The sequence below is a fragment of the Phyllobates terribilis genome, unplaced genomic scaffold (assembly GCF_046119375.1).
Source record: "Phyllobates terribilis strain yellow unplaced genomic scaffold, ASM4611937v1 Scaffold_10__3_contigs__length_209671492, whole genome shotgun sequence".
In the NCBI taxonomy this organism is placed as follows: domain Eukaryota; kingdom Metazoa; phylum Chordata; class Amphibia; order Anura; family Dendrobatidae; genus Phyllobates; species Phyllobates terribilis.
In genome coordinates this window covers 184461233-184521639 of record NW_027362770.1, presented here as the reverse complement: position 1 = coordinate 184521639, position 60407 = coordinate 184461233, and the positions used below count along the sequence as shown (strand labels likewise).

Sequence of the window (60407 nt, the reverse complement as noted above, 5' to 3'; positions counted from 1 at the left end):
GAAAAGCAGGACTCTGCCCCCCAGGGCCCCGTACACCGGGACTCTGCCCCCCAGGGCCCCGTACACCGGGACTCTGCCCCCCAGGGCCCCGTACACCGGGACTCTGCCCCCCAGGGCCCCGTACACCGGGACTCTGCCCCCCAGGGCCCCGTACACCGGGACTCTGCCCCCCAGGGCCCCGTACACCGGGACTCTGCCCCGCAGGGCCCCGTACACCGGGACTCTGCCCCCCAGGGCCCCGTACACCGGGACTCTGCCCCCCCAGGGCCCCGTACACCGGGACTCTGCCCCCCAGGGCCCCGTACACCGGGACACTGCCCCCCAGGGCCCCGTACACCGGAACTCTGCCCCCCAGGGCCCCGTACACCGGAACTCTGCCCCCCAGGGCCCCGTACACCGGGACTCTGCCCCCCAGGGCCCCGTACACCGGGACTCTGCCCCCCAGGGCCCCGTACACCGGAACTCTGCCCCCCAGGGCCCCGTACACCGGGACACTGCCCCGCAGGGCCCCGTACACCAGGACTCTGCCCCCCAGGGCCCCGTACACCGGGACACTGCCCCGCAGGGCCCCGTACACCAGGACTCTGCCCCCCAGGGCCCCGTACACCGGGACACTGCCCCGCACACTGGGACTCTGCCCCCCAGGGCCCCGTACACCGGGACTCTGCCCCCCAGGGCCCCGTACACCGGGACTCTGCCCCCCAGGGCCCCGTACACCGGGACACTGCCCCGCAGGGCCCCGAACACCAGGACTCTGCCCCCCAGGGCCCCGTACACCGGGACACTGCCCCCCAGGGCCCCGTACAACTGGACACTGCCCCGCAGGGCCCCGTACACCGGGACTCTGCCCCCCAGGGGCCCGTACACCGGGACCACTACCAGCAGTGACTGTCTCCCCTCTCCCCAGCACTGTCACCAGAGTGGTCACCCAGCTTTCCCAGAAGACGCCCCCTGTGGTCAGTGCAGGAGAAGGACAGATAGTGATGCTGGGGGCGTCTGGTGACCCGGCTGCCCGGTGCCCTCTCGCCCTCCTGCTCTCGGCTGGACCCTGGAATGTGGGGCGGGGAGGCGACAATCACTTCCTTCATCCTTTAAATATCCCGAGCAACTGTGGAGCCTGGAGGAGAGGACAGAGGAGAGGACAGAGGAGCCTCTGCCACCACTGACCCAGCTCTGCCCTCCATGGACTCTGCACTGACCCTCTGTCTCTGCACTAACCCTCTGTCTCTGCACTGACCCGCTGTCTCTGCACTGACCCCCAGTCTCTGCACTGACCCTCTGTCTCTGCTCTCCCTGCACTGACCCTCTGTCTCTGCTCTCCCTACACTGACCCTCTGTCTCTGCTCTCCCTGCACTGACACCCTGTCTCTGCACTGACCACCAGTCTCTGCACTGACCCTCTGTCTCTGCACTGACCCTCTGTCTCTGCACTGACCACCAGTCTCTGCACTGACCCTCTGTCTCTGCACTGACCCTCTGTCTCTGCACTGACCCTCAGTCTCTGCTCTCCCTGCACTGACCCTCTGTCTCTGCACTGACCCTCTGTCTCTGCACTGACCACCAGTCTCTGCACTGACCCTCTGTCTCTGCACTGACCACCAGTCTCTGCACTGACCCTCTGTCTCTGCTCTCCCTGCACTGACCCTCTGTCTCTGCTCTCCCTGCACTGACCCTCTGTCTCTGCTCTCCCTGCACTGACACCCTGTCTCTACACTCCCTGCACTGACACCCTGTCTCTGCACTCCCTGCACTGACCTTCAGTCTCTACACTCTCTGCACTGATCCCCAGTCTCTGCTCTCCCTGCTCTGACCCTCAGTCTCTGCTTTCTGCACTGACACCCTGTCTCTGCTCTGACCCTCTGTCTCTACACTCTCAGCACTGACCCTCAGTCTCTGCTCTCCCTGAACTGACCCTCAGTCTCTGCTCTCCCTGCACTGACCCTCTGTTTCTGCACTGACCCCCATTCTCTGCACTGACCCTCTGTCTCTGCACTGACCACCAGTCTCTGCACTGACCCTCTGTCTCTGCTCTCTCTGCACTGACCCTCAGTCTCTGCACTGACCCTCTGTCTCTGCTCTCCCTGCACTGACCCGGCCTCTGCTCTCCCTGCACTGACCCTCTGTCTCTGCACAGACCACCAGTCTCTGCACTGACCCTCTGTCTCTGCTCTCTCTGCACTGACCCTCAGTCTCTGCACTGACCCTCTGTCTCTGCTCTCCCTGCACTGACACTCTGTCTCTGCTCTCCCTGCACTGACCACCAGTCTCTGCACTGACCCTCTGTCTCTGCTCTCTCTGCACTGACCCTCAGTCTCTGCACTGACCCTCTGTCTCTGCTCTCCCTGCACTGACCCGGCCTCTGCTCTCCCTGCACTGACCCTCTGTCTCTGCACAGACCACCAGTCTCTGCACTGACCCTCTGTCTCTGCTCTCTCTGCACTGACCCTCAGTCTCTGCACTGACCCTCTGTCTCTGCTCTCCCTGCACTGACACTCTGTCTCTGCTCTCCCTGCACTGACCCTCTGTCTCTGCACTGACCACCAGTCTCTGCACTGACCCTCTGTCTCTGCTCTCTCTGCACTGACCCTCAGTCTCTGCACTGACCCTCTGTCTCTGCACTGACCCTCTGTCTCTGCTCTCCCTGCACTGACACTCTGTCTCTGCTCTCCCTGCACTGACCCTCTGTCTCTGCACTGACCACCAGTATCTGCACTGACCCTCTGTCTCTGCTCTCTCTGCACTGACCCTCAGTCTCTGCACTGACCCTCTGTCTCTGCTCTCCCTGCACTGACCCGGCCTCTGCTCTCCCTGCACTGACCCTCTGTCTCTGCACAGACCACCAGTCTCTGCACTGACCCTCTGTCTCTGCTCTCTCTGCACTGACCCTCAGTCTCTGCACTGACCCTCTGTCTCTGCTCTCCCTGCACTGACCCGGCCTCTGCTCTCCCTGCACTGACCCTCTGTCTCTGCACAGACCACCAGTCTCTGCACTGACCCTCTGTCTCTGCTCTCTCTGCACTGACCCTCAGTCTCTGCACTGACACTCTGTCTCTGCTCTCCCTGCACTGACACTCTGTCTCTGCTGTCCCTGCACTGACACTCTGTCTCTGCTCTCCCTGCACTGACCCTCTGTCTCTGCACTGACCCCCAGCCTCTTGTTTCCAGGCCCCTTGTCATCCAGCGGTGGCCCGATGGTCTGCTATCTCTGCTCTCACCTCCAGGATTCTCTCTTCACGCACTGACCTCTGTTCTCCGCTGATCGGATGCTCTGGACTCCATCCTCTGACTGCCAGGCTCCATTGTCTCTGCTCTGACCATCGGACTTACTTCTTGCTATCAGGATGGATTCCCCCTGACCCCAGAATCAGTGCTGGATTCTTATTGGATTTCTCTACAATCCTGGACATCGCTGATCCCAGAAAGGTAAGGAGAAACAGAGGAGTAATATCATCCGGGCAGCCGGATAGTGACACTGACACTCGGGGAGCAGGATAGTGACACTGACACTCGGGGAGCAGGATAGTGACACTGACACTCGGGGAGCCGGATAGTGACACTGACACTCGGGGAGCAGGATAGTGACGCTGACACTCGGGGAGCAGGATAGTGACGCTGACACTCGGGGAGCAGGATAGTGACGCTGACACTCGGGGAGCAGGATAGTGACGCTGACACTCGGGGAGCAGGATAGTGACGCTGACACTCGGGGTACAGGATAGTGACGCTGACACTCGGGGAGCAGGATAGTGACGCTGACACTCGGGGAGCAGGATAGTGACGCTGACACTCGGGGAGCAGGATAGTGACACTGGCACTCGGGGAGCAGGATAGTGACACTGACACTCGGGGTACAGGATAGTGACACTGACACTCGGGGAGCAGGATAGTGACACTGACACTCGGGGTGCAGGATAGTGACACTGACACTCGGGGATCAGGATAGTGACACTGACACTCGGAGTACAGGATGATGACACTGACACTCGGGGTACAGAATAATGACACTGACACTCGGTACAGGATGATGACACTGACACTCGGGGTAAAGGATGATGACACTGACACTCGGGGTACAGGATGATGACACTGACACTCGGGGTACAGGATGATGACACTGACACTCGGGGTAAAGAATGATGACACTGACACTCGGGGTACAGGATAGTGACGCTGACACTCGGGGTACAGGATAATGACGCTGACACTCGGTACAGGATGATGACACTGACACTCGGGGTAAAGGATGATAACACTGACACTCGGGGTACAGGATGATGACACTGACACTCGGGGTACAGGATGATGACACTGACACTCGGGGTAAAGAATGATGACACTGACACTCGGGGTACAGGATAGTGACGCTGACACTCGGGGTACAGGATAATGACACTGACACTCGGGGTACAGGATAATGACACTGACACTTGGTACAGGATAATGCCACTGACTCTCGGGGTACAGGATAATGGCACTCGGGGTACAGGATAATGACACTGACACTCTTGGTACAGGATAATGACACTGACACTCGGGGTGCAGGATGATGACACTGACAGTCAGGGTAAAGGATAATGACACTGACACTCAGGGTACAAGATGATGACACTGACACTCGGGGTAAAGGATAATGACACTGACACTCGGGGTACAAGATGATGACACTGACACTCGGGGTAAAGGATAATGACACTGACACTCGGGGTACAAGATGATGACACTGACACTCGGGGTAAAGGATAATGACACTGACTCTCGGGGTACAGGATAATGACGCTGACACTCGGGGTACAGGATAATAACACTGACACTCGGAGTACAGGATGATGACACTGACACTCGGAGTACAGGATGATGACACTGACACTCGGGGTACAGGATAATGACACTGGCACTCGGGGTACAGGATAATGACACTCGGGGTACAGGATAATGACACTGACACTCGGGGTACAAGATGATGACACTGACAGTCAGGGTAAAGGATAATGACACTGACACTCGGGGTACAAGATGATGACACTGACACTCGGGGTAAAGGATAATGACACTGACACTCGGGGTACAAGATGATGACACTGACAGTCAGGGTAAAGGATAATGCCACTGACACTCGGTACAGGATAATGCCACTGACTCTCGGGGTACAGGATAATGGCACTCGGGGTACAGGATAATGACACTGACACTCGGGGTACAGGATAATGACACTGACACTCGGGGTACAGGATGATGACACTGACACTCGGGGTACAGGATAATGACAGTCGGGGTACAGGATAATGACACTGACACTCAAGGTAAAGGATAATGCCACTGACACTCGGTACAGGATAATGCCACTGACTCTCGGGTTACAGGATAATGGCACTCGGGGTACAGGATAATGACACTGACACTCGGGGTGCAGGATGATGACACTGACAGTCAAGGTAAAGGATAATGACACTGACACTCGGGGTACAAGATGATGACAATGACTCTCGGGGTACAGGATAATGACGCTGACACTCAGGGTAAAGAATAATGACACTGACACTCGGGGTAAAGAATAATGACACTGACACTCGGGGTACAGGATGATGACACTGACACTCGGGGAGCAGGATAGTGACGCTGACACTCGGGGAGCAGGATAGTGACGCTGACACTCGGGGAGCCGGATAGTGACACTGACACTCGGGGAGCAGGATAGTGACACTGACACTCGGGGAGCCGGATAGTGACGCTGACACTCGGGGAGCAGGATAGTGACGCTGACACTCGGGGAGCAGGATAGTGACGCTGACACTCGGGGAGCAGGATAGTGACGCTGACACTCGGGGAGCAGGATAGTGACGCTGACACTCGGGGTACAGGATAGTGACGCTGACACTCGGGGAGCAGGATAGTGACGCTGACACTCGGGGAGCAGGATAGTGACGCTGACACTCGGGGAGCAGGATAGTGACACTGACACTCGGGGAGCAGGATAGTGACACTGACACTCGGGGTACAGGATAGTGACACTGACACTCGGGGAGCAGGATAGTGACACTGACACTCGGGGTGCAGGATAGTGACACTGACACTCGGGGATCAGGATAGTGACACTGACACTCGGAGTACAGGATGATGACACTGACACTCGGGGTACAGAATAATGACACTGACACTCGGTACAGGATGATGACACTGACACTCGGGGTAAAGGATGATGACACTGACACTCGGGGTACAGGATGATGACACTGACACTCGGGGTACAGGATGATGACACTGACACTCGGGGTAAAGAATGATGACACTGACACTCGGGGTACAGGATAGTGACGCTGACACTCGGGGTACAGGATAATGACGCTGACACTCGGGGTACAGGATAATGACGCTGACACTCGGTACAGGATGATGACACTGACACTCGGGGTAAAGGATGATAACACTGACACTCGGGGTACAGGATGATGACACTGACACTCGGGGTACAGGATGATGACACTGACACTCGGGGTAAAGAATGATGACACTGACACTCGGGGTACAGGATAGTGACGCTGACACTCGGGGTACAGGATAATGACACTGACACTCGGGGTACAGGATAATGACACTGACACTCGGGGTACAGGATAATGGCACTCGGGGTACAGGATAATGACACTGACACTCTTGGTACAGGATAATGACACTGACACTCGGGGTACAGGATAATGACACTGACACTCTTGGTACAGGATAATGACACTGACACTCGGGGTGCAGGATGATGACACTGACAGTCAGGGTAAAGGATAATGACACTGACACTCGGGGTACAAGATGATGACACTGACAGTCAGGGTAAAGGATAATGACACTGACACTCGGGGTACAAGATGATGACACTGACACTCGGGGTAAAGGATAATGACACTGACACTCGGGGTACAAGATGATGACACTGACAGTCAGGGTAAAGGATAATGACACTGACTCTCGGGGTACAGGATAATGACGCTGACACTCGGGGTACAGGATAATAACACTGACACTCGGAGTACAGGATGATGACACTGACACTCGGAGTACAGGATGATGACACTGACACTCGGGGTACAGGATAATGACACTGGCACTCGGGGTACAGGATAATGACACTCGGGGTACAGGATAATGACACTGACACTCGGGGTACAAGATGATGACACTGACAGTCAGGGTAAAGGATAATGACACTGACACTCGGGGTACAAGATGATGACACTGACACTCGGGGTAAAGGATAATGACACTGACACTCGGGGTACAAGATGATGACACTGACAGTCAGGGTAAAGGATAATGCCACTGACACTCGGTACAGGATAATGCCACTGACTCTCGGGGTACAGGATAATGGCACTCGGGGTACAGGATAATGACACTGACACTCGGGGTACAGGATAATGACACTGACACTCGGGGTACAGGATGATGACACTGACACTCGGGGTACAGGATAATGACAGTCGGGGTACAGGATAATGACACTGACACTCAAGGTAAAGGATAATGCCACTGACACTCGGTACAGGATAATGCCACTGACTCTCGGGTTACAGGATAATGGCACTCGGGGTACAGGATAATGACACTGACACTCGGGGTGCAGGATGATGACACTGACAGTCAAGGTAAAGGATAATGACACTGACACTCGGGGTACAAGATGATGACAATGACTCTCGGGGTACAGGATAATGACGCTGACACTCAGGGTAAAGAATAATGACACTGACACTCGGGGTAAAGAATAATGACACTGACACTCGGGGTACAGGATGATGACACTGACACTCGGGGTACAGGATGATGACACTGACACTCAGGGTAAAGGATAATGACACTGACACTCGGGGTAAAGGATAATGACACTCAGGGTACAGGATAATGACACTGACACTCGGGGTACAGGATAATGACACTGACACTCGGGGTACAGGATAATGACACTGACACTCGGAGTACAGGATGATGACACTGACACTCGGGGTACAGGATAATGACACTGGCACTCGGGGTACAGGATAATGACACTGACACTCGGGGTACAGGATAATGACACTGACACTCAGGGTACAGGATAATGACACTGACACTCGGAGTACAGGATGATGACACTGACACTCGGGGTACAGGATAATGACACTGGCACTCGGGGTACAGGATAATGACACTCGGGGTACAGGATAATGACACTGACACTCAAGGTAAAGGATAATGCCACTGACACTCGGTACAGGATAATGCCACTGACTCTCGGGGTACAGGATAATGGCACTCGGGGTACAGGATAATGACACTGACACTCGGGGTACAGGATAATGACACTGACACTCGGGGTACAGGATGATGACACTGACACTCGGGGTACAGGATAATGACACTGACACTCGGGGTACAGGATAATGACACTCGGGGTACAGGATAATGACACTCGGGGTACAGGATAATGACACTGACACTCAAGGTAAAGGATAATGACACTGACACTCGGGGTAAAGGATAATGACACTCGGGGTACAGGATGATGACACTGACACTCGGGGTACAGGATAATGACACTGGCACTCGGGGTACAGGATAATGACACTCGGGGTACAGGATAATGACACTGACACTCAAGGTAAAGGATAATGCCACTGACACTCGGTACAGGATAATGCCACTGACTCTCGGGGTACAGGATAATGGCACTCGGGGTACAGGATAATGACACTGACACTCGGGGTACAGAATAATGACACTGACACTCGGGGTACAGGATGATGACACTGACACTCAGGGTAAAGGATAATGACACTGACACTCGGGGTAAAGGATAATGACACTGACACTTGGGGTAAAGGATAATGACACTGACACTCGGGGTAAAGGATAGTGACACTGACACTCGGGGTACAGGATGATGACACTGACACTCGGGGTGAAGGATAATGACACTGACACTCGGGGTACAGGATAATGACACTGACACTCGCGGTACAGGATAATGACACTGACACTCGGGGTACAGGATGATGACACTGACACTCGGTACAGGATAATGACACTGACACTCGGGGTACAGGATGATGACACTGACACTCGGGGTAAAGGATAATGACACTGACACTCGGGGTGCAGGATAATGACACTGACACTCGGGGTACAGGATAATGACACTCGGGGTACAGGATAATGACACTCGGGGTACAGGATAATGACACTGACACTCAAGGTAAAGGATAATGCCACTGACACTCGGTACAGGATAATGCCACTGACTCTCGGGGTACAGGATAATGGCACTCGGGGTACAGGATAATGACACTGACACTCGGGGTACAGAATAATGACACTGACACTCGGGGTACAGGATGATGACACTGACACTCAGGGTAAAGGATAATGACACTGACACTCGGGGTAAAGGATAATGACACTGACACTTGGGGTAAAGGATAATGACACTGACACTCGGGGTAAAGGATAGTGACACTGACACTCGGGGTACAGGATGATGACACTGACACTCGGGGTGAAGGATAATGACACTGACACTCGGGGTACAGGATAATGACACTGACACTCGCGGTACAGGATAATGACACTGACACTCGGGGTACAGGATGATGACACTGACACTCGGTACAGGATAATGACACTGACACTCGGGGTACAGGATGATGACACTGACACTCGGGGTAAAGGATAATGACACTGACACTCGGGGTGCAGGATAATGACACTGACACTCGGGGTAAAGGATAATGACACTGACACTCGGAGTACAGGATAATGACACTGACACTCGGGGTACAGGATAATGACACTGACACTCGGGGTACAGGATGATGACACTGACACTCGGGGTAAAGGATAATGACACTGACACTCGGGGTACAGGATGATGACACTGACACTCGGGGTAAAGGATAATGACACTGACACTCGGGGTACAGGATGATGACACTGACACTCGGGGTACAGGATGATGAATCTGACACTCGGGGTACAGGATGATGACACTGGCACTCGGGGTAAAGGATAATGACACTGACACTCGGGGTACAGGATAATGACACTGACACTCGGGGTACAGGATGATGACACTGACACTCGGGGTACAGGATGATGACACTGACACTCGGGGTAAAGGATAATGACACTGACACTCGGGGTACAGGATGATGACACTGACACTCGGGGTACAGGATGATGACACTGACACTCGGGGTACAATATGATGACAATGACTCTCGGGGTACAGGATAATGACACTGACACTCGGGGTAAAGGATAATGATACTGACACTCGGGGTACAGGATAATGACACTGACACTCGGGGTACAGGATAATGACGCTGACACTCGGGGTAAAGGATAATGACACTGACACTCAGGGTACAGGATAATGACGCTGACACTCAGTACAGGATGATGACACTGACACTCAGGGTACAGGATAATGACACTGACACTCGGAGTAAAGGATAATGACACTGACACTCGGGGCACAGGATAATGACACTCAGGGTACAGGATAATGACACTGACACTCGGGGTAAAGGATAATGACACTGACACTCGGGGCACAGGATAATGACACTCAGGGTACAGGATAATGACACTGACACTCGGGGTACAGGATAATGACACTGACACTCGGGGTACAGGATAATGACACTGACACTCGGGGTAAAGGATAATGACACTGACACTCGGGGTACAGGATAATGACACTGACACTCGGGGTACAGGATGATGACACTGACACTCTGTGTAAAGGATAATGACACTGACACTCGGGGTAAAGGATAATGACACTCAGGGTACAGGATAATGACACTGACACTCGGGGTACAGGATAATGACACTGACACTCGGGGTACAGGATAATGACACTGACACTCGGGGTAAAGGATAATGACACTGACACTCAGGGTAAAGGATAATGACACTGACACTCGGGGTACAGGATGATGACACTGACACTCGGGGTAAAGGATAATGACACTGACACTCGGGGTACAGGATGATGACACTGACACTCGGGGTACACGATGATGACACTGACACTCGGGGTAAAGGATAATGACACTGACACTCGGGGTACAGGATAATGACACTGACACTCGGGGTACAGGATGATGACACTGACACTCGGTACAGGATGATGACACTGACACTCGGGGTACAGGATGATGACACTGACACTCGGGGTAAAGGATAATGACACTGACACTCGGGGTACAGGATGATGACACTGACACTCGGGGTACAGGATGATGACACTGACACTCGGGGTAAAGGATAATGGCACTGACACTTGGTACAGGATAATGCCACTGACTCTCGGGGTACAAGATGATGACAATGACTCTCGGGGTACAGGATAATGACACTCAGGGTACAGGATAATGACACTGACACTCAGGGTACAGGATAATGACACTGACACTCGGGGTACAGGATAATAACGCTGACACTCAGGGTACAGGATAATGACACTGACACTCGGGGTACAGGATAATGACACTGACACTCAGGGTACAGGATAATGACACTGACACTCGGGGTACAGGATAATGACACTGACACTCGGGGTAAAGGATATTGACACTGGGAGTATATGATACTGACACTCAGTGTACAGGATAATGACACTGACACTCGGGGTACAGGATAATGACACTCAGGGTACAGGATAATGACACTGACACTCGGGGAACATGATAATGACACTGACACTCGGGGTACAGGATATTGACACTCGGGGAACAGGATAATGCCACTGACTCTCGGGGTACAAGATGATGACAATGACTCTCGGGGTACAAGATGATGACAATGACTCTCGGGGTACAGGATAATGACGCTGACACTCGGGGTACAGGATAATGACACTGACACTCGGGTTACAGGATAATGCCACTGACTCTCGGGGTACAAGATGATGACAATGACTCTCGGGGTACAGGATAATGACGCTGACACTCGGGGTACAGGATAATGCCACTGACTCTCGGGGTACAGGATAATGCCACTGACTCTCGGGGTACAGGATAATGACGCTGACACTCGGGGTACAGGATAATGACACTGACACTCGGGTTACAGGACACTGACACTCAGGGTACAGGATAATGACACTGACACTCGGGGTACAGGATGATGACACTGACACTCGGGGTACAGGATAATGACACTGACACTCGGGGTACAGGATAATGACACACAGGGTACAGGATAATGACACTGACACTTGGGGTACAGGATGATGACACCGACACTCTGGGTACAAGATGATGGCAATGACTCTCGGGGTACAAGATGATGACAATGACTCTCGGGGTACAGGATAATGACGCTGACACTCGGGGTACAGGATAATGACACTGACACTCGGGTTACAGGACACTGACACTCGGGGTACAGGATAATGACACTGACACTCGGGGTACAGGATAATGCCACTGACTCTCGGGGTACAAGATGATGACAATGACTCTCGGGGTACAGGATAATGACGCTGACACTCGGGGTACAGGATAATGACACTGACACTCGGGTTACAGGACACTGACACTCGGGGTACAGGATAATGACACTGACACTCGGGGTACAGGATGATGACACTGACACTCGGGGTACAGGATGATGACACTGACACTCGGGGTACAATATGATGACAATGACTCTCGGGGTACAGGATAATGACACTGACACTCGGGGTAAAGGATAATGATACTGACACTCGGGGTACAGGATAATGACACTGACACTCGGGGTACAGGATAATGACGCTGACACTCGGGGTAAAGGATAATGACACTGACACTCGGGGTACAGGATAATAACACTGACACTCAGTACAGGATGATGACACTGACACTCAGGGTATAGGATAATGACGCTGACACTCAGTACAGGATGATGACACTGACACTCAGGGTATAGGATAATGACACTGACACTCAGGGTACAGGATAATGACGCTGACACTCAGGGTATAGGATAATGACACTGACACTCGGGGTATAGGATAATCACACTGACACTCGGGGTAAAGGATAATGACACTGACACTCGGGGCACAGGATAATGACACTCAGGGTACAGGATAATGACACTGACACTCGGGGTACAGGATAATGACACTGACACTCGGGGTACAGGATAATGACACTGACACTCGGGGTAAAGGATAATGACACTGACACTCGGGGTACAGGATAATGACACTGACACTCGGGGTACAGGATGATGACACTGACACTCGGGGTAAAGGATAATGACACTGACACTCGGGGTACAGGATGATGACACTGACACTCGGGGTACAGGATAATGACACTGACACTCGGGGTAAAGGATAATGACACTGACACTCGGGGTACAGGATAATGACACTGACACTCGGGGTACAGGATGATGACACTGACACTCGGGGTAAAGGATAATGACACTGACACTCGGGGTACAGGATGATGACACTGACACTCGGGGTAAAGGATAATGACACTGACACTCGGGGTAAAGGATAATGACACTGACACTCGGGGTACAGGATGATGACACTGGCACTCAGGGTAAAGGATAATGACACTGACACTCGGGGTACAGGATGATGACACTGACACTCGGGGTACACGATGATGACACTGACACTCGGGGTAAAGGATAATGACACTGACACTCGGGGTACAGGATAATGACACTGACACTCGGGGTACAGGATGATGACACTGACACTCGGGGTACAGGATGATGACACTGACACTCGGTACAGGATGATGACACTGACACTCGGGGTACAGGATGATGACACTGACACTTGGGGTAAAGGATAATGACACTGACACACGGGGTACAGGATGATGACACTGACACTCGGGGTACAGGATGATGACACTGACACTCGGGGTAAAGGATAATGGCACTGACACTCGGTACAGGATAATGCCACTGACTCTCGGGGTACAAGATGATGACAATGACTCTCGGGGTACAGGATAATGACACTCAGGGTACAGGATAATGACACTGACACTCAGGGTACAGGATAATGACACTGACACTCGGGGTACAGGATAATGACACTGACACTCGGGGTACAGGATAATGACACTGACACTCAGGGTACAGGATAATGACACTGACACTCGGGGTACAGGATAATGACACTGACACTCGGGGTACAGGATAATGACACTGACACTCGGGGAACATGATAATGACACTGACTCTCGGGGTACAAGATGATGACAATGACTCTCGGGGTACAAGATGATGACAATGACTCTCGGGGTACAGGATAATGACGCTGACACTCGGGGTACAGGATAATGACACTGACTCTCGGGGTACAAGATGATGACAATGACTCTCGGGGTACAAGATAATGACGCTGACACTCGGGGTACAGGATAATGACACTGACACTCGGGTTACAGGATAATGCCACTGACTCTCGGGGTACAAGATGATGACAATGACTCTCGGGGTACAGGATAATGACGCTGACACTCGGGGTACAGGATAATGCCACTGACTTTCGGGATACAGGATAATGCCACTGACTCTCGGGGTACAAGATGATGACAATGACTCTCGGGGTACAGGATAATGACGCTGACACTCGGGGTACAGGATAATGACACTGACACTCGGGTTACAGGACACTGACACTCAGGGTACAGGATAATGACACTGACACTCGGGGTACAGGATAATGACGCTGACACTCGGGGTACAGGATAATGACGCTGACTCTCGGGGTACAGGATAATGACGCTGACACTCGGGGTACAGGATAATGACACTGACACTCGGGGTACAGGATGATGACACTGACACTCGGAGTACAGGATAATGACACTGACACTCGGGGTACAGGATAATGACACACAGGGTACAGGATAATGACACTGACACTTGGGGTACAGGATGATGACACTGACACTCTGGGTACAGGATAATGCCACTGACTCTCGGGGTACAAGATGATGGCAATGACTCTCGGGGTACAGGATAATGACACTGACACTCGGGGTACAGGATATTGACACTCGGGGAACAGGATAATGACTCTGACACTCGGTACAGGATAATGCCACTGACTCTCGGGGTACAAGATGATGACACTGACACTCGGGGTACAGGATAATGCCACTGACTCTCGGGGTACAAGATGATGACAATGACTCTCGGGGTACAGGATAATGACGCTGACACTCGGGGTACAGGATAATGACACTGACACTCGGGTTACAGGACACTGACACTCGGGGTACAGGATAATGACACTGACACTCGGGGTACAAGATAATGCCACTGACTCTCGGGGTACAAGATGATGACAATGACTCTCGGGGAGCAGGATAATGACTCTGACACTCGGGGTACAGGATAATGACACTGACACTCGGGTTACAGGACACTGACACTGACACTCGGGGTACAGGATGATGACACTGACACTTGGGGTACAGGATAATGATACTGACACTCGGGGTACAGGATAATGACACACAGGGTACAGGATAATGACACTGACACTTGGGGTACAGGATGATGACACCGACACTTGGTACAGGATAATGATGCTCACACTCGGGGTACAGGATAATGACACTGACACTCGGGGTACAGGATAATGACACTCGGGGTACAGGATAATGACACTGACACTCTGGGTACAGGATAATGACACTGACACTCGGGGTACAGGATAATGACACTCGGGGTAAAGGATAATGACACTGACACTCGGGGTACAGGATGATGACACTGACACTCGGAGGACTGGATGGTGACACTGACACTCGGGGTACAGGATGATGACACTGACACTTGGGGTGCAGGATAATGACGCTGACACTCGGGGTACAAGATGATGACACTCAGGGTACAGGATGATGACACTGACACTTGGGGTACAGGATGATGACGCTGACACTCGGGGTACAGGATGATGGCACTGACACTCGGGATACAGGATAATGACACTCAGGGTACAGGATAATGACACTCAGGGTACAGGATGATGACACTGACACTCGGGGTACAGGATGATGACACTGACACTCGGGGTACTGGATGATGACACTGACACTCGGGGTACAGGATGATGACACTGACACTTGGGGTGCAGGATAATGAAGCTGACACACGGGGTACAAGATGATGACACTGACACTCGGGGTACAGGATAATGACACTCAGGGTACAGGATGATGACACTGACACTTGGGGTACAGGATGATGACGCTGACACTAGGGGTACAGGATGATGGCACTGACACTCGGGGTACAGGATGATGGCACTGACACTCGGGGTACAGGATGATGGCACTGACACTCGGGGTACAGAACATTTGTCTTTCTTGCGGTTCTGCAGGTGTGATGGATAACAAGGTCCCGGGAGCGGTGGGGAACGGGGAGTCTTTTCCGTCGCAGCCGCTGATGGAGAAGGAGCCTCAGGATGACGGTGGGAAACTGATGACAGAACGGGGTCAATGGAACAACAAGATGGAGTTTGTGCTGGCCGTGGCCGGAGAGATCATCGGGTTGGGCAATGTATGGAGATTTCCGTACCTGTGCTACAAGAACGGGGGAGGTACGTTTACAGGAAAACTCACAATGTCAGTTGCCCCCAGACTTGAAGATTTGGGGTTAGTGTTGAAATACGTAGAGGGGGACGACAGATTGGACTGATTTCTTTACGTGACGATCTAACCCAATAATCTGCCCCGGAATTTCTTCGAGCTGATTTCCTGGAGGATTTTGCTCTTACGGTGGATTTGCATTAATTATCGTGTTTGGTATTAACACTAAAGAAATTAAGGAAACTTAAAGAACCCTTTCCCCTGAAATCCAGAAATTCCCGGCTCCTACGTTCTGAGGATTGGTGCTGAATTCTCATGAACGCCCGATCCTTCCTTCGCGAAGCCCCATACATGTTAGATGGTCGTCTGGTCCCTCCAAAATGAGGGGTGTAAGCTGACATCACTCTAATGTGTGGGCAGGGGCAGGTCTTGTTACATATATATATATATATATATATATATATATATATATTTCAGCTGTATAGGGTGTCAGTGAACGGAGTGCAGTCACCATCACCTTGGAGTCACGGCATCACCTTGGACTTTTGGCCCTGTGCTCTCTGCTCCTTTTATTCTAAGAACAGATTGAAGCCTTTCTGCGCCCGTCCCATTCCTCCCCCTCTGCTATTGGTCACATTTTTACAAGTTGGTGCCGGGTGTGAATGAAAGTAGTTTAACCACGATTGCTCCTGACGGGTCCAAAGTCTAAGAACGAGGAGATCAACACAACAGTTCAAGTGTTAGTGAAAGAGTTTCAGTACGTGAGACTGAAACCGGCCGACGAGGCTTAACGTCCATGAATGAGGATATTCATACTGATCCATACTGATCGGTAAAACCTTTAGCAGCTGCTTTGTGTAGGTCTCATACAAACATCAACAGGTCTTCTAAAAATTTACCTTTATGGCAAATAGGACAGCACCAGACCTGAGCTGACTCTTTTCTAGGATTTGTTTTGATTGAGGCATGAGTATTATTGGGAACATCTCTCCCCTACCAATTTTGAGGCCAAGTCGGTCTTATTTTCATGTAGGCATGAGTCTTGTTGGAGTTTAGTAGCTGGTGTCCCCACCAATCTTGAGGACATGTGGAACCAAACTTGGATTTCGTACAGACACAAGCCTTGTTGGTGAAGTCCATTAGTTGGGGTTCCCACCAACTTTGAGGACAAGTGGGATCAAACTTGGAATTCATAGAGACTTGAGACTAGTTGGTAAGGTCCATTAGTTGGTGTTACCACCAATCTTGGTTTGGTTTTCATGTGGACATGAGTCTCGTTAGTGGCATCTAGCCGTTGGGGTTCTATGAATCATGAGGACAAGAGGGACCAAGGGTTAATTTTCATGGAGACATGTCTTGTTGGTGTGATGTGTTAGCTGTGATCCCAACAATAGGTCTTAAAATTGATTTTAATGAAGTTATGAGTCTTGTTGGTGTGATCTAATAGATGGTGTCCCACCAGTCATGACGCCAAGTGGGTCCTAGGTTTAGTTTTCATGGAGAGATGAGTCTTGTCAGTGGCTTCTAGAAGTTGGAGTTAACCAGTCATGAGGACAAGAGGGTCTTAGGCTTAATTTTCATGGAGACATGTCTTGTTAGCGTGATCTGTTAGCTGTGATCCCAACAATAGGTCTTAAAATTGATTTTAATGGAGTTATAAGTCTTGTTGGTGTGATCTAATAGATGGTGTCCCACCAGTCATGATGCCAAATGGGTCCTAGGTTTAGTTTTCATGGAGAGATGAGTCTTGTCAGTGGCTTCTAGAAGTTGGAGTTAACCAGTCATGAGGACAAGAGGGTTTTAGGCTTAATTTTCAGGGAGACATGTCTTGCTAGCGCGATCTGTTAGCTGTGATCCCAAAAATAGGTCCTAAAATTGGTTTTATTGAAGGTATAAGACTTGGTGAGATCTGGTAACTAGTATCTCACCAGACATGAAACCAAGTAGGTCCTAGGTTTAGTTTTCAGGGGGACATGAGTCCTGTTAGTGAAGTCTGGCTGCCTGAGTCCCTACCAGCAATGAAGACAAGTTGGTCCTAGGTTTGGTTTTCATGGAGTATTTTATATGAGATCTGTCAGTGAGGTTTGTCCCTACCAGTGATGAGGACGAGTGGACCATAGGTTTGGTTTTCAATGAGAGATGACTGTGGTTGATGAGATTTGGCAGCTGGTGTCACTACTACTGATAAGGACCAAGTGGTATTGGAGATGGTTTTCATGAAGACATATGTCCATCTCACCACTGAAATGCCTACAAGTTCTTTCTGAAAGATGGGACCCATTCTTGGTGAATGATGCACTTAAAAGTTTCATTGGAGGTCGATAGTTAAGTTGGTATCAACACAACTTTGCAATCCACACTATGATGCTGAGGTTACAAAAATACTTCTGGTTCTGCAACATTAATGGGGCAAAAACGGGTTTCAAGACTTGAACGTCACATCCTTTACATCACATCGTAACATGTTTTTGATTGACTTCTTATTCTCTCTATGCAGGAGCCTTCTTCATTCCTTATCTCATCTTCCTCTTCACCTGTGGAATTCCAGTCTTCTTCCTGGAGACAGCACTGGGACAATACACCAGCCAGGGAGGGGTCACATCATGGAGGAAGATCTGCCCCATCTTTGAAGGTCAATTTGGACAATTTTTCCACTTTTCATCATCTTGCCTTCAGTCTGTGTGACTACCAAGATCAGATTATACGGAGAACACAGATAGCACATGTCTACGGGCTGCCACCGGCTAGACACACTAACTTTCTTCTTTTTTTTTCCAGGCATCGGTTACTCTTCTCAAGTCATTGTCATCCTGCTGAACTTTTATTACATTATTGTCCTGGCTTGGGCCTTCTTTTATCTCTTCAATTCCTTCACATCTGATCTTCCATGGGCTTCCTGCAACCATTCATGGAACACAGGTAAGTGCCATTAGTCATAGTCCTAACAATACATATAATTGTTGATATAATTTCCTTTTTCTCATGGTTTCTGTTTTTTTCCTTAGAGAATTGCATAGATTTTCACAAGAGTAACAGCACTCATAACATGGCTATAAATGGGACATCCAGCGTCATCGAGTTTTGGGAGTAAGTTGTAGGCTGTTTCCTGATCTTCTATCGGACATTCCCGTCCCTAATAAATATTTGGGATGAAATATAACATTTATTCTCCATATGTTAGTCTTGGGACCATAATTCATGGAGTATATACAGTGGGAACTCTAATTGAGGCTTCAATGGTTGTCATCAGGTTGTTGGGTGGAAATGTGACCATACTAGATTTTCCAGAGATATGTAACTGGATTCCACACAAACTAAGTAAATTCCTATTTTCACCCCAGGAGACGAGTACTTAGCATATCCGACGGCATTGATCAGATTGGAAGCTTACGTTGGGAGCTTGCGTTGTGTCTTCTTCTTGCCTGGGTCATCTGTTACTTCTGTATCTGGAAGGGCGTTAAATCAACTGGAAAGGTGAGGGCATTTTTCTTGAATTACACTGTAGTATGATGCCTTTCATATGTACCTGATCGGGATAAGCTGTGAAGTTGGGGAAACTGTTGTGTTTGAAGGCCCAGAAGCCATCAAGATCTGAGGTTCTCTTACCAGGCTTTCACCTAAAGCTTTTATCATGCAAGTCTACAAAAGTCCATCCTCATTGTCACTCAAGTGTGGAAAAGACTTAGTGCAACACAAAGGGAAGAGTAAAGGGAGCCCAGACTCTAGGGAAAGGGGGAAGTGGAGACCTCCTAGTTCGGTCTAGTGTCACCCTGTCTCAACTATCGACCCTATATTGGCTCTTCACCAATCGCCGCACATTTTCCTCGCCCTGTCTTTCCCTGGCGTTAGACTCAGGCTAGGGAATGGAGGAGATGAGCACTAGTCGATCCCCACTGAACACTAAAGACAACAAGGGAGTACAAATGGGAAATTGCTTACCTTTAGACGACTCCAGACGAATGCGCACACCACCTCCAGCACCAGAGAGGAAGAAGTACCGCTCTTGCTAAAGCCTTCAGAAGGAGTAATAAATATCGCTGGCACCTCCCTCTGATACACTGCAGGTATTTATACACCCAGACCAGGGAGTTAATTAGCCAGAGGAAGGTAGCCGTTTTGTCTCAGAGGCAGCCTCTAAGAAGATGTCTGTAATGCCAAACGTAGAGATCTCCTGCAACCAACTGCAGGGCGACTGTCTGCATTTCTGACACACCCGTGACACTCATGTTCAAGTGGAACTCCCCTTTAAATGACCACGCGGGTTTGGTGCCATCACTAGTCCTTACTAATGAGCTCAGGAACCAGAATATTTGACCAACCCTATAACAGACAATCCCATTCATGTTAAAATAAGGAGATATTGAATTAGCCTACAAGCAAGTGAACCGTCCCGAAAAGATTGAAGAAATCTTATCTATCCGTAAATTGATTTTCTTTCTACAGGTTGTTTATATTACGGCAACTTTCCCTTACTTGATGCTGGTTGTTTTGCTCATCCGAGGCGTCTCGTTACCGGGCTCTCTACAAGGAATTCAGTTCTACTTGTACCCGGACCTCAGCCGTCTTCAGGACCCACAGGTGATTAAAGATGGATGTCGCAACGTTAGAAAGATATCAGCCACTAATGATGACCATTAACAATAAGCGTTTCTCCGAGATCTGGTGAAATTAGAGGAACACATTGGGTGGCGATGCCCTTACTTATTGATATATATACAGTTTTCTGAAAAAGTTTGGGCACCCCTATTAATCTTAAGCTTAATGTTTTATAAAAATTGGTGTTTTTGCAACAGCTATTTCAGTTTGATATATGTAATAACTGTTGGACACAGTAATGTTTCTGCCTTGAAATGAGGTTTATTGTACTAACAGAAAATGTGCAATCTGCATTCAAACAAAATTTGACAGGTGCATAAGTATGGGCACCCTTATCATTTTCTTGTTTTAAATACTCCTACCTACTTTTTACTGACTTACTAAAGCACTTTTTTTGGTTTTGTAACCTCATTGAGCTTTGAATTTCATAGCCAGGTGTACGCAATCATGAGAAAAGCTACTTAAAGTGGCCACTTGCAAGTTGTTCTCCTGTTTGAATCTCCTCTGAAGAGTGGCATCATGGGCTCCTCAAAACAACTGTCAAATGATCTGAAAACAAAGATTATTCAACATAGTTGTTCAGGGGAAGGATACAAAAAGCTGTCTCAGAGATTTAACCTGTCAGTTTCCACTGTGAGGAACATAGTAAGGAAATGGAAGAACACAGGGACAGTTCTTGTTAAGGCCAGAAGTGGCAGGCCAAGAAAAACATCAGAAAGGCAGAGAAGAATGGTGAGATCAGTCAAGGACAATCCTCAGACCACCTCCAGAGAGCTGCAGCATCAACTTGCTGCAGATGGTGTCACTGTGCATCGGTCAACTATACAACGCACTTTGCACAAGGAGAAGCTGTATTGGAGAGTGATGCGAAAGAAGCCATTTCTGCAAGCACGCCACAAACAGAGTCGGCTGAGGTATGCAAAAGCACATTTGGAGAAGCCAATTTCTTTATGGAAGAAGGTCCTGTGGACTGATGAAACCAAGATTGAGTTGTTTGGTCATGCAAAAAGGCGTTATGCATGGCGGCAAAAAACACAGCATTCCAAGAAAAACACTTGCTACCCACAGTAAAATTTGGTGGAGGTTCCATCATGCTTTGGGGCTGTGTGGCCAATGCCGGCACCGGGAATCTTGTTAAAGTTGAGGGACGCATGGATTCCACTCAGTATCAGCAGATTCTTGACAATAATGTTCAAGAATCAGTGACAAAGTTGAAGTTACGCAGGGGATGGATCTTTCAGCAAGACAATGATCCAAAACACCGCTCCAAATCTACTCAGGCATTCATGCAGAGGAACAATTACAATGTTCTGGAATGGCCATCCCAGTCCCCAGACCTGAATATCATTGAACATCTGTGGGATCATTTGAAGAGGGCTGTCCATGCTCGGCGACCATCAAACTTAACTGTACTGGAACTGTTTTGTAAAGAGGAATGGTCAAAAATACCTTCATCCAGGATCCAGGAACTCATTAAAAGCTACAGGAAGCGACTAGAGGCTGTTATTTTTGCAAAAGGAGGATCTACTAAATATTAATGTGACTTTTCTGGTGAGGTGCCCATACTTATGCACCTGTCAAATTTTGTTTGAATGCAGATTGCACATTTTCTGTTAGTCCAATAAACCTCATTTCAAGGCAGAAACATTACTGTGTCCAACAGTTATTACATAGATCAAACTGAAATAGCTGTTGCAAAAACACCAATTTTTATAAAACATTAAGCTTAAGATTAATAGGGGTGCCCAAACTTTTTCATATAACTGTATTATTAAGGTGATTATCAGTACAAATAAAAGGCTGCCGGGCCCCCCGGTCACTGCTTATTACAAGAAAGAAGAAGGTTAATCTATGTGACATTTATTTCCTCTGGCATGGAAATAAGTGATACCAGACATAGCCCACTGTGGCTACTCATGAGCATCACAAGTCTGATGGACCATGGCCAAATACCACAATGGTGCAGACCTACGGTAATTACTTACGGAATCTGCTGCTATCTCTCATTAACTTTTTGACACTTATTTGAGTCACGTGATGCAGTGTTGCGTCCGGGTCAGGAGGCGCGTGCGCAAAGACAGTTGTTTTTCATGCCACAAGTCAAATGAGTGACCCCTGAGCTGAGCAGACCACGCTGAGCGCTACAGGGTGGCATAGACTGAGAGCCGCGAGCTGTCACCATTCTCACATTTCCGCACATCTGAGCCCAGTAGGGGCTGACGGCCTCGGGTGAAAAACATTCCCCAGTAAAATCCAGAGTCAGCTGAGACAGAGCCGTCCAGGGTCAGCAGGACTGAAATTTTTTTTTGGGGACTAAAATGTATATTTCTTTTCCTTTTTTTTCCTTTATGTTTATTTTTGCCAAAATGTGATTAATACGGCCCAGTCGGAAAAGTTTGCCTTCATTTAGGCAGTGCAACAAGTTTGTCAAATTGGACAAAAACAGCATTTTCACCATCGATTTAGAATTGCGGCTCATCATCATCAAAATTATATAATTCACGATTTCACGACCCCTTATTAATTAACCCCTTAGTACCCCTTAGTACCATATGACATAAATGTACATGATTTGGGCACAGGGGAATATATGGAGCCGGCTCAGGAACTAAGGCCGCACCATATCTGGCAGCTGCTGGCTGTGTTATACAGCTGTCATCTGCCTGTAACAGCAGCGATCGGAGCTAGTTCTGATCGCTGCTGTTTAACCATGTAGATGTAGCTGTCAGTCATTGAGAACGGCATAGTAGGTGCTGATGGCTTATTATGTCAGCAAGGGGCCTACTAATGGTTCACTGCCATCTTAGTCCTCCTTAGAAACTCAGCTGAAGATTTCATTAAAAAAATCATATTTTTCTCTTTATATAACAAACGATCAACTCTTTATATGGCAATTCCTGTGTTATTACAGTACATGTAACAAACGATCAATCACAGGCTCCTTAAGTCTCCTTTGAAAACTACAAAATAAAGTAAAAAAAAAATAACAAAAAGTTTTAAAAAACTATTAAACATGTTTTAAAAAAAGTTTAAATCAAAGCCCGTATTCCCAGTTCAAAAATAAAGAAATAAAACAATAAATATAATACAACATGTCAATAAACGTCCAATCTATCAAGCTATAACATTGTTTAAACTAAACATTAAAAGGCGAAAAAAAATTCGAAAAACACCGGAACTGATGTTTTACAATTGCTGACCTTACAAAAAAAAAAAAATAGATAAAAACTAATCAAATTATCAGATTTTCCCCAAAATAGTATCAGTGAAAACATTAGCTTAGTGTAAAAATAAGTTACAGGTCTCAGAAAATGGCGACACACACCAATTTTCTTACAAAGTCCTGAATTGTTTTGTACTACCAATTTTATTTATATATAAAAATAAAAAAAATACCGTAAAAGTTTGGTAGTGTAGTGTTACATGCGTTCAGTTAGGGACATGGGGAACAGAGGTGCCCTTTATCAACTGATTTTATATTTGCCATTCACCAGACTGTCCTCGGCAGGTCTGGATGGACGCTGGGACGCAGATCTTTTTCTCGTACGCCATTTGTTTGGGATGCCTGACCGCACTGGGAAGCTACAATCAATATCACAACAACTGCTACAGGTAATCTGAAGACTAGAATGTGACTGGTGGCTGAACTGAGAGGAGTCAGCGATGATAATATACATATAATATACCTATATATCCAACAGAAATAAGCGAGTAGAAGGCAGTGACAGGATTTACCTTCGATGCTGCTTCCACGCTGCACATTCTCAGGCTCCCTCCCAACTTAGAGGCAGGAAGTCTCCCCCAGCTGTGATGACACTAAGGCAGTAGAGAGCCTAAACATAGTCTTCCTTTCTTTAATGGCCAGAGCTAATACACTGGCCTACAAAGTGTTACTTTTTTTGTGTTAACTGCAGCATCTTATGGTACTTTGTCCCCTGATTCCAAATTTGCATTCAGAATTTTTCTGTCGGGCAGGGATTTTGAGTAACACACGTTTTATATTTTTGAAAAATTTTAATTGTAAAAAAAAAAATGTTTGATTTTCTTGAATATTTAGCTGCAGGCGCGTCCACTTTTTAGTCCCCAACAGTAGTCTGCAAGCATTTTTGGGCTCCATTTCCCTTTATAACAGCCTTCAAGTAGCGCAATGTCTTGATGAAACCGCTCCCCGTGCTAGTCTCTGACATCACCAAGGTTATCAGGGGAAAAATCTATATGAGTCCAGTAAATGTATCTTGAGAGATGTATTGCATCCCAATTCTTTGTAGCACTGTAATAGCTCAGTCACAAGATCTCTATAGTTTGGTGCTCTATGGTTTCCAAGGAAGTTGACCACTATATTTTTGAACGACTCCCACGCCGGTGCCTCAGCCTCGCCTAGTTTTTTTGTCAAAATCAGTGTCTTTCATAATTTCCCTTATTTGTGGTCCCACAAAAATTCCTTCCTTGATCTTGGCTTTTCTGATTTGTGGAAACTTGTTTCTGAGGTAAGCAAAACCCCCGCCATCACGATCCATCGCCTTGACAAGGTTCTTCATCAACCCAAGTTTTATGTGGAATGGTGGAAGGAAAAGTATTTCTGGAGTTACCAGAGGCTGATGCTGGACATACTTTCTTCAAGGAGTCAAACTGTTTTTTGGTGGCCACTATTTGTTCGTGAAATGTTTTTTGCAGTCTCTGCAGTCCCATTTGCAGAGAAAACAACAAAATTTTGCATAGCCGAGCTGCAACCCAAGCACCAAGGCTATTACCTTCAGATCACCACAGATATTTCACCGCTAGATTTCGTAACGGATTTTTGATAGCAGAAGGCGCATATTTTCATATGTTTCTTTCAGACTTGCTGCATAAGCAAGAGGAACAGATGGATTTTCATTGCCATTATGCAGAAGTACCGCTTTTAAACTGTTTTTTGAAGCCTCCATTCTTGAGGCCTGTGCTCTTGTACCTTTGCATCTAGCAGAGAGTTCACATCGTTGCAGTAAACTAGGTCCCCTTCCATTGAAGTATTCAAGCTCCGGCTGCCTATGGCGGAAAGAACATATTCTGGTCTCCTGCTCCGACAAGTGTCAGCCTTTGAGCCTCAAAACCAAGAGTTCCGCAAGACTTCTTGATAAGTTCAGAACACAAACTAAATAATTTAGCTCAACCTGGTTTAGTTTGTGAGGCTTCCCAGACTCATGGCCTAGAAAATCAGGATCTTGTCCATCAGCTTCTTCTTCAACCAAATCAGCGTCCGAATCTTGTTCCGGATCCAAGATTTTGGTGGAGTGGGAACTGGCAGCTTTGAGCTACAGTGGTGTGAAAAAGTGTTCGCCCCTTCCTGATTTCTTGTTCTTTTGCATGTTTGTCACTTAAATGTTTCAAATCGCAAAACAAATTTAAATATTAGGCAAAGATAACACAAGTAACCACAAAATGCAGTTTTTAAATAAAGGTCTTTATTATTACGAGAAAAAGAAATCCAAACCTACAGGGTCCTGTGTGAAAAAGTGATTGCACCCTAAACCTAATAACTGGTTGGGCCCTCAGCAGCAACAACTGGAATCAAGCATTTGTGGTAACTGGCAATGAGACTTTACAACGCTCTGGAAGAATTTTGGCCACTTATCTTTGCAGAATTGTTGTAATTCAGCCACAAGTTTCCAAGCTTGAACCACCTTTTTAAGGTCATGCCACAGCATCTTAATCGGACTTTGACTAGGCCATTCCAAAGTCTTAATGTTGTTTTTCTTAAGCCATTCAGAGGTGGACTTGCTGGTGTGTTTTGGATCATTGTCCAGCTGCTTTACCCAAATGCGCTTCAGCTTGATGTTACCAGCAGATGGCCGGACATTCTCCTTCAGTATTATTTGGTAGACAGCAGAATTCATGGTTCCATTTACCACAAGTCTTCCAGGTCCTGAAGCAGCAAACAGCCCAGACCATCACACTACCACCACCATATTTTACTGTTGGTATGATGTTCCTTTTCTGAAATGCTATGTTACTTCTACGCCAGATGTAATGGGACATACACCTTCCAAAAATTTAAACTTTTGTTTCGACAATCCACAGAGTATTCTCCCAAAATTCTTGGCGATCATCAAGATGTTTTCTGGCAAAAGTGAGACAAGCCTTTATGTTCTTTTTGCCCAGCAGTGGTTTTCATCTTGGAACTTTGCCATGCATGCCATTTTTGCCCAGTCTCTTTCTTATGGTGGAGTCATGAACACTGACCTTAACTGAGGCTAGTGAGGCCTGCAGTTCTTTGGATGTTGTTATGGGGTCTTTTGTGACCTCTTGGATGAGTCGTCGCTGGGCTCTTTGGGTCATTTTGGCCAGTCGGGCATTCCTGGGAAGGTTCACCACTGTTCCATGTTTTCGCCATTTGTGGATAATGACTCTCACTATGGTTCGCTGGAGTCCCAAAGCTTTAGAAATGGCTTTATAACTTTTCCCAGACTGATATCTCAATTACTTTGTTTCTCATTTGTTCCTGAATTTCTTTGGATCGCAGCATGATGTCTAGCTTTTGAGGATCTTTTGGTCTGTTTCACTTTGTCAGGCAGGTCTTATTTAAGTGATTTCTTGATTGAGAACAGGTGTGGCAGTAATCAGGCCTGTGTGTGGCTAAAGAAAGTGAACTCAACTTCCCAAAGGTGTGATAATCCACAGTTAATTTATGTTTTAAGAGGAGGGGGGTCACTTTTTTTTTTTACACAGGTTCCTGTAGGTTTGGATTTCTTTTTTTCTTAATAATAAAGACCCAACTTGTCAGAAGTGTAACACAAGATGAGCAACAAATCTGGGGGGGCCCAAAGTTTGTCTTGATCTCCAATTTTGCACTGAAAATACAGGAAATCACTTTTCTTCTTTTATTTTTCTGTCAATATAGCCGTATGAGGGTTTGTTTTTTGCGGGGCGAGTTGTACTTTTGAATAACAATATTGATTTTACCATATAGTGTACTGGAAAACGGGAAAATAATTCCAAGTGCAGTGAAATTGCAATTCCACAATTGTTTTTTTTGTTTTTTTATTTACCATGTTCAGAAAATGCTAAAACTGACCTGGTAATATGATTGTCCAGGTCATTACGAGTTCGCAGATACCAAACATGTATATATATATTTTTTTTTTATTTAAGTGTTTAAAAAAAAAATCCGAATTTTGTAAGAAATTTTTTTTGCTTATGTTGCCGTGTTCTGAGACCCACAGCATTTCCATTTTTCAAGGTCTGGGGCTGGGTGAGGGGATTACTTTTTGCGCTCTGAGCTGCCCTTTTTACTGATACTTTTTTGGGATAGATACAATGTTTTGATCGCCTCTTATTGCATTTTATTGCAATGTTGCTGTGGCCAAAGAAACATAAATTCTGGTGTTTTGATTGTTTCTCTCTTTACTCCGTTTACCAATCAGATTAATTGTTTTTATATTTTAACAGATCAGATATTTCTGAATGCGGCGATACCAGACGTGTATTTTTTTATTTACAGTGCTGGCCAAAAGTATTGGCACCCCTGCAATTCTGTCGGATAATACTCAGATTCTTCCTGAAAATGATTACAATCACAAATTCTTTGGTCTTATTCTCTTCATTTAATTTGTCTTCAATGAAAAAAACACAAAAAGAATTGTCCTAAAGCCAAATTGGATATAATTCCACACCAAACCTAAAAAAAGGGGGTTGACAAAAGTATTGGCACCCTTTGAAAAATCATGTGATGCTTCTCTAATTCGTGTAATTAACAGCACCTGTAACTTACCTGTGGCACCTAACAGTTGTTGGCAATAACTAAATCACACTTGCAGCCAGTTAACATGGATTAAAGTTGACTCAACCTCTGTCCTGTGTCCTTGTGTGAACCACATTGAGCATGGAGAAAAGAAAGAAGACCAAAGAACTGTCTGAGGACTTGAGAAACCAAATAGTGAGGAAGCATGAGCAATCTCAAGGCTACAAGTCCATCTCCAAAGACCTGAATGTTCCTGTGTCTTCCGTGCGCAGTGTCATCAAGAAGTGTAAAGCCCATGGCACTGTGGCTAACCTCCCTAGATGTGGACGGAAAAGAAAAATTGACGAGATATTTCAACGCAAGATTGTGCGGATGGTGGATAAAGAACCTCGACTAACATCCAAGCAAGTTCAAGCTGCCCTGCAGTCCGAGGGTACAACAGTGTCAACCCGTACTATCCGTCGACGTCTGAATGAAAAGGGACTGTATGGTAGGATACCCAGGAAGACCCCACTTCTTACCCCGAGACATAAAAAAGCCAGGCTGGAGTTTGCCAAAACTTACCTGAGAAAGCCTAAAACGTTTTGGAAGAATGTTCTCTGGTCAGATGAGACAAAAGTAGAGCTTTTTGGGAAAAAGCATCAACATAGAGTGTACAGGAAAAAAAAAGAGGCATTCAAAGAAAAGAACACGGTCCCTACAGTCAAACATGGCGGAGGTTCCCTGATGTTTTGGGGTTGCTTTGCTGCCTCTGGCACTGGACTGCTTGACCGTGTGCATGGCATTATGAAGTCTGAAGACTACCAACAAATTTTGCAGCATAATGTAGGGCCCAGTGTGAGAAAGCTGGGTCTCCCTCAGAGGTCATGGGTCTTCCAGAAGGACAATGACCCAAAACACACTTCCAAAAGCACTATAAAATGGTTTGAGAGAAAGCGCTGGAGACTTCTAAGGTGGCCAGCAATGAGTCCAGACCTGAATCCCATAGAACACCTGTGGAGAGATCTCAAAATGGCAGTTTGGAGAAGGCACCCTTCAAATATCAGGGACCTGGAGCAGTTTGCCAAAGAAGAATGGTCTACAATTCCAGCAGAGCATTGTAAGAAACTCATTGATGGTTACCGGAAGCGGTTGTTTGCAGTTATTTTGGCTAAAGGTTGTGCAACCAAGTATTAGGCTGAAGGTGCCAATACTTTTGTCTGGCCCTTTTTTGGAGTTTTGCGTGAAATGATCAATGATTTGATTTTTGCTTCATTCTCTTTTGTGTTTTTTCCTTGCAAGCAAATTAAATGAAAATAATAAGACCAAAGAATTTGTGATTGCAAGAAACTGAGTATTATCTGACAGAATTGCAGGGGTGCCAATACTTTTGGCCAGCACTGTATTGTTTTATTTTCAATGGGGCAAAAAGGGGGGTGATTTGAACTTTTGTGTTTGTTTGTTTTTTTAAACTTTTTTTTTAACTTTTTTTTTTTTTTTACCAACTACAATATTCCCTTTAGGAGACTTCAGTCTGGTCACCTGTGCTATACATAGCAGTACTGAAGTAATGCTATGTATAGCAAAAATCATGATCTCCTATGAAGGTTGGCCACAAGCTGGCGTTCACAGGAGTTTCACAATGACAGGCACGGAGGTCTTCTTCAGACGCCCAGCTGTCATGACAACCCATCAGCACCCCGCGATCACGTGATAGGGGCGCCGATGGGCGGGATTGGTGACTCGCTTCCGGCCGGCATGTGTTAAATGCCGCTGTCAATGATTTAGTCCATCCATCGAAGCCTTCAGAAAAGCAGAAGTTATTACAGAAAGTTATATATTAATATGATCGTGATCTTTTTTAGTTTCCCGCCTTTCTTACAAGACGTGCGGAGTAGATCTGACTTATTCTTACTTTCCGGCAGAGACTGCGTCGCTTTATGCTTTCTAAATAGCGGCACAAGTTTCGTGGCTGGATTCGCCATTTTTTCCATCTTGGGCTTTATGGCAGAAGAACAAGGGGTACCAATATCAGAGGTGGCAGAATCTGGTGAGTAGATGAAGATTTCTTTTTTTTGTGTACAGTATGTTCCCAGAATGCATTCTGCTTCCAAACTTTTAATAATAGTAATATGATCAGCTATTGTCATGGACAAGACATATAGCATATTACACATATTACATAGTCCCTATGGCCAGAGAATATGCATAGAGGCAAAGACTTGACCAATATTTTACAAAATACTGATTATCTTAGAATGAGAAGGGGTCCTTTCCCGACAAAATATTAAACTTATTGGTCATCAGAGCAAACGAAATACAATCATGTCTTGCTTTCTGCAGCTCATTTGTCGGCTTGACTGTGCAGATTGGGGCGAGATCTGCAGGGGATGGTTAACGTAATGGCACCTCGACTGCTCTCCTGGAGGCCGAGATGAGGAAAGATAGTAACACATGACACCGTATAGACACATAATGCTCATATATGTATAGTTCCCCTATCACTTCCTTGTGTCTGGGGAGGGGCTGTACGCTATAACCTGGGGATTCTATAGACATTTATTTAACCATTAACGCCCATTGAGACTAAAGCTGGCCGCATATATTAGATGTCTGTTGGTTGAAAGATTGTTCAGGTGACATCTCAGCCGAGCTCCTGTGTTCTCTATGAGAAAGCCACCGACTGACACATCGGCCGGCAGCTTATCTTAGGGAGAACAATGCTATCGGTGGTCCACAATCGAATATGCCTGATCAACATCTCTCCCGACCATCAGTCGGACGGTGTCCACATTCACATTAGACCGTCAGCCAGACCCGTCGATATTGGTGGGTTTGGACTACATTAGTCTAATGTGTATGGGCAGCTTAAAATAAAATAAATGAGTCTTTCGCTTTATTGGAAGATCTTTGGTTTGGTAATCCGGTCAGAGCCTTAGGTGGTGAAATCTGCATCTTTTGTTTTTTTGGTTTCCAGGCCCAGGCTTAGCATTTATTGCCTACCCCCGAGCTGTGTCCATGATGCCATTCTCACCCCTATGGGCTTGTTTCTTCTTTATTATGGTCGTTCTTCTGGGTCTGGACAGTCAGGTACCCATTTATAACATCTAAGATGGCTTTAAAGACAATATTCACCCAAATAAATAATGCAACTATGTGTTTCCATAGTAACAGACAACAAACAAACCCCCTGTAGTCTGAATCTGCCATCTTACTCCCATCCACCCCCTACTTTATACTAACATACATTCAGTAGGTTAGCATGAGTAGAGAAAAAGTGATTATGACTGCAGGTCCTGACTACATATTCAGTTTGTAGTCTGTTACCATGGAGACACTTTGCCTTTCATAGGATGTGTATACACAAAATGTGTTTTTTTAATACAGAAGGAGACATTATATCTACATAAGGAAGCAATGAAACATACACAATGCCTGCCTTAGATATGGGATACACTGACTGTTTTCCTCTTTTTGGCCTGTCTTCTCCTCAGTTTGTATGTGTGGAGAGTCTGGTCACCTCTTTGGTTGACATGTATCCCAGTATTTTTCGTAAGAAGAACCGCCGCGAGCAGCTTATCCTGGTCGTCTGCATCTTCTCCTTCCTTATTGGGCTCGTCATGTTGACGGAGGTATGGAATTGGCCAGTAAAACGTGAAGATTCCCCATTATTATTGGTGCGCCTACTACTAGGAATAGGGTGTGAAGGACTTGGTTCCTCACCAAACTTTCCATTTATTGTTGGAGATAAGAAGACATGGTGAAAGTTGGTTTCCACTGTTCTTGTCTGGAAAACGGTAAACTAGCTATCCATTGAAATGGTAATGGTTCAACCTACGTTGGGAGTCCTCTTATCGACCCGTTCTCGAGTATCCATAGTCTGGTTCCTATAGGATTACGGACTGTGTTATATTATCTTCTGAAGAGTCCTCACAGTTATTGTCTTGTATCCACCCAGGGTGGCATGTACGTATTCCAGCTGTTCGACTATTACGCTGCCAGTGGAATGTGTCTGCTGTTTGTCGCCATCTTTGAGACCCTCTGCATTGGTTGGATATACGGTGAGTGGCAACCAACCATGGTTACATCTTCTACCTTCACTGAACTTAATTAGAAACTCTTGGTTGTACAGGTGCTGATAACTTCTACGACAATGTGGAGCATATGATTGGCTACCGTCCCCTGCCCATCATCAAGTACTGCTGGTTGTTCATTACTCCTGCTGTGTGCCTGGTGAGATGGCGGTATTAATAATTTGTGGAAGCCATTGGGCCGCTGTAGTATGTCTATCTAATTCTCACCTGATGTCTTCTCTTCTTCTAGGCCACATTTATCTTCTCACTGGTAAAATACACTCCCCTCCAGTACAACAAGCGTTACACCTACCCCTGGTGGGGGGATGCGGTGGGTTGGCTGCTGGCGCTTGCGTCTATGATTTGTATCCCACTATGGGTTTGTTATAAAGTGTCGTCAATCAAAGGACCTATAACAGAGGTAAGTCGTGGAGACGCAAAATCATCTGTAATTGTTAATGTGTCTGGTGGTAAATTCTGGTTAGGCCAACGTAACATTCTGCTCAATGGGCATCATTGGCTATAACATTGCTTCACGTCCATCAGTTCAGCCAGGCACGGTCTAGACTATTGGGGCAAAATATTATGACACAGCTCACCCCTCGCTGTTTTGTGAGGGGTGAGCTGTAGTTTTCGATGGTACCATTTTGGCCTCCTTAGAGCATTATGATCCCTTTTAGGTTCCCTTTTTTTCATACTGCATTCGGCGTGTGGAATAAATAATGTGATATTTTAATCATTTGGACTCGTATTAAAAAAAAATTATTTTCTAGATTTTATTTTACCAGATAAAAAAAACTGTGATTTCAATTGTTATGATTTTGTTTCATTTTTTATACTTTTTTTTTTTTACATTCTTTTTAAAACAAATTTTTGTAATTATTTTAGTTCCCCCTTATGATCACATGGTCACTTGTACAATACACGGTTCACTAGTCTCCTGTTGAGTCTTACATGTGGATTCTGTCTTCAGCTGATTTAGTTTCACTTTTTTACATTTCAGAGGTTTCGACAGCTGACCTGCGCAGACCCAGATCTGCCTCAGAAACCTTTACGGGACCACCAGATACAACCAACACTTGTAACTCCACTAGATGAATCACAGTGTTAGGATACAGCTATGTGCATGGACAGACGTACATGACTTCTACCCGTCGGCTCTGCACGCGGACTGGAACATACATTTAGGACCCAAGACGGGATCACATGCATATATGACCATCGCCTATGGAGGAGATTTGCTAGTTTGGAGCAGACCCCGTTTAGTTCTGTTTTCTTTTACTTTGTGACTTATGATGAACCATTAGAAATTCTTTGAGTATAATGTAGTGTAAGATGTGATGAGGCCACCTAAACTAAATTGGTGAGGTGGCCGCGTGCTGTGATCTCCACCGAAATAGTATCCGGTCCTGCACCTTATGCCTGGACTCCTCGGTTCTGGATATTGGGGAAGTCTAATTGTACAGATCACCACTCGTATTATTCGCAGACCTCTAGCTGAAAGGTCAAATACAGTGAAACCTCAAAGATAGGAAAACCACCCCGATCTAGACCTAACTTTTTTGTGATATATTTTCAATTCTGTCCTTCGTAATAAATTCCAACACTTTGAAATGTCTAAAGGACCAATTTTCACTACAAATTTTTAGTTTCACGACACATCATTAACCAGTTTGGTGAACCTTGGTAGACAGGTTGGAAGATGTCATGGGTTTTAGAGCTGCTAAGATGTATTGAGATCACTTTTTGCAAATGTATCATGATGATTGTCTACCGGACGTCATACATTTTTAGAAGTCATCTGAGAGATTGTTGGGTTTTGTCCTGCCCTTCCAAAGGATCAAATGTGAAATGAATTTCCACATTAAGGAAAAGGAACAATTCTTAAAACATGTTTATGACACAAAATATATAGCACTCAAGAGTGTCAAATGTAATAAATTAGTTCCGATACCCATGAGGCTTGTGGTTCATTTGCAGTTGTGCTTGGCTATAAATGTACACTGTGGTCACCCAGGTTGCATCTCCTGAGGCCTGCAGAAGCACAGTTATTTGTAATGGCGTAAACTCCACTAGGTGTTTCATGACTATTGGCCATGAAGACAAGATAGCTTCTTCCAGTTGACACACATTAAATGGAAGTATTGACGACATGCTGTGCCCGTGCTACCTCGCACTAAAGAGTTCTGTAGCATTAAGATCTGGCTACCGTGAAGGCCAGAAAAGCAAGGCATCAAAGGAGCCAGGGTATGTCAAGAACCCTCCCCACCATTATTTCTCCTCTAAATGCTTGAACTGTTCTTCCCTGATAGGAAGGGTTCATACATTCCTGCTGCTTATGCCCAATTCTAGCCCCCCAATCAGCATGGTGTAACAGAAATCTGCCTTCATCTGTCCAGACAATGTTTTTTCACTGCGCGGTGATCTGTGCAAACTTTTGCCTTCTGAATTATTGCTTTTCCTTTTCCCATAGACATCAATGGCACTTGTACTGGTCATCTTATGATAACGCCCATCCGTGCTAAGAAACAATGAGTTGTGCGTTCCGACATGTTAGTCGAACACCAGCGATGTGTTTGGCTGAAGAGTGAAGACCTCTTGACTTTCCACCATTGGTTTGTCAGAATGAGTTTTGGCATTCTCCTCTGAACGGCCCGGCTAGTCCAGCACTGATGACCATGCCTTGTTTCTGCTAATTTAGTTCTAATTAGTCACCTCATGTCCAATCATGAAAGGTCATGATTTTTCTATAAAATCTATATATAATCGTCTTATCCCGTCTGTCTGTCTGTCTGTCCAGGAAATCCCGCGTCGCTCATTGGTCCAGCAGCGGCCAATCAGCGCCGCGGTATTTCTGAAAAAAGATGGCGGCCGTTAGCGGCTCATCTGCGGGACGGAGCTGAGCGGCGATGCAGCCGGGAGATGAGCGGCGCGAGGCGCTCATCTCCCAGCCGGTACCAGCAGAAGGACCTCGACCGCCGGACCCATTTGCGGGACGGAGATGCAGCCGGGAGATGAGCGGCGCGAGGCGCTCATCTCCCGGCCGGTAGCAGCGGAAGGACCGCCGGCGTCGCTGACCTCCATGCGGAAGGGAGGACCGGGAAGCGGCGCTGCAGGTCGGGATACTTCAGCTGCGAGCGTCCGCTCATGTCCCGGGTTCTCGCAGCGGAAGTAGCCGCACAGGCAGCGCCGCTCCCCGGTGCTCACCAAGACAATTCGATGATTGGTCGCGGTCTTCGGACCCGACCAATCACTGATCTTAGCGCAAAAGTTAAACACCGCTGTGCTGATTGGTCGTGGACGCTGCCCGCGACCAATCACCGATTTGGGCGCCATATTTAAATATCGGCCGCGACCAATCAGCACAGCGGTGTTTAAATGTGGAGCCAAGATCGGTGATTGGTCGCGGCCGATATTTAAATTTGGCGCCCAAATCGGTGATTGGTCGCGGGCAGCGCCAGCGACCAATCAGCGATTTTTAACACAAATGTCCGGACCTTTGTAACACCATGCGGATACTGTGGGGACATCAGCGGCTAGGGTGTCAAGGGAGGACCGGGGAGCGGCGCTGCGGGTCGGGATACTTCTGCTGCGAGCAGTCGCTCATGTCCCGGCTTCTCGCAGCGGAAGTAGCCGCACAGGCAGCGGCGCTCCCCGGTCCTCACTAATACGATTCCGCTCCCCGCTCCTCACCAATACGATTCGCTGATTGGTCGCGCTCTCCGCACGCAACCAATCAGTGATCTTGGCGGTAAAGTTAAATACCGCTCTGCTGATTGGTCGCGGCCGCTGCCCGCGACCAATCACCAATTTGGGCGCCACATTTAAATAGCGGCCGCGACCAATCACCAATTTTGACGCCACATTTAAACACTGCTGTGCTAATAGGTCGCGGATGCCAGCCGCGACCAATCAGCAAGATTGGCGCCAAATTTAAACAACGCTCTGCTGTTTGGTCGCGGTGGCTGGCCGCGACCAATGAACGAGATGGGCGGCAAATTTAAACACCGCTCTACTGATTGGTCGCAGACGGCCACCGCAACCAATCAGCGAGATTGGCGGCAAATTTAAACGTCGCTGTGCTGATTGGTCGCGGTGGCCGGCCGCAACCAATCAGCGAGATGGGCGGCAAATTTAAACGCCGCTCTGCTGATTGGTCGCGGTGGCCGGCCGCGACCAATCAGCGAGATGTCCGGCAAATTTAAATGCCTCTCTGCTGATTAATCGCGGCCGGCCACCGAGACCAATCAGTGAGATTGCCGCCAAATTTAAACAACGCTCTGCTGATTGGTCGCGGCCGGCCGAGACCAATCAGCGAGATTGCCGCCAAATTTAAACAACGCTCTGCTGATTGGTCGATTTTATCGCCAAATTTAAACAAGCTCCCCGGTCCTCACTAACACAGTTCGCTGATTGGTCGTGGCCGCCACCCGTGACCAATCACCGATCTTGCCGCCAAATTTAAACACCGTTTTGCTGATTGCGCCCGGTCGGCCGCATACATATTCTAGAATACGCGATGCATTAGAATCGGGCCACCATCTAGTGTGTGATAAGTGGCTAGCAAATATCACTGGTGCCACTTATGATGTGAAAATAAATTCTCTTGGTATTATTATGACGCGCCCCCAGGGCAATGGGGTACTCGGCAGCCGGGCCTATGGATGCTGGGGGGGGATATGTCACGGTGGCTGGCCCGGTCCGTGGCCCAGGGCGGTTAACCAAAAAGGGGATTGTAACTTGGATAGAGATAAAAATAAAGTAAATAGTTTGTGACGCCACCTGTGGTACCTGGTAAGGTTTACCAGCGCTGCTGCAGACCTCCGGGGGGTGATGGGATGGCAGCTGAGGTGTTTCTGCTCCCCACAGGTGGAGCGGGCCCCCGGGGCAGTGTGGAGTTTGGTGGGTGGTGATGCTGGGACTCGTAGTGCAGGTGGGATGGCGCAGCAGGAGTAATTGATAGAGACAGGGGATTTGCTTCAATACCTTTACTGGTGCTGATGTCAGGTACGGTCCAGGGTACTCAGTAGGATGGGTGCACTTCTTCAACTGCCTAGCTTATGTGTCGTGCTGTTCCTTCACCTGTCGCTCGGTAGTAGGACCTTCTGCTGGCAACCACTATCCCTGGTCGCCGGGGCCTTCGTGGTTCCTGGTCCTGTAATGGGTCTAGCTTCAGGTCTGCCAGGGACTTGTAGTCCTCCTGGAATGCCGGTGATCCCTACTGGGTATAAAGGACCCTGTAGGCGCGGACCCAGTGGCCGGTTTGTATCTTCGGGGTGAGCCTTATGATGTTCCTCTGCCCCTTTCAACTCCTCTCTCCTCTCCTCCTTGCTGCGTCTTCGCTGCTCTCAGCGTCAGCACGCTCTCAGACTCTCTGACTCTGTCTGAACTGAACTGCCTGGCTCCACCCTCCATATATATATCCCTAACGGGCTCCCTCTGGTGGTATGAGGTGGAAGGGTGGAGGTGTTTGTATGTAATGAGGGCCTCTTGTGGAGAAGTCCATCCATGTACCCTGGGTCCTGTGGTACCTGTGGACAGCAGGGTGCCACATTCCCCCCTAGTACAATTCAGTACTCCTGGACTGAAGCATTTTGCAAAACAGGTTAACAACAATAACAACAATAATAATTATAACAACAATTAAGTTACAGTATGTCCCTTAACCAGGTGTCCATTTCACCGATGAAAGTGTAACAGGGAGAAACATGAGGGACCCGCCTGAAAACCCTCAACGTAGGCCCTGGGCGTGGCTACAGGGCATAAGTGATCCAGGTGCTGGACCACGTCTTCGGCCACGCCAAACGGGTTTTTGTTCTGTGGTCATTTAAGGGGCACTTTTGGTGAGTGCAACTATGTATAAGAACAGTTTTTGGCTACCCACAGTCCTCAGCCTACAAGTCTCTATACCCTGACGGGTAACTAAATGCACACATATTATTGACAGTTTACACAATAAATAATAGGCAATACCCAACTGGGTAACTATTTACAATTTAGGCACTTCATGCTTATTCCCTAAACCGGGCAGGGATTTGTCCTTGTGTGCTGCGTGTGGACCTTCGTAGCACTGGGGTGTCACTAGTGTCTGTGCATGCACTCTCTATTAATCTAGCAGGTGTACGTGCTGGTAGATTATAGAACTGCCTTAATCTCTCTATGGGACTGGCAATTACACTGTCCACTGGGCCTTCAGGCTCCGTCTCAACGGGTAATCCTCCTCTTACTGGGGACTCTTCCTGTTCCTGAGCAGGTTCTTCCAGAGCGCTCACAGGTTCTTCTTCTAGCTGATAGAAGTGTATTACAGGTATAATGACTGCTCCATCAAGTTGAGGCCAGTCCGCAGGGAAATCTCCTAGAACTGTGTGAAGCACGTCGTCCTTGGGTTCTTCTGGTGCTATAGGAGGCACTTCTTCTTCCGTTGTCTTCAGTAGACTTGGGCACACTTTCAGGTGGTCTCTTGAGACTGTTGCAGTTGTTTTACCTCCATCTTTGCTAATCAGGCAGGTTTTACTGTTGTCAAATTTGGAGTTCAGCACTGTGTAGGGCTCTCTTTCCCACTGGTCATCGAGCTTGTGACTTCTTCTCTTCCGCTTTAGCACTATCTCTCCAGGTGCCAAGGGTTCTGCTGGTGCATGTTTATTGTACTGTTCTCCCTGTCTTTCCCTTACTCTGTTCAGACTGTCTTCGACACAGGCCTGTACTCTCCTGTACTGCTCTTGCCGATTGGTATCCCAGTCTTCAGTGGACATATCTGCTTCCGGTTCTACCACTCCGAGTTCCAGGTCCATGGGCAATTTCCCAGGTCTTGCCCTCATGAGGTACGCTGGGGTACAATTTGTAGAACTCACAGGTATGTGATTGTACAGATCTACCAGGTCAGGTAGCTTGTCTGGCCACTGATTTCTTTCTTCCAAGGGTAAGGTTTTCAGCAGGTCTATGACGATGTTGTTCATTTTCTCACACAAACCATTGGTCTGAGGGTGGTACACCGTAGTCCGGATCTTTTTGCATCCGTACAGATGGCAGAATTCTTTAAACAGCTCGGCTTCAAAGGCAGGGCCTTGATCCGTCAGCACTTTGTCCGGGTATCCATGGGGCCTGCAGAAGTATGCTTGGAACGTTCTTGCTGCAGTCTCTGCTGTCAGGTCCTTGACAGGGGCTACCACCAGGAACCGGGAATAGTGATCCACCATAGTCAGGGCATAGGAGTAGCCTGACCTCCTGGGTGCCAGCTTGACGTGATCCAGAGCGACGATCTCCAGGGGCTGGGTTGTTTTGATGGACTGCAAGGGTGCTTTCTGGCTGCCGTAGTCTTTTCTTCTGAGGCTACAGGGCCCACAATTCCGGCACCACCTCTCTATGGAGCTCCGCATTCCAACCCAGTAGAACCGGTCCTTCAGCAGGGTTTCCAGCTTCTTCCAGCCAAAGTGACCTGCTTGATCGTGGTAGGCTTCCAACACCATCTGGATATCCGTCCTGGGTACAAAAATCTGCCACACCATTTCATGGGTCTTGGGGTTGACATATCTTCTGCACAGCTTCTCTCTGTAGATGAACAGCCGGCTTCTTTCATTCCACAGTTGCTTGGCTTGTCGAGGAGCATCCTTCTCCAGGTGAGAACCTTCCTGGGTGATCAGTCTTTTGATGAAGCTGACAACCGGGACACTGTCTTGAGTCTCCTTCCAACTGTGGTGGAGTAGAGGATTCAGCGTCCTTCCCTGACGTCTTCTGGTGACGTGTTGCTCATGGACCACTCCGCTTCGGTGGAAAGCAGGTAATTCAACTTCCTCTAAATCATCCACTTCATCCTTGGTGTCTGACTGGTGAGGCATCCTTGACAGGGCATCAGCATTGGTGTTCTTGTGACCTGCCCGGTACTTGATGGTGAACTGATAATTTGACAGTCTGGCCACCCAACGCTGTTCCATGGCTCCCAACCTGGCTGTCTCCAGGTATGTTAAGGGATTATTGTCGGTAAAGGCTGTAAACTTAATTGAGGCTAGGTAATGCTTGAACCTTTCAGTGATAGCCCAGACCAAGGCCAGGAACTCCAGCTTAAAGGAACTGTAGTTCTCCGGGTTCCTCTCGGTAGGGCGTAGCTTCCTGCTGGCATACGCAATTACCTTCTCTCTTCCATTTTGCTTCTGGGACAACACAGCTCCCAGTCCCTCGTTGCTGGCGTCGGTGTACAGCAGGAAAGGCTGGCTGTAGTCAAGGTAACCCAGGATTTCTTCACCAGTCAGGAATTGCTTCATTACTGCAAACGATTCAGCCTGCTCTTTGCCCCACTGGAATGGGGGACTCTTTCCTCTTTTGGACTGTCCTACCAGGAGGTCTTGTAGAGGTGCTACCTTTTTGGTATAGTCCTTTATGAACCTCCTGTAGTACCCGACCAGTCCCAGGAATTGCCGTACTTCTTTGATGCTTCTCGATTCAGGCCACTTCTGGATGGCAGTGACCTTCTCCGGGTCTGGTGCTACTCCCTCCGAGCTGACTATGTGCCCCAGGTACTGAACCTTCTGCTTGAGCAAGTGGCATTTAGAATGCTTTAGTTTCATCCCATACCGGGACAATGCTTCAAATACCTCCGCCAGGTGCTTCAGATGATCCTCATACGTCCTCGAGTACACGATAACGTCATCCAGGTACAGCAGCACTGTCTCGAAGTTCCGATGTCCCAAGCAACACTCCATCAGCCTCTGGAACGTTCCGGGTGCATTGCAGAGTCCAAACGGCATACTGTTGAACTCGCACAGTCTCATCGGGGTGGTGAAGGCCGTCTTCTCCCGGTCTTCCTCAGCAACAGAGACTTGCCAGTACCCGCGAATGAGATCCAGTGTAGAGAAGTAATTGGCAGGTTTTAGTGCAACCAGTGATTCCTCTATACGGGGCAAAGGGTATGCATCTTTATGTGTTATGCGATTAATCTGTCTATAATCTACACACATCCTCACGCTTTTTCCTGACCAGGACCAGGGGAGCTGCCCAAGGGCTACAGCTATCCCTTACTACCCCTGCCTTTTTCATGTCACGCAAGATTTCCTTGGCTTGCTGATAATGTGCTGGTGGTATGGGTCGGTAACGCTCCTTAATGGGTGGATGGTTACCGGTGGGTATGTGGTGTTGTACCCCTTTAACCCTTCCAAAGTCAAGTAGGTGTTTACTAAACACTTGTTCATATTCCTGAACCACTCTGTAAACACCGTGTTTCTGATGGACAGGAGTGGCGTCAGTCCCAACATGGAACTGTTGACACCAATCCTCCAGCTGAGCTTCGGAGTCGTTGTCCTCCACTGCATCTGGTGGGGTCAAGGATTCCACTGTGTGTATGGCATCATCATTCACAGTATACAATCTAGCAACAGTGGCATACCTTGGCAATTTGACTTCCTCCTCCCCACAATTTAGGAGTCGTACTGGCACCCTCCCATTGCGTACGTCAACTACCCCTCTAGCAGTTAAGAGTGTAGGTCTATGCTCTGAGCTAATGGGCTCCACTACCACCTGGTAGTTCTGTCCCTTGAGACCTATTGCTGCCCTACACCAAATCAGCATATCACTCATTGGGGGAATCACAATGGGTATCGGGTCTGTCACCCGTACATTACCAATCTCACAACCTGTTAGCTTTACCTGTTGCTGGTACAGGAGGGCTCGAATCTCTCTCTGGAGCACCTTCCTCTGCCCCGGTTTGGCAGTGTCAGCAATCTGTTGGAGCAAAAACAACACTTCTCCCAAACAGTTACCAACAATATTTGTACCAAGTATCATATACAAGTCTGTATCACCAGGGTTAGATTCTATGACAATTAGTCCTTGGTCCTTCAGTTCCACTCTCCCCACCTTCACTGTCATGTCCTTAACCCCTACTAGGTTAAGAGGAAGGCCGTTAGAGGCATACACAGAGAGGTTCGGGGCTGGCGGGTGGAGTTCATCTATGGACCAGTTCCTTTTGTAGAGGACATCAGGTATGATGGTTACCTGTGAGCCGGTGTCCAGTAACGCTGGTGTTGCTATGCCGTCCAGCAAGATGGACAGGATAGGCCTTCCTCCTACGAACCGGTGGTACCAGCTTGATGGGCCTGGTTGATTTACTCCTGGGTGTCGGCCCTCGGCCCCAGGGTTTGCCCATTTAAAGGACAGTTCCGCGCGGTGTGGCCTGCCTTTTGGCATCGGTAGCAGATGAAGTCTCCTGGAGGGCGACGTTGGTCCTCCCACGGGGTGGCATTGTCCTCCTCCGGGGTGGCATTGTCCTCCTGCGGGGTGGCGTTGTCTTCCTTCTTCTCCTCATCCAGGGGACATCCTCAGGGCTGTCGGTGAGTAGGATCCTTCCTTCCGGCTCGGGCTCCACCTGTAGCTGCAGGGTGCTCAGGACAGTGGCAAGGGTTTTACTCAGCTGACGCACTTCAGAGCGCAGGTTGTCCAGCTCGCTAGGCGGCACTGTTTGCATCTTTGTTTCAGCTGTCAATGAAGGAGGAGTGGGTGCTGCGGGCACTGGGGTGGCCCCACCCTGGTAACGCTGGATAGCAGTCCCTTATGTTTCCAGGGGCTGTAGACCCTTAATAGCCATGTCCTTCAGGGTGTCAAAGGTGGCGTCTGGATGATCTAAAGCCCACCAACGTACAGTTCTTCTCTCCTCCTGGGACCTCAACCCCCGGATGAACTGTTCCGTCAGCATTTTGTCCTCACCATGTATGCTGGCTGGACTAACCTGTTTCAGGGCCCGCAGGGCTTCCTGTAAGCGCCAGTCATAGTCCCGGATACTGTCCTCAGGTTTCTGGGTATAGTGGTAGAACCTTATCCAGAGATCTGTCTCAGTGCGGTTTTCAAACACAGTTTGCAGTCTCTTAAAGATAATGGATACTGATTCCTGGTCTGCGGCTGGCCAGGTTTCAATTTCCCGCTCTGCGGCACCAATCAATTGTCCCAGCACAACAGCGGCTCTCTGTTTACCAGTCATTGAGTACATATCCAGTACACCGCATATTTGTCTCTTGAATCCAGACAGGGTGTCTGGTTTGCCGTCATACTGGGGAAGCCATTTTGCTCCAGGAATATACGGCAGGGCCATGGGTATCAACAGAGACACGACCCCTGCTGGTGGGTCGGCCGCTCCGGCCTGAGCGGCGCCGGGCGCAAGTTGAGCATCGGGAGCGTTATCCGGTGCTCCGGCGGCTTGCTGGTCGTCGGCCATGGTTGCGCCCCCCTATTGAATCATAGCCTACCTCCTGTTTCTTTAATCGGGTAGGCCGCAGCTCCGCAGACTACGGTCTCCTTCCAGGACCTGACGCTTCCTGGTGCTGCGTCAGAGCGCGTGGCGGGGCTTGAGCTTCGCGCGCTTCCAGCAGTCACGCCTCTCCGATTCCCGCGGTTACGCCCCTCTTCTTCCCGCGCGGCGACTCGAAAATGGCGGATAATGGCGGGAAACAGCGGCAATTGGCGGGAAAACTTCACCACGGTATGCGACACAGTTCTTTAAGGCGCACAGTACTTGGTGGCAACGGGCACGCAATCCTGTTCATGGCGCCAGAAGTTGACGCGCCCCCGGGGCAATGGGGTACTCGGCAGCCGGGCCTATGGATGCTGGGGGGTATATGTCACAGTGGCTGGCCCGGTCCGTGGCCCAGGGCTGTCAACCAAAAAGGGGATTGTAACTTGGATAGGGATAAAAATAAAGTAAATAGTTTGTGACGCCACCTGTGGTACCTGGTAAGGTTTACCAGCGCTGCTGCAGACCTCCAAGGGGTGATGGGATGGCAGCTGAGGTGTTTCTGCTCCCCACAGGTGGAGCGGGCCCCCCGGGGCAGTGTGGAGTTTGGTGGGTGGTGATGCTGGGACTTGTAGTGCAGGCGGGATGGCGCAGCAGGAGTAATTGACAGAGACAGGGGATTTGCTTCAATACCTTTACTGGTGTGGATGTCAGGTACGGTCCAGGGTACTCAGTAGGATGGGTGCACTTCAGGACTTCTCCCCAGTGAGCGGGTATAATGCCTCCTGGTTCGTGTCTGTCTCTCTGTATGCTCCTGGCCAGCCTGCAACTGGGCCTAGCTTATGTGTCGTGCTGTTCCTTCACCTGTCGCTTGGTAGTAGGACCTTCTGCTGGCAACCACTATCCCTGGTCGCCGGGGCCTTCGTGGTTTCAGGTCCTGTAATGGGTCTAGCTTCAGGTCTGCCAGGGACTTGTAGTCTTCCTGGAATGCTGGTGATCCCTACTGGGTATAAAGGACCCTGTAGGCGCGCACCCGGTGTCCGGTTTGTGTCTTCGGCGTGAGTCTTATGATGCTTCTCTGCCCCTTTCAACAACTCTCTCCTCTCCTCCTTGCCGTCGGCCACACTCGGGGCCCTCAGAACTCAGCAGCAGACATGCTGCGTCTTCGCTGCTCTCAGCGTCAGCACGCTCTCAGACTCTCTGACTCTGTCTGAACTGAACTGCCTAGCTCCACCCTCCATATATATATCCCTAACGGGCTCCCTCTGGTGGTATGAGGCGGAAGGGTGGAGGTGTTTGTATGTAATGAGGGCCTCTTCTGGAAAAATCCATCCATGCACCCTGGGTCCTGTGGTACCTGTGAACATCAGGGTGCCACAATTACATAACTGGACGGTTGGCAGATCAGTGAGGGCGCCTCTACGTATTGGTCTGCATTTCTTGAACCAATGTTGATATAGAAAGTCGTAGACAACTGGGTGACGTCAGAATCAGAACACACAAATGGGAATTCGAGAGATGGATGCACAGTAGCAGGATCTCAATATGGTTACTAGATTGTAGAAATAGATTACTTTCGGCCCTTTTGCAGCAATCAACATTGTCAGATTTATTATTTTTTTAATATGTTTTCCTCTGATGAAAAATGCATTTCAGGACCAGAGTCATAATAGATCTATAATAGTAGTGAAGAGAATTGTCCTGTGATGTTGGCCACAATATACACATACTTGTCAAGAGTAGCAGATTTGCTGGGACTGGTCTAATCTTGAGGAAACAGTCTTAGTAAATTCAGGAATGACCAAGACAGAGAGCAGTGGGTTTTACATTCACTCATAAATGGATATTCCTTGGTGCTATCCAGAGCAGGACCAAGTGGGCTAAAATGTCTCAAATTTGCACAAGGACCCATGCAATTGAATAGGGCTGGTCAGATGAGAGTTTTTTTTCACATGGATTAAGTTTCTGAACTCTGCAATAGGCTTAGATGAATTGCGAAGGCTGCAGCCGATCATTGACTGTAGCGGTCACATGACAGCTCCAGCAGATGTTGAAGCCAGGAGACTGGCATGGAACACAGCTGCGTGCAGAGGATCAGCACCTGTCCAGAGGTTAACATGAATTTTATGTAATTTATGCAACACTCTGGGGTCAGTAGAAAGTCTGTCCAGTAGTGGACAACCCCTTTAACTTTTTTTTGCAAGAGAATGAACCTGGCCTCACCCATGGGTGATAAATGTTAATCACACCCATTCTTTTCTGAACTTTACACACTTTCGTTTCTTCCTACTTCTGTCAGCGATGGCGTCTGCTGGTTTAAGAAAGGAGCTGGAATGTTCCGTCTGTCTGACCCTGTATACAGATCCTGTAACCCTGAGATGTGGACACAACTTCTGCCGGGTCTGTATTGATCAGGTCCTGAATACACAGGATGGGTCAGGAGTTTATTCCTGTCCTGAATGTAGAGAAGAGTTTCAGGAGCGGCCGACGCTGAAGAGGAACGTAACATTACACAACATAGTGGAGGATTTCCAGTCTACTCATCTCCCTCAAGAGGAGATCACCGGGATCCGCTGCACTTACTGTGTGGACTCTCCTGTACCTGCTGTTAGATCCTGTCTACACTGTGAGGCTTCTCTGTGTGATAAACATCTGAGGGTTCACAGCAAAGGAGCAGAACACGTCCTCACTGATCCCAGCACTTCTCTGGAGAGCAGGAAATGTTCTGTCCATAAGAAGATCCTGGAATATTACTGCACTGAGGACGCTGCTTGTATCTGTGTGTCCTGCAGTTTGACCGGAGGACATCGGGGACACCGGGTGGAGATGCTGGAAGAAGCCTCTGAGAAGAAGAAGAAGAAACTGAGAAATGTTCTCCTGAAACTGATCACAAAGAGAAAGAAGACTGAGGAAAGAGTCCAAAGTCTGGAGGAGCAAAGGAGAAAAGCTCAAGAAAAAGCAGCTGGAGAAGCCGAGAGAGTCACTGCCCTGTTCATAGACATCAGGAGACGGGTGGACGACCTGGAGAAGAGGGTCCTGAGTGAGATCTCCAGGAAAAAAGAAGACAATTCAATTTCACTGTCTCGTATGATCCGTCAGCTGGAAAAAAAGAAGGACGAGCTGTCCAGGAAGATGAGGCACATGGAGGAGCTGTGTAACATGACGGATCCACTGACTGTCTTACGGGAACCGGACACAGAGGACTTGTGTGATCCTGAGGAGGAGGGAGGTGATGAGGACACAGAAGGACATGATGGAGGTGATGAGGACACAGGAGGACATGATGGAGGTGATGAGGACACAGGAGGACATGATGGAGGTGATGAGGACACAGGAGGACATGATGGAGGTGATGAGGACACAGGGGAGCATGATGGAGGTGATGAGGACACAGGGGGACATGATGGAGGTGATGAGGACACAGGAGGACATGATGGAGGTGATCGGGGTGCGGCGCTGATCTCACACATATCACACACATTATCTGCTATGATAAGAGATATAAATGTGATCTTCTATGTGCAGGATCCTGCAGACATATTACTGGATGTAAACACGGCTGGTAATATTCTCCTTATATCAGACGACCTGAAAACTGCGACCTGGACATGGAATATACAGAATCGTCCAGAAACAGCAGAGAGATTCCAGTATAATCAGGTGATGAGCAGGAGGGGATTTACCTCAGGACGACATTACTGGGATGTGGAGATCAGGGGGTCAGGATGGTGGAGGGTGGGGATGTGTTACCCCAGTATAGACAGGAGGGGGCGTCAGTCACACATTGGAGATAACAACAAGTCCTGGTGTTTATATGGGGAGTATAATAATCAGTATTCAGTGAGACATGACAGTAAAGAGATCCCGTTACCTCACCGGATCCCCAGTGATGGAGTCAGGATATGTCTGGATTATGAGGCCGGGCAGCTGTCCTTTTATGAGCTGTGTGACCCTATCAGACACTTACACACCTTCACTGCCACCTTCACCGAGCCCCTTCATGCTGTGTTATATGTATGTAATGGTTCTATAAACCTATCGGAGGAGCAGCTGTGAGGAAACATCATCATAGAAGAAATCTACCCAGCAACATCTCAGGAATTAAAATCTGATTGGTGGCCATATTCAGCCAATAAGATGCAGGCAGCAGTGGGCGTGGCTACAGATGATCTCTTCCTTTTCCTTTTCTTTTTTAAGATGTAATCACAGAGACGCCCCAAAGTCTTTAGCGACAGAATTATTCTTGAAAACTGATAATTGTTTCTGTTTTTCTTGTGAATTGTTTCATTGTTACTGATGTTCGATGTTCATATTCCGTTCTCATACCTGCGCTCCAGGGCGGATCCCTCTCTCATATTCATAGGGATCTCATATAGGCCTTTTATATATCATCTATTCATTGTAACTTCATTCTAAATAAATGTTCCTTTTATTGGAATCACCTGTGAAGTTCGGATCTTTTCTGGAATTTCCACATGAAATCTTCCCTGCACCCAATGATCAGGACGTTATGTCACCTCCAGCGAGGAGGACCTCCAGAGACATCGCCATCGAGACGTCTGACTCCTATCTGTCACATGGAGAAACATTGTCTTTGTTGTGTTGTGGAGTTTACAGCGGCTGCTTCTTTCTTACATTACTGAATCAGGGAAAGGGAACAAGAAAATACCAGGGATATTTGGGCTCGGCTGGTATAAACCACAAGACAATGTTTGGTTGATGGTTTTCATTAACCGCTTAATGCTGCATCATGGGTACAGGATCTGTGTTAAATGTGGCACCCTGCTGTTCACAGGTACCACAGGACCCAAAAGGGTGCATGGATGGACTTCTCCACAAGAGGCCCTCACTACAAACAAACACCTCCACCCTTCCACCTCATACCACCAGAGGGAGCCCTGATAGGGATATATATATGGAGGGTGGAGCCAGGCAGTTAGTAGTTCAGAGAGTGTGCTGCCACTGAGAGCAGTGAAGACGCAGCACGTCTGCTGCTGAATTGAGGGCCCCGAGCTTGGCCGGAGGCAAGGAGGAGAGGAGAGAGAGGAGTTGAGGGGACAGAGGAGCATCATAGGCTCACCCCAAGACACGAACCGGACACCGGGTCCGCGCCTACAGGGTCCTTTATACCCAGTAGGGATCACCGGCTTACTAGGAGGACTACAAGTCCCTGGTTGACCTGAAGCTAAACCCTTGACAGGACTAGGAACCACGAAGGCCCCGGCGTCCAGGGATAATGGTTGCCAGAAAAAGGTCCTACTACCAAGCAACAGGTGAAGGAACAGCACGACACAGAAGCTAGGCCCAGCTGCAGGCTGGCCAGGAGCTTAGAGAGAGGGAGACACGGATCAGGATGCCTTATACCCGCTCACTGGGGAGAAGTCCTGAAGTGCACCCTTCCTACCGAGTACCCTGGACAGTACCTGACATCCGCACCAGTAAATGTACTGAAGTGAATCCCCTGTCTCTGTCAGTTAATCCTGCTGCGCCATCCCGCCTGCACTACAAGCCCCAGCATCACCACCATTTGCACCTACACTGCCCCGGGGCCCCTCTCCGCCAGTGGGGAGCAAGAACATCCCAGCTGCCATCCCATCACCCCCGGAGGTCTGCAGCAGCGCCGGTAACCATTACCGGAAACCACAGGTGGCGTCACAAGATAAACTGTATGCTAAAACCGCTTTTTAAAGAGAGACCCAGAGTTCGGGCACGGGAGCCTACTGCCGTGACCTCCTAAACAAGGTAAAAGGCCCGGGTAACGAGTCCCCTATATTCCCCCTGGGTGACACATATACAGCCGACATCTACTTGTAACAGCAGCGATCAGCCTAACAATCCCACACGGGAATTTGTTTCTGGTGCCTTTTGAACACCCTTCAACGTGATTGATGATCCGCCATGACAGCTGGGAGCCTGCTGAAGGTCCCCATTGCTGCAATGTTTGTACTCCTGTGAAGCCATAGACCATGATTTACATTTATACTGCTATACCGTAATCTATATATATAATCGTCTTATCCCGTCTGTCTCTCTGTCTGTCTTTCTGTCTGTCTGTCTTTCTGTGTGTCTGTCTGTCTGTCCAGGAAATCCCGCGTCGCTGATTGGTCCGGCCGCGGTCAATCAGTGACGCGGGATTTGAGAAAAAGATGGCGGCCGTTAGCGGCTCATCTGCAGGACGGAGGTCAGCGGCGATACAGCAGGGAGATGACTGGCGCGAAGCGCTCATCTCCCAGCCGCTAGCAGCAGAAGGACCCCGATCGGCGGCGCCGCTGACCTCCATGAGGCTAGGGTGTCAAGGGAGGACTGGGTAGCGGCGCTGCCGGGATACTTCTGCTGCGAGCAGCCGCTCATCTCCCGGCTTCTCGCAGCGGAAGTAGCCGCACAGGCAGCGCCGCTCCCCGGTCCTCACCAATGCGATTCCGCTCCCCGGTCCTCACCGATACGATTCGCTGATTGGTCGCGGCCTCCTGCCGCGAGCAATCAGTGATCTTGCCGCAAAATGTAAACACCGCTGTGCTGATTGGTCGCGGCCGCTGCCCGTGACCAAACAGCGATTTTGGCGCCAAATTTAAACAGCGGCCACGACTAATCACCGATATCGGCGCCACATTTCAACACCATTCTGCTGATTGGTCGCGGACGCCGCCCGCGAGCAATCAGCGGTTTTCGCGCCAAATTTAAACACGCTCTCCGTCCAATTGCCGCAGGATTTCAAATAAGTACGCCACCTTTGGGAGATAGCAGGGCTGACTTCACCCATGTGGTCATGTGACTCACCAACTGCCCATGACATACTGAGCATGTTTTCTCAGTCACACTGTGCGAGGGACTTCAGTCAGGTTTACTGAACACGTTCTGCCAGTGACAGCACGCTGAAGAGATACTTCTTTACGCTTCCTGTTTTATAATGGGTCGTAAGCGAAAATACGCCACTGAGGATGATAGAAAAGCAGCAGAAGCAGCAAGAAAACGACAACGTCGAGAGCAACAGACACCACAACACACTGCCGCCAGACAAGCCCAGGATGCGGAATCTCACCAAAAACGCCGGGAACATGAGACACCGCAACACACTGCCGCCAGACAAGCCCAGGATGCGGAAGCTCACCAAAAACGCCGGGAACAGGAGACACCACAACACACTGCCGCCAGACAAGCCCAGGATGCGGAAGCTCACCAAAAACGCCGGGAACATGAGACACCGCAACACACTGCCGCCAGACAAGCCCAGTATGCGGAAGATCACCATAAACGCCGGGAACAACAGACACCACAACACACTGCCGCCAGACAAGCCCAGGATGCGGAAGCTCACCAAAAACGCCAGGAACATGAGACACCGCAACACACTGCCGCCAGACAAGCCCAGGATGCGGAAGCTCACCAAAAACGCCGGGAACAGGAGACACCGCAACACACTGCCGCCAGACAAGCCCAGGATGCGGAAGCTCACCAAAAATGCCGGGAACATGAGACACCGCAACACACTGCCGCCAGACAAGCCCAGGATGCGGAATCTCACTAAAAACGCCGGGAACAGGAGACACCGCAACATACTGCCGCCAGACAAGCCCAGGGTGCGGAATCTCACCAAAAACGCCGGGAACAGGAGACACCACAACAGACTGCCGCCAGACAAGCCCAGGATGCGGAAGCTCACCAAAAACCCCAGGAACAGGAGACACCGCAGCACACTGCCGCCAGACAAGCCCAGGATGCGGAAGCTCACCAAAAACGCCGGGAACAGGAGACACCCCAACATACTACCGCCAGACAAACCCAGGATACGGAATCTCACCAAAAACGCCGGGAACAGGAGACACCGCAACACACTGCCGCCAGACAAGCCCAGGATGCGGAATCTCACCAAAAACGACGGGAACAGGAGACACCGCAACATACTGCCGCCAGACAAGCCCAGGATGCGGAAGCTCACCAAAAACGCCGGGAACATGAGACACAGCAACACACTGCCGCCAGACAAGCCCAGGATGCGGAAGCTCACCAAAAACGCCGGGAACAGGAGACACCGCAACACACTGCTGCCAGACAAGCCCAGGATGCGGAAGCTCACCAAAAACGCCGGGAACAGGAGACACCGCAACACACTGCCGCCAGACAAGCCCAGGATGCGGAAGCTCACCAAAAATGCCGGGAACAGGAGACACCGCAACACACTGCCGCCAGACAAGCCCAGGATGCGGAAGCTCATCAAAAACACTGGGAACAGGAGACACCACAACACACTGCCGCCAGACAAGCCCAGGATGCAGAATCTCACCAAAAAACGCCGGGAACAGGAGACACCGCAACACACTGCCGCCAGACAAGCCCAGGGTGCGAAATCTCACCAAAACCACCGGGAACAGGAGACACCACAACACACTGCTGCCAGACAAGCCCAGAATGCGGAAGCTCACCAAAAACCCTAGGAACAGGAGACACCGCAACACACTGCCGCCAGACAAGCCCAGTATGCGGAAGCTCACCAAAAACGCCGGGAACAGGAGACACCGCAACACACTGCTGCCAGACAAGCCCAGGATGCGGAAGCTCACCAAAAACGACGGGAACAGGAGACACCGCAACATACTGCCGCCAGACAAGCCCAGGATGCGGAAGCTCACCAAAAACGCCGGGAACATGAGACACCGCAACACACTGCCGCCAGACAAGCCCAGGATGCGGAAGCTCACCAAAAACACTGGGAACAGGAGACACCACAACACACTGCCGCCAGACAAGCCCAGGATGCGGAATCTCACCAAAAACGCCGGGAACAGGAGACACCGCAACACACTGCCGCCAGACAAGCCCAGGGTGCGAAATCTCACCAAAACCGCCGGGAACAGGAGACACCACAACACACTGCTGCCAGACAAGCCCAGAATGCGGAAGCTCACCAAAAACCCTAGGAACAGGAGACACCGCAACACACTGCCGCCAGACAAGCCCAGTATGCGGAAGCTCACCAAAAACGCCGGGAACAGGAGACACCGCAACACACTGCCGCCAGACAAGCCCAGGATGCGGAAGCTCACCAAAAACGCCGGGAACAGGAGACACCGCAACACACTGCCGCCAGACAAGCCCAGGATGCGGAAGCTCACCAAAAACACTGGGAACAGGAGACACTGCAACACACTGCCGCCAGACAAGCCCAGGGTGCGAAATCTCACCAAAACCGCCGGGAACAGGAGACACCAAAACACACTGCTGCCAGACAAGCCCAGAATGCGGAAGCTCACCAAAAACCCTAGGAACAGAAGACACCGCAACACACTGCCGCCAGACAAGCCCAGGATGCGGAAGCTCACCAAAAACGCCGGGAACATGAGACACCGCAACACACTGCCGCCAGACAAGCCCAGGATGCGGAAGCTCACCAAAAACACTGGGAACAGGAGACACCACAACACAATGCCGCCAGATAAGCCCAGGATGCAGAATCTCACCAAAAATGCCGGGAACAGGAGACACCGCAACACACTGCCGCCAGACAAGCCCAACTGGATGTCGACAATGAAGATGAACGAGAGAATTATCCAGTTGAATTTAGTGTTACGCCATCAGGAATGCCATCCCACAGACTACAACTTAAAGTTGGAGCAATCGTCATGTTGCTGCGGAATCTAAACACAAGAAATGGTCTATGTAATGGAACTCGCCTTATTGTTACTGGACTCCATTCCCACATAATTCAATCAAGAGTGATCACTGGATCTGCAAAAGGAGACAAAGTGTTCATTCCACACATTGATTTATGTCCTTCAGACACCGGTCTTCCATTTAGGCTTCGACGTCGACAGTTTCCAGTAAAACCAGCATTTGCCATGACAATAAACAAGTCACAAGGTCAAACTCTACACCGTGTTGGCATATATTTACCGGAGCCCGTTTTTGGTCATGGACAACTCTATGTTGCATTTTCAAGAGTTAAAATGAGATCCAATGTCAAGGTGCAAGTTTTGGATACAAGGAAAGTTGCTTACAGATAGTCCAAAAGTATTCACCAAAAATGTCGTGTACAAAAATATTTTAAGTTGATATTGTTAAGAAATAAATTCTAGGGTCGTACTTCTTTTGTCCGATGATTTATTGTAAAATATTGTTACAGATTCATGGAATAGTTTATATATTTTGATCATCTGTTTAATAATTTTGTTCAGTTGTATTAAGTTCTATAACCAATAATAGTTAATAAAGTATTATTCTGTGTATTCATTGTATTATTGTTAAATCTTCATAGCGACATCTGCAGCATCTGCTACTAAAGTGAATGCAGATTTGTGCCTCTCCTGCACTTAGTCCCGGCGTGGAAAGCAGCGAATCTCCAGACAGCAGCAAATCACAGCAGTATCTGAGAGCGCGCGCTGTGCCTCCGATCCTGCGAGGAGCTGCTGAAAACAGGACAGACAGCAGCTAATCACAGCAGTATCTGAGAGCGCGTGCTGTGCCTCACACCCTGCGAGGAGCTGCTGAAAACAGGACAGACAGCAGCTAATCGCAGCAGTATCTGAGAGCGCGTGCTGTGCCTCCGATCCTGCGAGGAGCTGCTGAAAACAGGACAGACAGCAGCTAATCACAGCAGTATCTGAGAGCGCGTGCTGTGCCTCCGATCCTGCGAGGAGCTGCTGAAAACAGGACAGACAGCAGCTAATCACAGCAGTATCTGAGAGCGCGTGCTGTGCCTCACACCCTGCGAGGAGCTGCTGAAAACAGGACAGACAGCAGCTAATCACAGCAGTATCTGAGAGCGCGTGCTGTGCCTCACACCCTGCGAGGAGCTGCTGAAAACAGGACAGACAGCAGCTAATCACAGCAGTATCTGAGAGCGCGTGCTGTGCCTCACATCCTGCGAGGAGCTGCTGAAAACAGGACAGACAGCAGCTAATCACAGCAGTATCTGAGAGTGCGTGCTGTGCCTCACACCCTGCGAGGAGCTGCTGAAAACAGGACAGACAGCAGCTAATCACAGCAGTATCTGAGAGCGCGTGCTGTGCCTCACACCCTGCGAGGAGCTGCTGAAAACAGATAGACAGCGCTGGAGCAGAGAAAGGAAACAAGGGGAGGATTAGGGTTTAGTTTTTGAACTGTGCTGTAGAGATGGGGGAATGAGTAGGTCATACAAAACCAGGATAAGGGGGCCATACAAGCTAAGATGAGGAAGCCGTACAATCCAAGATACGTCAGCCATACAAACCAGGATTAGAGGAATGACGCAGCCATACAAACCACATTGACAGACCGCGCTGTGGATGCTGGATGTGACACGATGGGGGATAAGCCCACCCACAGCCCGTCATTCACTGTGGTGCGCGGAACAGCAGACCCCTGGCTGCAACCGCAAATAGTCGTGATGTAAACGGAAGCAACATACGGCTGCAGGGGGGAGAATTACGTGCTGGCTGTGCGTCGTCAGCGATGTTGTCACAAGCAGGATTGACAACATGACGTAATGACAAAATTCATTAGGGGCACCGAGGGGATACATTGTGAGGTTAATTAAAAGTAGTGCACAACCCATTTACACACTGCTTCGCTGCTTAGTCGCGCCCGGTCAGCCGCATGCAAATTCTAGATTACCCGATGCATTAGAATCGGGCCACCATCTAGTCTATATATATAATCGTCTTATCCCGTCTGTCTGTCTGTCTTTCTGTCTGTCCAGGAAATCCCGCGTCGCTGATTGGTTCGGCCGCGGCCAATCAGCGACGCGGGATTTCAGAAAAAGATGGCGGCTGTTAGCGGCTCATCTGCCGGACGGAGGTCAGCGGCGATGCAGCAGGGAGATGACCGGCGCTAGCAGCTCATCTCCCCGCTGCTGGCAGCACAAGTACCCCGACAGGCGGCGCCGCTGATCTCCGACAGCAAGTGTGAACAGAGGACCGGGGAGCGACGCTGCGGGTCGGGATACTTCTGCTGCGAGCGCCCGCTATGTCCCGGGTTCTCGGAGCGGAAGTATCCGCACAGGCAGCGCCGCTCCCCGGTTCTCATTAATACAATTCACTGAATGGTTGCGGCCTCCTGCCACGACCAATCAGTGATCTTAGCGCCAAATTTAAACACCCTCTGCTAATTGGTCGCGGCCACCAGCCAGGACAAATAAGCGACATTGGCGCCAAATTTAAACCCCGCTTTGCTGATTGGTCGCGGTTGCCGGCCACGACCAATCAGCGATTTTGGCGCCAAATTTAAACAACGCTCTGCTGATTGCGCCCGGTCGGCCGCATACATATTCTAGAATACCTGATGCGTTAGAATCGGACCACCATCTAGTAGATCTATAATAGTAGTGAAGAGAATTGTCCTGTGATGTTGGCCACAATATACACATACTTGTCAAGAGTAGCAGATTTGCTGTGACTGGTCTAATCTTGAGGAAACAGTCTTTGTAAATTCAGGAATGACCAAGACAGAGAGCAGTGGGTTTTACATTCACTCATAAATGGATATTCCTTGGTGCTATCCAGAGCAGGACCAAGGGGGCTAAAATGTCTCAAATTTGCACAAGGACCCATGCAATTGAATAGGGCTGGTCCGATGATAGGTTTTTTTTCACATGGATTAAGTTTCTGAACTCTGCAATAGGCTTAGATGAATTGCGAAGGCTGCAGCCGATCATTGACTGTAGCGGTCACATGACAGCTCCAGCAGATGTTGAAGCCAGGAGACTGGCATGGAACACAGCTGCGTGCAGAGGATCAGCACCTGTCCAGAGGTTAACATGAATTTTACGTAATTTACTAGATGGTGGCCCGATTCTAACGCATCGGATATTCTAGAATATGTATGCGGCCGACCGGGCGCAATCAGCAGAACGGTGTTTAAATTTGGCGCCAAAATCGCTGATTGGTCGAGGCCGGCCACCGCGACCAATCAGCAGAGCGTTATTTAAATTTGGCGCCAATAATGGTGATTGGTCACGGCCGCGACCAATCAGCAGAGCGGTATTTAAATTTGTCGCCAATAATGCTGGTTATTAGTGACCGCTAACCGTGACCAATGAGCAGAGCGGTGTTTAAATATGGCGCCAATATCGCTGATTGGTTGTGTCCGGCCACCGCGACCAATCAGCGAAGCGGTGTTTAAATTTGGCGCCAATATCGCTGATTGGTTGCGGCCGGCGGTCGCGACCAATCAGCAGAGCGGTATTTAAATTTGGCGCCAATAATGGCGATTGGTCACGGCCGCGACCAATCAGCAGCTCCCCGGTCCTCCCTTGACACCCTAGCCGCTGATCTCTCGACATTAGCCACATGGTGTTACTAAGGTCCTGACATTTGTGTTCAAAATCGCTGATTAGTCGCGGGCGCTGCCCGCGACCAATCACCGATTTGGGCGCCACATTTAAATAGCGTCCGCGACCAATCAGCACAGCGGTGTTTAAATGTGTCTGCAAGATCGGTCATTGGTCGCGGGTGCTATTTAAATGTGGCGCCCAAATCGGTGATTGGTCGAGGGCAGAGGCTGCGACCAATCAGCACAGCGGTGTTTAACTTTTGGTCCAAGTTCAGTGATTGGTCGCGGCGAGAGATCGCGACCAATCATCGAATCGTATTGCTGAGGACTGGGGAGCGCCGCTGCCTGTGCGGCTACTTCCGCTGCGAGAACCCGGGACATGAGCGACTGCTCGCAGCAGAAGTATCCCGACCAGCAGCGCCACTCCCCGGTCTTCCTTTGACAACGTAGCCGCATGGAGGTCGGTGGCGCCGGCGGTCGGGAGATGAGCGCCTTGCACCGGTCATCTCCCGGCTGCATCGCCGCTGAGCTCCGTCCCGCAGATGAGCCGCTAACGGCCGCCATCTATTTTCAGAAATCCCGCGGCGCTGATTGGCCGCTGCCGGACCAATGAGCGACGCGGGATTCCCTGGACAGACAGACAGACAGAGAGACAGACGGGATAAGACAATTATATATATAGATACAACACTCTGGGGCCCTGGAGAAACAAGGGGGCCCACTGGCTATCTGGGACAGAGCTGCCTCCTGGTATTAGCTCCGCCTAGCGTCTATACTGGAGTTGCTCCTGGGAGGTGATGATGTGATTGGAAGGGGCGGGGCCTCCTCCAGTTCAGGGTGGACCCCATACCAGGAAGCAGGGTGGACCCCATACCAGGAAGCAGGGTGGACCCCATACCAGGAAGCAGGGTGGTGCTGGTGGAGGTGAGGTGAATGCTGATACTTCACTACAGATCCTGAGAGGACTGAGGAGCTGCAGAAGGGGTCAGTGTGGAGACAGCAATTATGTATTTTAGTTTTGTATACAGTTTATAGGTCTAAGTTTAATGGGTCTAATACTGTGTGTTGGGAGCATAAAAAGTGGATCAGGTTACTGCATATGGGGTTGCATGTTGTTTATCTTGCACAGGGAATGTGCATAAGTTGCATGGACAGCTCTGCAGGTTGTGGGGGCTTGCATAAGTAACGGCGTGATGCTGGGGGTCTTGCACAGGGCACGGGTGAAGCATGCATGTGCAGTATGTTGTGGGGGCTTGCACAGGGAATGAGTTAATGTTGCATGTTGGGGCTATGTAAGTGAGTGATGCTTACATGGTGCTGCATGTTCTAGGACCTTTCACAGGAAAGGGGTTGTCCACTACTAGTACGACCCCTTCTCTTACCCTTATTTTGGCCCCGATAAAATAATAAAGCTTATACTCCCCTCCCGTGCTGGTGCCGTTCCCGCAGTATCGGCACTCGCGGTCCCGGGGTTCTCGTGCGGTTGTTCTGACACGTGATTCCGGTGCCCAATCACCGTCACTGTCCCCACCTTCGGACAAATCTACCATGAAGGGGAAGTCAGAGATCAGCTGCAGCCCGGACTTCCAAAGGTGGGGACAGTGACGGTGATTGGGCACCGGAATCACGTGTCAGAACAACCGCACGAGAACCCCGGGACCGCGAATGCCGATACTGCGGGAACGGCACCAGCATGGGAGGGGAGTATAAGCTTTATTATTTTATCGGGGCCAAACGTGGGGTAGGAGAAGGGGTTGTCCTAGTAGTGGACAACCCCTTTAATGTAGCATTTTGTGGGTCTTGCACAGGGAAGGGGGGTTATGTTGTATGTCATTGGTCTTGCACATGGATGCATGTTGCTTCATGCACAGTGATGCATGTTGGGGGGACTTGCTCGGTGAAGGGGGCGATGCAAACATGGCACTGCATGTTGTGGGGGATTGCATAGGGGAGTGATGTTGCATGTTGGGGGCTTGAATATGCATGTAAGCGATGTTGAGGGTCTATCACAGGAAAGGGGATGATGCATGCATGTGCTGCGTGTTGTGGGGGCTTGCACAGGGAAAGGGTTAATGTTGCATGTGGGGCCTTGCATATGTAAGGGGGGTGATGTTACATTTCTTTCCTCTTGCACAAGGAATTTGACTGAAGCTGTGTGCACAGGGCTGCATGTTGGGGGGCATACACAGTGAAGGGGTGCATCTTGAATTGTGGTATGTGTTAAAGGGGCCCACTGAGACTCTTTCGCCCGGGGCCCACAAAAATCTGGAGCCGGCCTTGGCACTTTCCTGGGTGCGCCGGGTGGTGGCGCCGGCCCTGCTCTGGGGTCAGTAGAGAGTCTGTCCCAGTGGACAACCCCTTTAACTTTTTGCAAGAGAATGAACCTGACCTCACCCATGGGTGATAAATGTTAATCACACCCATTCTTTTCTGAACTTTACACACTTTCATTTCTTCCTTCTGCAGTCAGCGATGGCGTCTGCTGGTTTAAGAAAGGAGCTGGAATGTTCCGTCTGTCTGACCCTGTATACAGATCCTGTAACCCTGAGATGTGGACACAACTTCTGCCGGGTCTGTATTGATCAGAACCTGAATACACAGGATGGGGATGGAGTTTATTCCTGTCCTGAATGTAGAGAAGAGTTTCAGGAGCGGCCGATGCTGAAGAGGAACGTAACATTACACAACATAGTGGAGGATTTCCTGTCTACTCATCTCCCTCAAGAGGAGATCAACGGGATCCGCTGCACTTACTGTGTGGACTCTCCTGCACCTGCTGTTAGATCCTGTCTACACTGTGAGGCTTCTCTGTGTGATAAACACCTGAGAGTTCACAGCCAAGGAGCAGAACACGTCCTCACTGATCCCAGCACTTCTCTGGAGAACAGGAAATGTTCTGTCCATAAGAAGATCCTGGAATATTACTGCACTGAGGACGCTGCTTGTATCTGTGTTTATTGTTCAGCAGGAGAACATCGGGGACACCGGGTGGAGAT

The 60407-nt window shown here is 49.1% G+C and overlaps 3 protein-coding genes across 3 annotated transcripts in view; all 3 read left to right on the top strand.

The window, feature by feature from the left end:
* The first annotated feature begins 2546 nt into the window (after positions 1-2546).
* LOC141164772 (sodium- and chloride-dependent GABA transporter 2-like) lies at positions 2547-34917 on the top strand. Its single transcript, XM_073650312.1, has 15 exons — positions 2547-3423; positions 16385-16603; positions 19090-19224; positions 19371-19511; positions 19598-19679; positions 19934-20066; positions 21036-21170; positions 24697-24800; positions 30810-30934; positions 31862-31974; positions 32379-32516; positions 32843-32945; positions 33017-33117; positions 33208-33378; positions 33961-34917. The coding sequence occupies exons 2-15, from the start codon at positions 16390-16392 to the stop codon at positions 34066-34068; spliced, it is 1803 nt and encodes a 600-aa protein (XP_073506413.1). The 5' UTR covers positions 2547-3423; positions 16385-16389; the 3' UTR covers positions 34069-34917.
* Positions 34918-46443: 11526 nt separating this feature from the next.
* On the top strand, positions 46444-48558 carry LOC141164771 (E3 ubiquitin/ISG15 ligase TRIM25-like). The gene has a single exon (XM_073650310.1). It carries the CDS (start codon positions 46471-46473, stop codon positions 48223-48225), a length of 1755 nt encoding a protein of 584 aa, XP_073506411.1. The 5' UTR covers positions 46444-46470; the 3' UTR covers positions 48226-48558.
* Positions 48559-58221: 9663 nt separating this feature from the next.
* The window catches only part of LOC141164770 (E3 ubiquitin/ISG15 ligase TRIM25-like), a 3749-nt gene continuing 1563 nt past the window's right edge, over positions 58222-60407 (top strand). Inside the window, exons 1-2 of the mRNA XM_073650309.1 lie at positions 58222-58335; positions 59878-60407. The exon at positions 59878-60407 is cut by the window's right edge and continues 1563 nt beyond it. Of these exons, the coding sequence (XP_073506410.1) occupies positions 59884-60407 (524 nt within the window). The 5' untranslated portion in view covers positions 58222-58335; positions 59878-59883. The remainder of the gene's footprint in view (positions 58336-59877) is intronic.

Excerpts from the sequence above, each read along its gene's own strand:
- LOC141164772 (XM_073650312.1), top strand. The coding sequence starts at position 16,390 with ATGGATAACAAGGTCCCGGGAGCGGTGGGGAACGGGGAGTCTTTTCCG. Across the intron at positions 19,512-19,597 it reads CAACCATTCATGGAACACAG|AGAATTGCATAGATTTTCAC; the intron begins GTAAGTGCCATT and ends TTTTTTCCTTAG. Across the intron at positions 33,118-33,207 it reads TTACTCCTGCTGTGTGCCTG|GCCACATTTATCTTCTCACT; the intron begins GTGAGATGGCGG and ends CTCTTCTTCTAG.
- LOC141164771 (XM_073650310.1), top strand. The coding sequence starts at position 46,471 with ATGGCGTCTGCTGGTTTAAGAAAGGAGCTGGAATGTTCCGTCTGTCTG.